At 40.7% G+C, this 72,089-nt stretch overlaps 2 protein-coding genes across 6 annotated transcripts; one reads left to right on the top strand and one right to left on the bottom strand.

The window, feature by feature from the left end:
• Window positions 1-18,241: 18,241 nt before the first annotated feature.
• LOC124715181 (proton-coupled folate transporter-like) lies at window positions 18,242-43,651 on the bottom strand. 5 transcript variants are annotated; one of them, XM_047243079.1, is made up of 12 exons: window positions 43,528-43,563; window positions 42,795-42,846; window positions 35,161-35,280; window positions 30,177-30,455; window positions 29,825-29,999; window positions 26,541-26,727; window positions 26,292-26,439; window positions 25,018-25,119; window positions 24,315-24,452; window positions 23,987-24,070; window positions 21,480-21,636; window positions 18,242-18,848 (listed from the first exon to the last, which is right to left on the bottom strand). In XM_047243079.1, the coding sequence occupies exons 1-12, from the start codon at window positions 43,546-43,548 to the stop codon at window positions 18,767-18,769; spliced, it is 1,545 nt and encodes a 514-aa protein (XP_047099035.1). In that variant the 5' UTR covers window positions 43,549-43,563; the 3' UTR covers window positions 18,242-18,766. The 5 variants fall into 5 exon arrangements, with proteins under 5 accessions (XP_047099035.1, XP_047099036.1, XP_047099037.1 ...); XM_047243080.1 differs by lacking the exon at window positions 42,795-42,846 and having other exon boundaries at window positions 43,524-43,651; XM_047243081.1 differs by lacking the exon at window positions 42,795-42,846 and having other exon boundaries at window positions 43,528-43,632.
• Window positions 43,652-51,823: 8,172 nt separating this feature from the next.
• LOC124775627 (THAP domain-containing protein 2-like) lies at window positions 51,824-59,207 on the top strand. Its single transcript, XM_047250459.1, has 3 exons — window positions 51,824-52,061; window positions 52,178-52,317; window positions 58,998-59,207. Exons 1-3 carry the CDS (start codon window positions 51,824-51,826, stop codon window positions 59,205-59,207), a joined length of 588 nt encoding a protein of 195 aa, XP_047106415.1.
• The last annotated feature ends 12,882 nt before the right edge of the window (window positions 59,208-72,089 follow it).

Raw genomic sequence — 72,089 nt, 5'->3', positions numbered from 1 at the left:
TTCCGGACTGTAGCGCCTAGAACCGCACGGGCACCGCGGCCGGCTATTCATGTGTACGTTAGTTTATTGACCACAACAAATAAACATAAGAGATAAAATTAATAATCGACAATATAGTCTCCCACATTTTCTAAACGAGGTTAACGATACTCGGATAATGTTTCGGCTTCAAGTATGTTGAAATCTCTTACTTTGGAATGAATCCAAATTTCAAGCACATTTTTCGCTTTGTTACTCGATAAGGACTGTAATTTGTAAAATTTCGGGCGTGCTAAATCAGAAGAACAGCAGAGTATATGTTCACTGGGTGGAAGAACCACCAACCAGATAGGTCACATCTTGGTGGACCAGCGGTATAGCCATAGAGTCATGGACGTCAGGTCATATAGAGAAGCCGACTGTGCGTCAGACCACTCCCCCACTGTTTGCGGGCTTACACTCATGTTCACCTACACGCATAAGAAGGGGACACCAGAACCTGCTTTGAATGTTGAGAAACTACAAGAAAGTGCCATTAAAGAACAATATGCTATAGAAATCAAAAACTATTTTGAGGTCCTAGAGACCCTGGAACGAGGAGGAAAGGGGGAAAGAAATGAAGTCCATGGTACTAAGTGTAGCGGAGGATATATTGGGAAGAAATAAGATATTGAAGAAGAGGAGATGGTTCAACAAGACATGCCAGAAAAGAGAAGGAAGATGAGAGAGAAGTGGCTTGCTGACAGGGAGAATGAGCAGAAAAGGGAACATTTTATCAACATTAGAAGGGAGACAAAGCGAATCCTAAGAGCAGAGAAGAGAATATATCTAACCAGTTTGCTAGAACAAGTAGAGGCAGAAAGCCAATACAAGAACTCAGGGCAATTCTTCCAATACATAAAAAATCGGAAACGTGGATTTCAGAGCCCAACTTTTTTCATTAGGGGTAAGAACGGCAATTTGATAAACGACAAGGAAAGAATTGTAGAAATATGGAAAGAATACTTCTCAGAACTGTTGAATCGTCCAGACCGAGATGAGATATTACCTGCAACCACTACGGAGGAAAGGAAAAATGAAGAAGAATGGGAAGTTAGTGAAGAAGATGTGAAGATCTCAATCAAAGGACTGAGATACAACAAAGCCCCAGGGGAGGACATATAACATCAGAATTAATCAAGGAGGGAAGTGAGAGCTTACACTTAGAGGTATATAAACTGATCCAGTTGATATGGGAGAAGGAGACACTGCCAGAAGAATGGTAATTGGCTATAATATGTCCACTATACAAGAAGGGAAGCAAATTGGAATGCGGTAACTACAGAGGAATCAGCTTGTTAAATGTAACGTATAAAGTGCAGTCCATCGTTATCCTCAGAAAATTGCAACCATTGACATTCTGTATAAGTTATCTATCTTCTGTCGGTTCTGTTTGATACGGGTCCCATGAACTTCACCAACTTTATGGGATAGACCGCACGAGTAAACTACAAGCAGTCTGCTTGTTAGACTGACTGCATTTCCGTAGATTTCTATCAAAGAACCAACACCTGCTGCCTACCTTATCTGCGAGTGAACCTATATAATCGTTCCATTTCATAAGCATACACTTTGATACACCCTTGTGTTAGTATGCGTTGACCGATCGCATGTGTGGCTCGTCCATATTGTAGTCATAAGATACTAAGTTCTTTAGTTTTCTGAAAGGCGTAATTTTATGTTAGGGAACGTTTAAAGTAGGTTACCAATCTACGCACAATTCTGAAATCTTATCAAGCTCTGACTGAATATCTGTGCACCTTTTCACAGACAGTACTTCATTATAGATAACTCCATCATCTATGGAAAGTCTAAGGTTACTATCAGTATTGCCGGCCGCGGTGGTCTAGCGGTTCTGGCGCTGCAGTCCGGAACCGCGGGACTGCTACGGTCGCAGGTTCGAATCCTGCCTCGGGCATGGGTGTGTGTGATGTCCTTAGGTTAGTTAGGTTTAAGTAGTTCTAAGTTCTAGGGGACTTATGACCTCAGATGTTGAGTCCCATAGTGCTCAGAGCCATTTGAACCTATCAGTATTGTTTGAGCCGGACAGAGTGGGCTAGCGGTTCTAGGCGCTACAGTATGGTACCGCGAGACCGCTACAGTCGCAGGTTCGAATCCTACCTCGGGCATGGATGTTTGTGATGTCCCTAGGTTAGTTAGGTTTAAGTAGTTCTAAGTTCGGGGGGACTGATGACCTCAGAAGTTAAGTCCCATGGTGCTCAAACCCATTGGAACCATTTTGAAGTATTGACAGCTCATTAATACACATTCTGAACAGCAAGGAAACGAACACACTTCCTTGTAGCAGGTCTGAAGATACTCCTGCTATACCTTTAGATATCTCTCGGTTCAAGATAACATGTTACGTCCTCCCTACAAAGGAGTCCTCAACCACGGAACAAATTTTGCTTGACACCTCACATGACCATACTTTCGATAATAAGCGTAGGTGTAATACTGAGCCAAATCTTTTACAGAAATCAAGGGATACCGTATTTCGCTGCCTCAATCCATGGCTTTTGGGATGTCATGCGAGAAAAGTGGGAATTGGATTTCACGTGATCGATATTTTTGGAATTCATGCTGGCCTGACATATAGGAGGTTATTATGTTCGAGATATCTCATTAAGCTTGATCTCAGAATATGTTCTAATACTGTACGACAAACAGATGTCACTGATATTGAACGATAATTTGTGCATCATTTCTGCTATCCTTCTTGTAGACGGGCGTGAGCTACCTTTCTGCCAACTAACAGGCACTGTTTTCTGTTCGGGAGATATGTGGAAGATTGTATTTGTAATTAAAGAAGGATCTAACTTAGCCGCAATTACGGTATTCAATCTGACAGAAATTTCATCGGATCCTTGGTTACTCAAACATAATGAAAAACTGCGTTATAGCGTATGAGTTCATACAAAACTTGTTGAGTAGGAAGTGAAGATGTTTCAAAGTTATTTTATCACTCTTTGTAAGGTTCGTTATCGATGACGCTTAGTGCAATAACGACAGTAACTCTTGGGAATGTATAAGCTCGCTTCCTTGTTAACCAATAGGCACACCGCTCTACAGCTTTATGATGAGGGTGTTTTGTTTCGAATCTATGACTGACTGTCAATTCCTGTGGGATACCATGCGTAAATGATGTACGCCACTGTTCTCAAGTTGTCGTCTTGCTAACTGATTTAAGCTGAATCTTATTAGTCGTGTAAATGAAATTCCATCGTATTTGTGAAAAATGCGATCATATAAATAATACGCTACAACTGTGGTACTAATAATAAAGGTATTGAATGAAAGAGGAGCGGGCTATAAATCGCAAAGTATGCTTTCCATGGTTCCACTGAATTGGTGAAGGCGAATTTTAGGATAATCGCTTTGAAAATCTGAAAATAACACAGTAATTTCCCTTCTTCTATCATTTTCCAATGTGAGCTAGTGCGCTTGTGCTCGCTTTTACTCTGTCTCTGATGACCACATCCTTTTTTTTCCTTCCTCTCCAGTGTCAACCTCTTCAACACAGAGTAGCACTTGCAACCTATGTCATCAATTATGTGTGCGAGTATTCCAATCTCTGTCTTCCTCTACAGTTTTTACCCTTTACAGCTCCCTCTAGTACCGTGGAAGCTGTTCCCTGATGTCTCAAAAGATGTTCTACCACCCTGGCCCTTCTTATTGTCAACATTTTCCATATATTACTTTCCTCGCTGTTTCTCGAGAGAACCTTGTTACTTACATTATGTTCCTCAAATTAAGGCTTATGTTTGATACTGATAGACTTCTCTTGGCCACGAATGCCCTTTTTTCCAATACTAGTCCACTGTTTATGTCCTCCATGTCCATTGTGAGTTATTTTGCTGTTGAGGTAGCAGAATTCCTTAACTTCATCTACTTAGTGATCACCAATCCTGATATTATTCTGTCGTACTTCTCATTGATATCGTCATTCTTCGATTTATATGCTTTATTCATTAGACTGTTACTTTCTTTCAACAGTTTATGTAATTCTCCTTCACTTTCACTGAGATAGTAATATCATCAGAGGATCTTATCACTGATACCCTTTCACGTTGAATTTCAATTCGGCTCTTGAACCTTTCTTTTATGGGGTTCACCTGGTCAGTGCATCTAACTTTGCCTTACATGTTAGGTGGCACCATGTGACTGCGGGTATGGTGGCGCCATTATTGGTAGAGAGACTGACGCGTGCCCATCGTTTGATATTGAATAGCGCCAATGTGGTTTCTCGCCGAAGAGAAGGTGGACACACAAGTTATTGTCCACTACCGAACATGCAGGCGAGTAAGCAGGAACAACGCGGAGTGATTCGATTTTTGGCGGTGGAAGGAGTTGGAGGTGGTGAAATGTATGGGTGGATGAAGGCTATGTATGGAGAGTACAGTCTGAGTCATTCAAGTGTTGTGGAATGGTGCAAACGATTCATTGAGGGGTCCAAGTCACTGGAAGACGCTGCTTGTTCTGGACAGGCTCATCGTGTCATCACTCCGGAAATGGTTGTGGAAATGAATGCTTTAATCTTAGACAACTGCAGAATGACTGTGAACGAGACCCGTCGGTTACTGGGTATTAGCGTGAGCACCGCCCACACCATATAAGCTCCCGCCTCGTTGGAGATGATATGGGTTCATTAATGATTATTATGTTACAGTCCTCTTGTTGTAGTTGACCGTGTATATCGAGTCTTCATTCATTGTTAAATGCAATGGTGTGGTACTAACTGATGGAGACGCATTAAGAACTGGTAAAATGTAATTTATTTCCTTTATCACAGTGCACAAACATAAACATACTATTATTCAAACTGTGTGCCACTACTATTAAACATAGAGATAAATCCTTCGCTACGCAACCGCCTTTGGCTCACGCAGCCTACACCTTCCACAGCCTCTCAACAACCGCTTCTCCTTGCGACTCTCTGCGCCACTGGGTATTGTCGCCCTCCAAAGAACAACCACTCACAAATACTAAACACCAGTACCCTCACATCCCCACCAAAACAAAACTAGAGCTAGGTTACCTTTTGAGGGTACTCAGAAGTCCTCGCGAAAGTTATAAAATAAAAAATAAAAATTTGAAAATTATGCTAATTAGTATTTCATATCAAAGTAGCTGCAATAAGTATCTGACCCCGAGAACAAATGACTTTCAAAATATAACTAATGTTAATTAACTGAGAATTATTTAATGACAGCAAGAACTTTACACATAATTTACTAACTGTCTGTTAATCAGCAAGAAAAATGTAAAAAAGATAATTTGACTGACACAGTTTCCCTTTTGTTGGAGACATCAAGCATATTAGTAAAGGTTACTCTTAATTACACACATGAATCACAGTAAAGAACATAATTGACACTAAGGAATGGAATCTGAATAAATGAGCTTAATTTTAAATAATCTAATACAAATGTAAAACCTATATACACAAAAGCATTGACACTATGCATCTGTCAAAACTACTGTTACAGGCATAAAACATTTTATCAATTAACTATTGAAATTTGTAAATTGGCACACAGCACACAGACTACTTATACAAAAATCAGTACATACCTTTAAAGAAATATTTTCTATTTACAACCAGGTTACATTGATTGAATCATTTATAAACAAGAGACATTTTGTTGGCTTGAGCACTTTTCACACCATGAGGAAATATTGGGTACTCTGCCCTACCTATAAGCTGAACAGAAGTTCACACGATTGCACTAGGTAGGAGTGGCATCGTCACCACTGAGGACTCACAAACACTATATGTAACACAGCACTTGTTTCTCTGCTGTTATCACTGTCCTATGTGTTGAGCTGGTAGTCACACGCAGTTACGACGGTTGACGCAATGAAAGAGTGACACCGACGCCGCCGGAGACAGGAAGATCTAGCAGCTGTTGTTACGCCCACGACGAATCGCCGCATTCCGCCGTACGGTTCGTTGGCGGCATGTTCCCATTATTTTGACAAGTGCCGGATGCCAGTCAGCTGTTCGTGACATCAGCCACCTCCTCCTCCCGCAAACCGTAGCTCGCTGGGCGTCAAGGTCATTCGCAGACAGGCATGAAAACAATAAAATAACATTACGGCAACGTGAGGGAACAAAAGACTAACGCGCTGGGCGCTTAGCTGTGCACTGTTGCCTGCTTCCTGAAAACCAAAACACACGCTACAAGCGTCGCTCTGTTGTCCACTGTTGCGCCTGTCACAGGACATAAGAGAAAGTCACACGATATCAAACACAGAGAATAAAATGCACTCACTGCAGCTACTGACTACAGTCTTCAACATCTCACAATAGCTACTGACGATTGTCAAAAGGTTTGTCCATCAGTAACGTAGCATATTTATAACTAAACACGGTTCACTAATTGACACTTCCTTGTGATAGTTCAGGACACTTATACAACTTAATGTTCTCAACGTGTTGTAGGCTATGATATTTGCCAGATTGTTTTCACTGTCTGATCTTTCAATTATCTGATTAGCCAACATCCCTATGATTTCCTTGTACACTGCTTCTCTCTTCGCTAAAGGTATTGCATATGATTTGCTGCGAAATGGTTCATGTTCCTTGACTTTAATTTTGCAAACACATCCTTTAATTAATCCAGGTAATTTTGAAAATAGATCAGCTTCGCGTCTCAGCACTTCCATTTATTCCTCTCTTTTTGCTTCCGTCAAGTTCACTGACGTCTGAATCTTGATTCGAATACCAGTCAGAGCATCTTCACCATTATTCTTCTCTCGCAGAGCAGGATCTTCCTCAGAATCATCATAAGTGGCCAGTTCCTCTTCTCCTCGGAAACGCATTAGCCTCATCTTCACACACGCAGCGCCCTTATTTTCTTCATTAATAAATCCTTTAAACATTATCTTCTTCTCGACGTTATTTATTCTCGTCCGCAGACAACCCTTTTGAAATTCAATACTGCACCTCATTTCAGTCGACAAATCGATTCCAAGAACTAATCCGACATTAAGACATCCAACAATTAATACGCTCTGCTCATACTCGTATTCATTGATTCTAAACTTCAATAGAGCTTGACCTTTAATGGTTTTGCTTCTATTACCTACAGCACTGACAATACGTACGCCGTTCACGGGGAATGTTGGAAATTGTTAATTGTGAAAACTGATTTTCTGAAATTGCACTCCCTTCGCTCGCTGAGTCCAGTAGTGCGTCCACAATAATTCCACATACATCCACCTCTACAAAAGGCATTAAGATTTCTTGAACAATATTTTCATCCTCTTGATACAAATCGTCTTTAATATCATCTACTCACTCAAACTTGATTGCGTTAATCGCTACGTCCGACCCATTTCTTGTAAGTTGAGTTCCGGAGCGGGTCGTCTCCGAAACTTGACTTTGTTTACCGGTTAACGTTCCTGTGGATTACGCTCTGGGCTCCTTTCTTGTTCCGGGGATCGTTGTTGTCTTCTGTTTTCTTAATACTGTGATCGATCTGAGTACTGATTGTAACTAAATCTGTTCGGTGCATAATACTCATTTCTTCTTTGTTTTCCGTCACCTCTTCTATCAAATCTGCTTGGTCTTCCATTAGTCATAACTTTTGTCGCAGTGGGCCATTACTACGCGAATGACGATCGTCATTATTTCTATCGCGCTGTTCGCGTTCATGGTTAAGTACATCAATTCTATCGATCATTAGGCAGGTCTGCTCGATGTTCAAATTTGGAGTGAGTGCTAACTTTTCACGTACCGCGAAAGGTAGCTTCTGTAACAAAATTAATATCAATTCCTCTTCCTTGACCGGACCATCAAGATTGGCATTGCCGTTCCAAAATTTGTGCATATGTTCACGCATTGTTCCATAATGTCTTGCGTAGTTCGGCGGTGTAAGAATCTTTGATTTTACATCCCTTTGTTTTTCTCGCGACCAAAATTTACTCAAGAATGCAGATTCAATTTTCTTTGTACTGTGAATAATTTTCTGAAACACTGATGCCCCAGATATGTGCTTCGCCTTTCGTGTGGCTAATGCACGTATCAATTTTCGCACGTTCCGTATAATGTCTTGGAAACGCGTGTTTAAATTGCTTAATAAAGGCAACTGCATGGATACCTTGTTTCGGATCGTAATCTTGAAAGTTGCGTACACTCAATCCATTATCTACAATAACTTGAGGTACGTTAACCATACTGCTATCAACTTCGCGTAACGCTACATTGATTTCATGACGTATAAGGTCACATTGTTCAAACCATTTTAGGATGACATTACCTTTTGGCGAATTTCGCCTAATTCGGTACTCAGTTCAGTACATTGCGTCTGTACACCTTAAACCTACTTAACAATTGTTTCTTTGTTGCCTTTACATGCAGTCTTGATCTTAAAAATTTCATCGTTTTGAGCCTTATCTGTTTCTTGAACTTTGTAAATAACGTGCTCGATTGTTTACCTTGTTCATTAACTTTTGTGCTAAGGTCTTGCATTTTATTTTCAAGTTCTTCATGTTTGGTATCACATTCCTTTTGGAGCTCCTTATGTTTCTGATTAAGTGAATTAGTGAGCTCAGTTCGCAAGTTAACCATTGCATTTGATAAATTCTTTATTTCTTCATTGGCGTTCCTACTTTCCTGTTCGATTTCTCTCAACATCTGCACTATCAAATCGTTAGTGCTAACGCTCGTTCCCGCTTGTGACTACGCACTGGTGTTGAACAAGGCGTCGTTGAATCGAAACTAACTACACCACTATCTTCCATTACGTTAAGTGTGGTATTCTCAAGTCCAAACTCGCATTCTACATCGACTAAAGCATTACCTTGTCCCTCCTCATTAAGAATTTACTGTTGTTTTGCGTTGTGTCCGCCATATTAACAATGTTCACAAAAATCACTGTCCATTAATAATTAATTCCAACACTTAATTTAAAAGATCATATTATAAGTTTCACAGTCTCTAACATAGTTCAGAGGTCGTTTCCTAATTTCTCCTGTACAACGTGGAAAACAATTAGAAACGAAGCGCCGCGGTCACAATTAGCTGCTTCACTCACCGTTTGTTGTGCCGTCTTCTCCGACGATCCGAAGATTGCGAAGGAATCGACGTCCGACACACGCGGCGCCAAATATAAGCTCCCGTCTCCTTGGAGATTATATGGGTTAATTAATGATTATTATGTTACAATCCTCTTCTTGTAATTGACCGTGTATATCGAGACTTCGTTCATTGTTAAATGCAATGGTGTGATACTAACTGATGGAAATGCATGAAGAACTGGTAAAATTCAATTTATTTCCTTTATCACACTGCACAAATATAAACACACTATTATGCAAACTGTGTGCCTCTACCATTAAACATAGAGATAAATCCTTCACTACGCAACCGCCTTTGGATCACGCAGCCTACACCTTCCACAGCCTCTCAACAACTGCTAATTTAGCGACTCTCTGCGCCACTGGGCATTGTCGCCCTCCAAAGAACAACCACTTACAGATACTAAACACCAGTACCCTCACAACCAGAATGCATCAACACTTGAACTTTCTAAAAATCCGTGCTCATTTGGTTCCCCACAAACTGAACGCCCGAACAGCGCAATACTCGACTGGTGCTGTCTTTGAGTCATCTGCATTGTTATGATGAGGAATACGGTTCTCTGTCGAGTATTGTCACAGGTGACGAAACATCGTGTCACCATTTTGAACCGGAAAGCAAGCATCAGAGCAAGCATTGGAAGCATGCGACTTCACCACCTCCAAAGAAATCAAAGGCCGTGCACACCAGTTCTGGTAAGTTCATGATGTCCTTCTTTTTTGACCACAAGGGCCCACTGTTTTTCGAGTTCCTGGATTGGCGAACCAGTGTTATCAAGCCACTTTACAGAAACTTAGAAGAGCCACCAAATCGAAACTTTGAGGCATGTTGTCCAATGGCGTTATCCTTCTGCATGATAATGCCTGCTACACACTACACACCGCCAATGAGGTGAAGACGACATTGCAGCAGTTTCGGTTGGAAACGCTGGAAGATCCACCGTATAGTCCCGACCTTTCACAATGTGACTTTCATGTGTTTGGACATCTAAAACAAGCTCTTCGCGGACATCGATTCGCAACGGACGACGAACTGCCTGGCTCCGACAGCAGCCTATTAGCTTCTTCAGGGATGAAATCGACCGGCTAGCATCGCAGTGGGATAAATGTGCTAACAGTTTTGGCGACTATTTTTGAGTATTTGTACTGTGTATAACTACATTTTTGAGTTAGTAAAATCGTTGCCGTTACTTTACACTAGTGGCCCGGTTTCATTTGAATGCCCCTTATATTTCCGTCATCGCTTCTTCCATGTATAGATTGAACAGTAGGGGAGAAAGACGGCATCCTGCCTTACACCCTTTTTAATCCGGCCACTTCGTTCTTAATCTTCCACGCTTATTCTTTCCTCTTGGCTCTTGTATACACTCCTGGAAATTGAAATAAGAACACCGTGAATTCATTGCCCCAGGAAGGGGAAACTTTATTGACACATTCCTGGGGTCAGATACATCACATGATCACACTGACAGAACCACAGGCACATAGAGACAGGCAACAGAGCATGCACAATGTCGGCACTAGTACAGTGTATATCCACCTTTCGCAGCAACGCAGGCTGCTATTCTCCCATGGAGACGATCGTAGAGATGCTGGATGTAGTCCTGTGGAACGGCTTGCCATGCCATTTCCACCTGGCGCCTCAGTTGGACCAGCGTTCGTGCTGGACGTGCAGACCGCGTGAGACGACGCTTCATCCAGTCCCAAACATGCTCAATGGGGGACAGATCCGGAGATCTTGCTGGCCAGGGTAGTTGACTTACACCTTCTAGAGCACGTTGGGTGGCACGGGATACATGCGGACGTGCATTGTCCTGTTGGAACAGCAAGTTCCCTTGCCGGTCTAGGAATGGTAGAACGATGGGTTCGATGACGGTTTGGATGTACTGTGCACTATTCAGTGTCCCCTCGACGATTACCAGTGGTGTACGGCCAGTGTAGGAGATCGCCCCCCACACCATGATGCCGGGTGTTGGCCCTGTGTGTCTCGGTCGTATGCAGTCCTGGTTGTGGCGCTCACCTGCACGGCGCCAAACACGCATACGACCATCATTGGCACCAAGGCAGAAGCGACTCTCATCGCTGAAGACGACACATCTCCATTCGTCCCTCCATCCACGCCTGTCGCGACACCACTGGAGGCGGGCTGCACGATGTTGGGGCGTGAGCGGAAGACGGCCTAACGGTGTGCGGGACCATAGCCCAGCTTCATGGAGACGGTTGCGAATGGTCCTCGCCGATACCCCAGGAGCAACAGTGTCCCTAATTTGCTGGGAAGTGGCGGTGCGGTCCCCTACGGCACTGCGTAGGATCCTATGGTCTTGGCGTGCATCCGTGCGTTGCTGCGGTCCGGTCCCAGGCCGACGGGCACGTGCACCTTCCGCCGACCACTGGCGACAACATCGATGTACTGTGGAGACCTCACGCCCCACGTGTTGAGCGATTCGGCGGTACGTCCACCTGGCCTCCCGCATGCCCACTATACGCCCTCGCTCAAAGTCCGTCAACTGCACATACGGTTCACGTCCATGCTGTCGCGGCATGCTACCAGTGTTAAAGACTGCGATGGAGCTCCGTATGCCACGGCAAACTGGCTGACACTGACGGCGGCGATGCACAAATGCTGCGCAGCTAGCGCCATTCGACGGCCAACACCGCGGTTCCTGGTGTGTCCGCTGTACCGTGCGTGTGATCATTGCTTGTACAGCCCTCTCGCAGTGTCCGGAGCAAGTATGGTGGGTCTGACACACCGGTGTCAATGTGTTCTTTTTTCCATTTCCAGGAGTGTATGTTGTATATTACCCGTCTTTCCCTATAGGTTATCACCACTTTTCTGAGAATGTCGAACATTTTACACCATTTGACACTGTCGAAAGCTTTTTCCAGGTTGACAAATCCAAAAAATAGTGTCTTCATTTATCCGAAGTTTTACTTCCTTTATCAACCGCAAAATCACAACTGAGTCTCTAATGCCTTTACCTTTCCTAAAGCCAAACTAATCGCCCTGTAAAGGATCATCAATTTTCTTTTCCAATTTTCTGTGTATTATTTTTGTCAGCAACTTGCATGCATGATTGTGCAATAATTCTCGAACTTATCTGCTCTTGCAATCTTCGGAATTGTGTGGATGATATTTCCCCGAAGGGCAGATAATACATCGCTAGACTTATACATTCTACACACCAAGACGAATCGTCGTTTTATTGCCATTTCCTAAATTGATTTTGGAAATTCTGATGGAATGTCATCTATCCCTTGTGCCTTATTCGACCTTAGGTCTTCCAAAGCAATTTTTATTTCTGATGGCAATACTTGATCCCCCATCTCTTCTACATCGAATCGTGTTTTTTTCTTTCGTCACGTCATGATACAAGTCTTCTCCGTCATAGAGACCTTCAGTGTACCTTTCCACCTATCGGTTCTCTCCTCTGCTTTAACAGCGGAATTCCCATTGAACTCTTGCTTTTAATTTCACCGAAGGTTGTTTTGGCTTTTCTATATACCGAGTCAGTCCTTCCAACAATCATTGCTTTTTCGATTTCTTCACATTTTCCATGCAGCCGTTTCGCCTTAGATTCTCTGCATTTCCTAAAAAATGGCTCTGAGCACTATGGGACTTAACATCTATGGTCATCAGTCCCCCAGAACTTAGAACTACTTAAACCTAGCTAACCTAAGGACATCACACAGCACCCAGTCATCACGAGGCAGAGAAAATCCCTGACCCTGCCGGGAATCGAACCCGGGATGCATTTTCTATCCACTGTATATTATTCCTAAGTGAATGTATTTCAGTAGTCCTGAATCTCCTTGAGCATTTTTATACTTCCTTTTTTTAATTGATCCACTGAAATATTTCTCCTTTTACCTACGGTTTCTTTTTAGTTATCTTCTTCGAATTTATTATTATCTTTCCAACTTAAGTGATTGCTCTTATTAGAGATGTCCATTCCTCTTCATCTGAACTGCCTACTGAGCAATTCACTATCACAGTATTTATAGTCTCACAGAACTTCAAACATGTCTCTTTATTCTTTAGTAGTTTGGATTCCACTTCTTTGTGCATTGTTTTTCTTGACCAGTCTCTTAAACTTTAGCCTACTCTTAATCACTATTAAACTGCTGTCTGAATCTACATTTTCTCCTGGGGAGGCCTTAAAGTCCAGTATCTGATTTCGTAATATCTGCTGGACCATGATGTAATCTAGTACTAATCTTCCCGTATCTCAAAGCTGCTCCAAGTGTACTTTCTCCGCTTGTGATTCTTGAACAGAATATTTCGCTATTATTTGCTGAAATTTATTGCAGAACTCCATTTGTTTTCCTCCTCTCTCACGCCTAGTACCAAACCCACATTCTCCCATGACCCACATTGCTATTCATTCGCCTACAACAGCACTCCATCATGCCTGACTACTAGGTTTTCATCTGCCTTCACATACTGAATTATCCGCTCAGTATCCTCGTATACTTTCTGTCTCTTCATCTTCAGTCTGCGACCTCAGCATGTATGCATGACCTATCGTTGTCAGTGTTAGTTTGCTGCAGATTCTGAGAAGAACATTCCTGTCACTGAACTGTTAACACTAAGTCACACTTTGCTGTACCTTCTGCTGCTGTTGAGATTACCCTATACTCATCTGACGAGGAATCGTTGTCTTCTTTCCATTTCACTTCACTGACACCCCTATATCTAGATTGAGTCTTAGCATTTCTGGCTTCTCTACTACGTTGAAACTTTTGACATTCCGCGCCCCAATTAGTACAATGTTATCCTTTCGTAGGTTATTCAATCTTCTTCTCATGGTCAGTTCCCCCTTACCACTCCTCTCCCACAGATCCGAGTGGGAGACTAATCTGGAATCTTTGGCCAAAGGAGGGCTCATCGTGACACACTTCAGTTACAGGACACATGTCCCATCGATACACATTACGTGTCTTAAATGCAGTGGTTTCCATTGTCTTCTGCATCTTCATGAAGTTGATCATTGCTGATTTTTCCACCTATAGGGACTGTTTCCCACCCTAATGGCAAGAGAGTGCCCTGAAAGTCTGTCCGTCCTTCCACCCTCTTTGGCAAGGCCGTTGGCTTAACGAGGTTGTCTTCTTATGCCGGAAGTATTCGGCCGCCCCTGCTGACGAGTTTTACTGAAAATGTAAACGGTGGTGAGGTCCGAATCTAGGACCGAAAACGTTTTGATAATTAATCAGCGACGCTACTCCTAAGAATTTTATTTCATTCATTGCTTCAAGTGATATGTCACCTACAGAGTTGTCGAACAGCAATGGATCTCTTCGTCTATTTTTTGCCGCTGTGATTTATTTACTTCCATGGTAACTGCAAGTCCCTGCACCAATTGTTGATCCTCTGCAGCCCTCCTTTCACTTCGTTACAGCCTTCTGGCGTTGCAACCTTCCTATAGACAACAATATCTTCACCTTCAACGTCATCCACTTAATAATTAATACAAATTGTCAATAGTAACGGCCTATAAAACTGACTTTGGGTACTCTGGACATTACATTTACGTCTATCGATTATGCTGTCTTAAGAACTAAATGTTGAATTCTACCTGCAAGGACGTCCTTGTATGCAGCCACGAATGTGTTACCACACTAAACGACGTTGTGGAACTGTAGCGAATACCTTCCGGAAATGAAGGAAAGCGGCATTATGTCTTAGCATGTTTCTCTATGTCATTCTGAATGCCATGCACGCACAGGGTGAGCTGATTATCCAAGATCTGCAGCATTCTTGTTGATTTTTAAGGAAGAGGGTTTCTTTCTCCAAGATCATCAAAATGCTAGACAATAAAACACATCCGATAAACCTACAACTGACTGATGCCATGTGTTGTTGTTGTTGTTGTTGTTGTTGTTGTTGTTGTGGTCTTCCGTCCTGAGACTGGTTTGATGCAGTTCTCCATGCTACTCTATCCTGTGCAAGCTTCTTCATTTCCCAGTACCTACTGCAGCCTACATCCTTCTGAATCTGTTTAGTGTATTCATCTCTTGGTCTCCCTCTACGATTTTTACCCTCCACGCTGCCCTCCAATACTAAATTGGTGATCCCTTGATGCCTCAGAACATATCCTACCAACCGATCCCTTCTTCTGGTCAAGTTGTGCCACAAATTTCTCTTCTCACCAATTCTAGTCAACACCTCCTGATTATTTATGTGGTCTACCCATCTAATCTTCAGCATTCTTCTGTAGCACCACATTTCGATAGCTTCCATTCTCTTCTTGTCTAAACTATTTATCGTCCACGTTTCACTTTCAGACATGGCAACACTCCATACAAATACTTTCAGAAACGACTTCCTGACACTTAAATCTATACTCGATGTTAACAAATTCTCTTCTTCAAAGAGATTTTTCTTGCTATTGCCAGTCTACATTTTATATCCTCTCTACTTCGACCATCATCAGTTATTTTGCTTCCCAAATAGCAAACCTCATCTATTTACTTTGTCTCATTTACTAATCTAATTCCCTCAGCATCACCTAATTCAATTCGACTGCATTCCATGATCCTCGTTTTGCGTTTGTTGATGCTCATCTTATATCCTCCTTTCAAGGCACTGTCCATTCCGTTCAGCTCTTCCAGGTCCTTTGCTGTATCTGACAGATTTATTATGTCATCGGCAAACCTCAAGGTTTTTATTTCTTATCCATGGATTTTAACTCCTAGTCCGAATTTTTCTTTTGTTCCCTTTACTACTTGTTCAATATACAGATTGAATAACATAAGGAATAGGCTACAACCCTGTCTCACTCCCTTCCGAACCACTGCTTCCCTTTCATGCCCCTCGACTCTTATAACTGCCATCTGGTTTCTGTACAAATTGTAAATAGCCTTTCGCTCCCTGTATATTACCTCTGCCACCTTCAGAATTTGAAAGAGACTATTCCAGTCAACATTGTCAAAAGCTTTCTCTAAGTCTACAACTGCTAGAAACGTAGGTTTCCGTTTCCTTAATCTGTTTTCTAAGATAAGTCATAGGGTCAGTATTGCCTCATGTTCCATAATTTCTATGGAATCCAAACTGATCTTCCCGCAGTCGGCTTCTACCAGTTTTTCCATTCGTCTGTAAAGAATTCGTGCTAGTATTTGCAGCCGTGGCTTATTAAACTCATAGTTCGGTAATTTTCACATCTGTCAACACCTGCTTTCTTTGGGATTGGAATTATTATATTCTTCTTGAAACCTGAGGGTATTTCGCCTGTCTCATACATCTTGCTCACCAGATGGAGAGTTTTGTCAGGACTGGCTCTCGCAAGGCTGTCAGTACTTCTAATGGAATGTTGTCTACTCCCGGGGCCTTGTTTCGACTTAGGTCTTTCAGTGCTCTGTCAAACTCATCACGCAGTATCATATCTCCCATTTCTACTTCATCATTTTCCATTTCCATAATATTGTCCTCAAGAACGTCGCCCTTGTATACACCGTCTATATACTCCTTCCACCTTTCTGCTTTCCCTTCTTTGCTTAGAACTGGGTTTCCATTTGAGCTCCTGATATTCACGCAAGTGGTTCTCTTTTCTCCAAAGGTCTCTTTAATTTTCCTGTAGCTCATCAGTGTTTTCGCGTTCTTTAAATCGGGCCTCTCCTCAAACCTTGCAATCGGCGTTACTCCGTCAGTGCCGCACTATAATTGGTGTCGTTCACATAAAACGAATTCACTAACAGCACACTGTCAGAATGCTTTTGAGCTTTACGGTTTGTCTTCCTCATCTTCGTTCTGAGAGCTGCGTATAAGGAGTTGACTGCTTAGATACGGTATTCTGTAAATTGTCTCTTGTCACGCTTGCAAACCAAATTTTTTCCTACGTTTCTTAACATTCCTTGTAATGCTCATAATCACTGATGCCATCACAGATGGCTGCCTACTTGACGGTAACTGACCACAAGAGTTCGGGTCTGTTAGCTGTTACGAAGGCCGCGGCTCGAGATCTTGCGGTTAGCGATCTCGCTTCCCGCGCACCGGGTCCCGGGTTCGATTCCCGGCGGGGTCAGGGATTTTCTGTGCCCGAGACGACTGGATGTTGTGTGTCTTTCGTCATCATTTCATCCTCGTTCACTCGCAAGTCGACGTAGTGGCGTTAAAGAACTTGTGGTGGGGCGGCTGAACCGCCCCGCGGGGGTCTCCCGGCCACCAATGCCATACGCTCAAAATAATAATAGTTGTTACGAAGTCTAAGACATTGCCTTATCTGCTCCAAGTAATTCTCAGACAAGACCTTCAAAATGATTATTATACTGGAATTCGTTTCTGCGGCACCAGTTTTTACTGCGTGATTCTCGCATTATATAGATGTCGATGTATAGCCCCCCCCCCCCCCGCCACCTCCATTACAACAGCATGATCAGGAAACTTATTCATGGTATTCTGCAGGTGAACTCTGAAATGCGTTGGTACTACTATAGTCACTGACACAGGTGGTCTACAAAACCAGCCTATTACCGTGTGTGACATACCTTACCTTTCCCCAGACTACCCCACAATGGGAATCTTGCAATAAGCTCTCAATTAAGAGTTCTTTAGGGCAAGTAGGCTACAGTCACTGGCGCGTAGGCTATCTCGCGTTGTGGGTTTAATATTTCGCTGTTGTTCATTTTCGGTTTCTTCTAGCTTTCTGTTCCTAATACTAAGTGGGTGTCACGAGTGTTGCGTTTTGTTAAGTGAGACTAATTCCTTGACGTTACCATGGATGCGCGTGGAGGTTACTAATACACATCGACTTTTTAGTGATGTGCAAGACCGAGAGTTCTCGTCCGAGAGCAATGTTGCTGATCTATCTTCGATTGTAAAATGTTTTCTGACATCATAGAAATGTCGAAATAGTGCCACATGATTTGTAAGTCAGTACTCTCAGGTTAAGGATTAATCATTTCTACATAGTATTACAAATTACGAATTTTTCTACTGTTTGTGACATAAATGAGAAGAACATGTGCTAATGTTGGAGGCTCGCAGAGTAGTGCAGATCTGGATTGTAATGTATGATTTTGAATTGGGGAACAAATTTATTGTATGATAAATTTGAAAAAACAGAGATGATCTGTTAGTGCAAGTACTGATTTCTAACTTCTTTCTTATATATGAAATGGTGTTTAATGAAAAGAAAATAGTAAAAACTTTGAAATATTTTATAAAAACTTTATCAAACGATGTATTTATACAGATGTCACATGTATTTTATGAATACTCTACACATACGTACAATCGTAAATCTCTATAAAAACTGGAGTTGTATATACCGATTTATGTAATAAATAACTAGTCGGTCGTAAAATGAGTTTGAAGAGTTAAGCGAAATACATGTGTACTGAATAATAATTGTATAAAAAAATAGATAAATGCACAATTATGAGAATACGTACAAGAAATTATAGTTATAAATACGCACATACATAAAGTGAAACGTTCGGTGGATAAATGAGTATTAGGGTGTGACGCAACAGAACGAAAGAGAGGTTATGGCTCTGCCACGTCGCACTCGGGCAGCCATCTGTAAGCCGGCCCAGCAGCGTCACTGCACAGCAAGCACGGTTGTCCCAGCTGTGGTCTCCTAGCAACCATAAAAGCCTGCTGTGAGTGCCCCGGACAGGAACAGGGTGCGAGATTCAAGGGGAGGTCGCAGGCAGCAGGCCGCGATCATCACGCGGGCGACAGGGTCGCCTCCTCTTCCCACCGCTGCTGCCCCTCCTTCTTCGCTCCGCGATTCAGGTAAACAGCAAACCTGCAGCAAACAGTAGGCAATAAAATCTTGTATCCACTGCATCCATACTACTATATGAATCTGTTTATGTACAATGCCCGACAAAACTATACAACACCCTCATAAACTCTAATTCACAGGCACCAGGGTATAATACGAGCATGCGTATTGACGGGGTTATAATATTACTGACACATCTGTTGCGGTCATCGACGATTGTATGGAGGGCTGTTCGTGCACCCTATGTTTCGACTCTGCAGGCAGTAACTGTGCTGAGATCTAGGGTAGAAACATGCCCGCCACCGCCGGTTCGAATCCTGCCTCGGGCATGGATGTGTGTGATGTCCTTAGGTTAGTTAGGTTTAAGCAGGACTAAGTTCTAGGGGACTGATGTCCTCAGAAGTTAGGTCCAATACTGCTCAGAGCCATGCCTCGCCAACGAGAACAGCTTCACCCATCTGCAATCTCATTGTGGGCCTACGGGAAGCTGGATGCACTATCTATCGATTGCCGTAATGTTGGGCACAATTGAACGCCGGTGTGTACTTGTTTTCAACTGTGGTCTTTGGAACATTCCCACACCTATTGACCAGGCTCTGAACGTTCTTAAAGATCGCCACATTGTGCGAGCAGCTGTGGCCCCCTGAAAACCATCCAAGCATGAAATAAGGGCACCTGATGTGACACGAGAAACCAGTGGGAAACGACAGCTTGCAGTAGAATTAAGATCATGTGTGCCTCTGGGTTGGCTACCATTGGCACAACGACACCGCCGAGCGCAGCTACTCCAGAGTCGTGAAGGAGTTGACTGGAGAGTGGAATGGCACTCTGTTGTCTTCACTGAAGGGCGTGGGCTCTGTGGGCGAGTGTTGGACATACACATGTATGAAGTGGACCTGGTCACCTGAGTATTCAGGAGTGCATTGGTAGACGACACACAGGTTCCATCCCAGGATTCGTGGCGTGTGTGGGTCTGTTATAACTGACAGTCACATTTTGTGTTTCTGTAGGCTAAAGTAACCAGTGCCCGTTACATTTACAGCCTGCTGTTTCTTGGACAGGAAAGCGACGTGCTTCTTCAGCAGGAAAATGCACATCCACATACGGATATTGTGACGGAACGTGCCCTTTCTAGTGTCCAACAACTGTCCTGACCAGCAAGATCACCAGATCTCTCACCAACTGAACGGGTATAGAACACGATGAAACAGGAGCACACGCGTTTTCCAAGGCCTGCAAGAATCTTTACCGCATTTGACCAAGAGGTACAAGATCATTGGGACTGTCTATCGCAGGATGCCACTCGGCACCTTCAGGATCTTTTGCATGTGAGAATACACGCCTGCTTTACCGGGAACTTGGGCATATATTCGTCCTGTATCAGTTACAGAATAAAGAGCATGTTATACATAACTGTACCGTTACACCGTGTTAGCAGTATCCCATCCCAGAGTAAAACCTAAAAATTATTTAATTTTTCAGAGGAGATGATGCTATTTAGTATAATTCATAATTCGACATTTGTAGTCCTATTTGTCGGCAACACCTGCCCGATTTCTCATAGACTAGCTTTCTCTATTAGTAACTGACATGAAAGATAAGTGAATCTAAAGTTTGGAAGTTGACAATTAGTTCAAAACTCTGTCCCTGACCTAGTCATGAGACAAATTTATGTTTTGATTGTTTTCGAAATTCTCGTCTCGCTGTAGGTATCTATCGTCCGAGGGGTGTCAGCTAAAAAGGCTTGCTGCAGGTGGCTGGGCTCCACGCAGGCCGGGCTCCCAGACAGGCCACTGTCATCATCTCCTCTATAAATAGAGTAAACCACAAGAAGATAACGCGAAAGACAACCATGGCTACCCCACACAGTACTGTCAGCTGGCAAACGTTGGCCGCAACCAAAAACAAATTACTACTGGCCGTTGCAGACAAGACGATAAACACTAGTCTCCCTTTCATCTGCTATGACTGACGCACCTTATCATCGTTCGTATTCGCATACACTGTCCTGTTAGAAGGTTCCTCTTCGCTTTCTGACGGAGCACTGAGGGTCGTCAACACGTAGAGGTACACACAGTTCCCGACATACTACCATCCCCTCTCATGACTTTCGCAATCAATGAAACTATATTAGATTTACACAACTGTGAACAAGGTTATACGCAAGCGAAGAACTTAGCATCGTCTGCAATGATGAGAGACTTAACTCTGTCAGTGGAATGACAACGCTAAGTGTGAGATATGCGGTTGTTACTAAAAATATATATCTGTGGCTGTTCAACCAGCTGCAAAATTTAATTTTCACACACTGCATTTCAATGATTGTTCTAATCGTGTTCAATAATGACGCTGCAAGCTAGAGTCTTACAAATGCTTCCAACATGGAGTCCACCAAGACTGTGCAATAGTATTGCATTTCAGCCCAGTATTACGTCTGTAAACATTTCTTTCAATCAAACCAGAAGCTCGACAGAAGACAACTAAGTCCCCACTTACTTGGCGGATACAGATGGACTATGGAGTTACGTCCTCTGAAAGTGTCACCGTTTCACGGTGCGTTCCATGAGGTGAATAGTACAGAAAGTGTGACATGTTGTTATTCCTGTCATCTCATAATCGTAGACTAGGATATATTGGTGTAAGAATACTCACAGCAGCACAGCGAGGTCGAGTGCCATGATCCCCGCGGACAAAAGGTGGAAGGCTCCAGGGAAGTAATCGATGGTCGCCTTGAAGACGGCGTTGTAGATGGGAGGCCCCGCCAGAGGAGTCAACGCCTCCAGGGTGACCGCCAGCGCGAACACCTGGCCTGTGGACACACGAAACGGACGGGGCGCTGCTAATCAGACTCTCCACGCTGCATCCACATATACACCTTGCGCCTCAAACAAGTAAGCATACGGAAATTGTTCCTCAATCTTGGCAGTACTGAAATCGGATACAGTCAGTGAATAGACTTAGATCCTAGTCTTCTGTATTAACCTATTCCACACCGAAAGTGATCTGGTGGTTATTCCCTATCTTAAACTAAAGTCTGCCATTTCTCAAGGTTCAGTACCTACAATGATAATACTGTTACTGTTCTGTAGTGGGCTCAAACATTTTGCAGAATTTTTGATTAAAAGTTGAGTGAACCTTCATCGCTACATCTTCCTATGATCCGTTCTGGCTGTGGCATCTATCTGAAAAGACGAGGAATTCGGCTATCACTTTCAGCATAAACTGAACAGTGGCGCTCGACGTTAATAGAGAGGGAAACACCAATATCGAAATGAAGGTTTCCTGGCTATACTAGTCATGTTGCCGTGTAACACTATAAAAGCTTCCAACGTTTTGGTCACATTCAAGGTGTCCATATTAGATAAGCGAGTACTAATAACACATGACGCCGTCGAACGCCTCAAAGGGTATTTAGCGAAGGTACCTCATTCTTCCATTACATTTATTTTAATATTTCATACATGCAATGTATGAACTGCACCCTACCAAGAATTATATTAGTCAGTGTTAGTACCCTGTCATTATGGTTATAAAAAATAAGTAGAAGGTTGAAGCCATATTTTGACAGTTTTTTAGTCGAATTGAAAAACTAACCAAGTGTAAATTTCTCTACAAACTATTCTTCATTCACTGGAACACAATTGTAGTTTTAACATAATTTCTGGTGTTTTCTGTCTCGCACCTTCGTGTTTCCAAGTAGGTTCCTCTTCGTAAAATGCTGATTTCCTTCTTGCATTTCCAGATTCTTTACGTTTTTCCCATTTATAGTTGCTCAAAATTTTCGATGTATCAAATGAGAATCTGAGTCATTACAGATAACATTTTTTATGGCAAACTAATTCTCGGTAGAGAACTGTTCGTTATGTTAATTTTCGTTATCAGACTTTGATTTGATGGATCTCTCCATGGTATCTTCTTCTGTGCCATTGTCTTCGTTTCAGAGATGCACTTACATTTAATATCATCAGTTATTTGTTGCACCTCTTATCATCAATGGCTCTCAGTGCAATTATTACTCTCTACGGCGTCCTCTAGTAAAATGTGCTAGCAATTATCCTATCATCCATACGCCCCTGATGGCTACAGTTTTTCACAAATCTTTACCGGTTCTGCTGATAGCCTCTTATCTTATTAGTACACTTAACATGCTGCATTCTTCTGTAACATTACGTCTGAAATGCTTCGATCTCTTCTTTTGCGTTTATCCTACATATCACGATTCACGTCAATAAAACACTGCACTCCAGAAGTACATCACAGAAATTTCTTCCTCCAAATAAGATACATGTCTGATACTAGAGGAGTTCTTGTCTTAAGATGTGTTACCTCTCCTCACGTTAAATTATGATCTGAGTCGGTGCCTACTCCTGGGCATGCCTTTCTCTACAACATCTGATTTTGAAATCTGTGTCACATCATGATGTAGTACAGCTGGTATCTCTCTGCGTCTTCTAGGCTTTTGCAAGTACACCTCCTCCTCCTCCTCCTCCTGAGATTTTCAAATGGCGTATTCGCTATTAGTCGATGGAATTTATGGCACAATTCAAGGAACCATTCTCCTGCCTCTTTCTTATTAAGGAGCTCCTATTCTCTCATAACTCAATTCTGTTTTCCTGTACTACATAGTTCCAATACTCTATGGTTATTAATAATTCTTCTCATTATTGCATACTAAGTTACACGTTCAATTCTCTCATGTGTTCTCTTCATCTCGCCATATTCTGCTAGGAATGTTGAGATGTATATCTCATCTGTAGTCGTTCGCATTCTTTCGGTTTCGATTTTGATGAGAATAGAGATATTGCTGAATTTTTCACTATAATTTCTTCGTTGTCCTACATTCCCATAATGAAAAAATCCTAATCCTGATCCTGATATACTGTCTTCTATTGCTGTTCATATTACCCTATATTCGACTGGCGATACATCATTATTTTGTTTTCATTACGACTCCCAAGGTACTACAAGGATTAGTTTTAACATTACATTTGTCTGTTCAGACTTTGTAGCTTCCGTAACAGCCTTCATATGCTCCAGATTCGGATTCATAGAAAGTTATCATCCCTCTGGTTTTTCGCTGTTGTTGCCATGGTGTTCAACGTTAAGCAGTACACTGTAATCCACTGCTGTAAACGAGAGTGTTTCTCAACTGCACTCACCTATCTCGTCCTTGGTGACCAGCCTCGTCAGCATCGCCCTGGCCAGAACCCAGATCAAGGCTCCGAAGCAACTGATGGCTCCGCCTGCAAACAAATCAGAACACATTTCATTGAGAGGAGACCTGTAGCGCCGGACTAGAAGAGTGGTGGCCATGGCGAAGAATAATACTCTTACAAAGACACATAAAAAACATATGAAGCTTGCAACATAGAGGAGGAAGCTTCATGGCGTAAACATTGGAATAATATAGACTAGGAGTCGGAAAAGTGGTTGTTGTTAATGACAAGTCATAGCCAATAAAACGTCGCGGTGTAGTTGACAACTTACCCAGAAACATAAACCAGGACTCTGGTGATATGGCAAAAATTATGGAGGCAGTGATCTTGCAGGAGAAGGTGATGAGGGCTATCCAGCCGTCGCCCAACTTGAGCCACCGCACGAACACCATCACGCCCACCAAGGTACCTGCAGACAGCGAGCGTGTTGTGTTGAAACAGTAACTCACTTGTTCATCGATCGAGTGAACCAGTGGAAATGTATGTCGATCACTGCCTGGTATTCGTAATTGAAATCTAAAATCTAAGAACGCCGAATATTTATAATCTTATTGAAAGACAATCTGTTCTACAGCTACTACCAACAAAACTGGAAATATGTTTCTAATTTACAAGACTTTTACTCAACGTCTCGTAACACTATAAAATAATACTCATTAAGTTGAAAACAAAACCGGACACTATTACTAAGCAGAACGTGTGAATTGGACAGGACACGAAGAAATTCTCATATAACTGCTGGATGCCCGGTTGCGGTTGCACCTTGTATGGCTTTGAGCACAGTGAGAGAGAGAGAGAGAGAGAGAGAGAGAGAGAGAGAGAGAGAGAGAGAGAGAGAGACAAACTATTTCCAGATCAATCTACGATTATGCAAACTGAAGTAGTTTTAATGTTAACTGTATTTACACTTCTCTTAAATAAATAGCAAATACTTCGGACGTAGGTGGAAGCAGAAGTAATGCGTAGTGCCTCACCTACAGCAGTGGTGCCATTGTTGAAGAATCCATACAGAAGGTTCTGGTCTATCGTCCAATGGAATTTGGCGTTCACGAACTGGTAGTTGGCTATGCCTTCTCCTGAAAACATATAACACAGTATTACGATTCGTATTTTATACGATGTTGCTTCCTAAATGAGTTTCTAGACTAGGTTATTTAAACGTCTATGTATAATTAATATTTTCTTGCAATAATATTAAATCGAAATGTTAAAATGTTGTAAATAATTCAAACAGCTGTTTACCCTGCTAATAACACGAAAGCAAGTAATTGAAAAAGTTAGTGATTGTGTTCAGTCACCTGCCTCTATATTCTACATTAATTCATAGTTAAACAAAATAAACCACTCCTTGGAAACTGATGGATGGAAAGCAAGAGAAGAGACGCACAAAAAATTATCCGTCAAGAGATAACGAGGTAACAGTAAGCATAGTTAGGGAAGTGCTACATCCTTCAGAAGAAGAGGGTCCAATGACTTGATTCGAGACGATCTTAAGGGATTTTATTACAAAGAACACTACTTTCTGCATTTTTTCCGACTGCGTGATGATCGCTGTCACGAAATACCATATTGGGTCAAATGGCTCTGAGCACTATGCGACTTAACTTCTGAGGTCATCAGTCAACTAGAACTTAGAACTAATTAAACCTATGGACATCACACACATCCATGCCCGAGGCAGGATTCGAACCTGCGACCATAGCGGTCGCTCGGCTCCAGACTGTAGCGCCTAGAACCGCACGGCCACTCCCTCCGGCAATACTATATTCTCTAAATGTTATTCCCTTGTGAAGAAGAACTTAAGCATTGCGACCTTGTAGACATCTATGTAGGGAGTACGTGTTAAATAGCTTAACGTGTATTTTCTGCAATAAGGTAGACTTGTTGCGTATCTGCTGAATCGAGCTTGAAATTATTTGGAAAAATTAACTGAAAAGCCATATGGAAATTCTCTTCGATGATGTTCGCTTTCAGTCGGCGAAGTGGCCGAGCGGTTCTAGGCGCTTCAGTCCGGAACTGCGTTGCTACTACGGTCACAGGTTCGAATCCTGCCTCGGGCATGGATGTGTGTGATGTCCTTAGGTTAGTGAGGTCTAAGTAGTTCCAAGTTCTAGGGGACTGATGACCTCAGACGTTATGTCCCATAGTGCTCGGAGCCATTTTTTTTTCCGCATTCAGAACCAATATTACTGTAACAAAAACGGGTTCATAAGTTTCTTTCGATTGTGAATGCGTGGACTGGCCGTACCTTGGGAGATGAGGACACCAGTGACGACCACGAAGATGACGATGAGGATGGCTGAGCGCCCGTGGTGAGGCCGCTTCATCAGGGACGTCTTGAGCGCGTCGCGCACCAGCTGGGGGCGGAAGATCCCCTTGCAGCAGCCGCAGCTCTCCTGAGCACACAAAACATGTTTACGTCAGTTTTCGCTAAACCTGTTGCAATTTCGTATGACTTACAGTGGGAGCTCGGTTCATCTCGAGGCCAGCAACTCACGTCTTGAGGCGGCGTGTAGGGCGCAGAGGTCTCCGGCAGCAGGAAGATGGAGTAGAGCAGACACAGCAGCATGAGGCCGGCGGCCAGTGCGAACATCCCGTGGTAGTTGAGGGCCGAGTACAGCGGCGAGGACAGCCCTGACGCCACCATCTGGGCCGAGTACATCGAGGCATCCAGGATGCCCAGTCTGCAAGCAGTACATCCTCGATGTCAGAAGAGATCCACTCAAACGGCTCTACCAGCTCTGCGATGGAAATGCCGGTTTCCGGCCCATTACATTTAGATCACAATTCCGCCTCTGCCACTGCTATGGTTTGTATTCGCATGAGGTCGTAGTTAGCACAGTTGCACGCCACTTCCAGTGTAAATGATATTTTTATTAACGCGACTAGTTTGCTACAGGCCATCTGGTTTGTCGAGTCGTGTTCGAGAAATGGTGTGTGATAAATTTACAACTGAAGCCGGATTCTCAATCTTATCAGTATGATCATCAGTTCCGTTTGTCTATCAAATCAGACCTGATGGTATTTTTATGGCATACCGGTGTCGTTACGTGCATTTGCTTACAATCAGCCTAACAAGGGAACCTCCCCATCGCACCCCCCTCAGATTTCATTATAAGTTGGCTCAGTGGATAGGCCTTGAAAAACTGAACACACATCATTCGAGAAAACAGAAAGAAGTCGTGTGGAACTATGAAAAAAATAAGCAAAATATACCAACTGAGTAGTCCATGCGCAAGATAGGCAACATCAAGGACAGTGTGAGCTCAGGAGTGCCGTGGTCCCGTGGTTAGCGTGAGCAGCTTCGGAACGAGAGGTCCTTGGTTCAAGTCTTCCGTGAGTATAAAGTTTACGTTCTTTATTTTCGCAAAGTCCGTTCGTTCGTTGACGTCTCTGTTCACTGTAATAAGTTTAGTGTCTGTGTTTAGCGACCGCACCGCAAAACTGTGCGATGAGTAGACGAAAGGACGTGCCTCTCCAATGGGAACCGAAAACATTTTATCGAAAGGTCATAGTTCAACCGATTTCTCCACAGGAAAACACGTCTGATATATCCTATACAACACTGGTGACGGCATGTGCGTCACATGACAGGAATATGTTGTCGACCCACCTAACTTGTACACTTGGCGAATGGGTAAAAAGATTCTTCTATCTTGCCCGATTTAGGTTTTCTTGTGGATGTGATAATCACTCCCAAAAAAGTGATGAAAACATAAGAGTTTGTCACATAAACTGCAACAAATGAATGCAACAGTTTCACAGTCGCACAGCTTTCCCTGTGCTCTGTCAAAACATATGTTTTTAAAGTTTTCAAATTTTTCCGTGTGTAGACCGTCAAATCCTGCATATGTCCAAGCAAATCTGAACACGTCCTGGAATTTCGGAGAGCAAAGTTGATTATGTGTGAGCGCCTGAACTTTGATAATTGACACAGACGAACAGATAATAATTGTCTGAAAATAAAAAATTGAAGTTTTCACTCAAGGGAGGACTTGAACCAAGGACCTTTAATTCTGCAGCTGCTCACGCTAACCATGGGACCACGGCGCTCCTGGGCTGACATTCTCCTTGATGGTGCTTATCTTGCGCATGGACTACTCAGTTTGTATATTTTGCTTATTTTTTTCGTATTTCCACACAACTTCTTCCTGTTTTCTCGATTGATCTGTGTTCAGTTTTTCGAGGCCTATCCACTGTGCCAACTTATAACTAAATCTGAGGGGGCTGCGATGAGGAGGTCCCCTTGTAAGATACTACATAGTATTCAATTACATTGACGAGCAACTGACGCTGACTTTGACATTATTATGACAATACGACCATAGTGTCTCCAGGCGATTCATAGAGAATGTTTCGGTTTAATAATGGGAGATTAGTTCCATAGTCTTAATACAATATTACGTACTGGACATTAGATAAATAATTTCTAAATCAGTCAGCTTCCATCGACTTTACCAAACCAATTGTAATCGTCAGCCATTCATGTCAGAAGCGACAAATATTGTATCTTTATATATGGTATAATATTTATTTTACAAGTGTAAGTTAGCAACATTTTGTCTCCATATGTGTAATATTATACCAGTTCGCTTGTATATTTTATTCGATATGAGATTGCCATTAACGATGGGTGCCTAGGTAATTGATCATTTCTTTGACTGACACCAATATTAACATTTGCTGTAGTGTTGCACGCCTGGGAGTTACTTTGAGCTGAGCTGGATGCTGGCGGCAGGGTGCCGTGACTGTTTCGCCTTCCTGTAACAGCAGTGGTTGGCAGAAGGCTGGTTAGAAAAGTCGCCGTCGTGTTCAACTGAGATTGGTGTTTGACTGCCCTAAAGGGAACAGCGGAGAGGCAGCGATTTTACAGCCCTGAGGGGGGCCTCCCCATGGCCAGGCTGATGAGTGGACGTGAGACGCACTAATGCCGCGAAATAAATCAGGGAAAACAGCCAGTTGGTGGAAGATGGCTGTGAAGAGCTATAGCATTTTCCAAGAGAGGGACACATGCTTTTAGTGCAAAGCAATGCGCAGAGGTCACAAACGGCGGATGCGAGTTGACCCATCGCAGATCTTCTCACGAGAGGCAGTGAGCCACGTTTCCTCCCAGAATGCAGAGAAGTGAATTCGACTCAATCGTAGGAGGAGTTTTAGACCGCTCTGAAACAGTGTTCTCTTCGTAGTATGAGCTGCAGGCCATTGACTGGCAGCTTTATGACCAGTGTAGTAAGAGGCATTGCTTTTGTAACGGACGCGGGGATTCCTTGCAGGAAGCACACAGGCAGATGCTGTAAGCCTCGGAGTGAAAAGGGGAACTCTCCTGCTGATGTCAATAGAGAACATGTCACGCCGGTAGCAACTTACAGACATCGCTGAAAACAGTGTCAGGAGAGAGTTTTACTGTTAGAATTTTCGAAGCGCCGATTTCGCAATTAGGAATGAATCAAATCGTTTTTCTGTAAACATTCTTTGCTTCTCTGTAAAGTGCTTACTTACCAACTAATACCCGAGTTTAGTTTCTATTACTGGCTTACGAGCGAAGAGAAATCTCGAAGATATCTATTCAACATTATCGACCTCCTAATTAAGCTAGAGTAGAATATCATAATGCCTAGATACCTCAACTAATGTATTCCTCTAAGTATAGGTTGTCAATGGTCTTTTTGAGTACGGTGACACTGACATAGATGAAAAAATTAATTCGATCTCAAGTTGCACACACTCCACTAATAGCCTCATCGGAATGAGTTTAATATGTATTAAACAATGAGCACCCACCTGAGCTCCTTCTGCCCCACAGGGCTGATGTCAGCAATGTAGACGTTGGCAACAGCCATGAGGTTCATCATGCCGCCACTGAAGGTGGCCACTATGGACGGCATCAGCAACCACTCTGCCGCTAGGTCTGGAATCGCAGACAGCCCAGAGAACAAGCCATAGCTGATGGCGTTTCCTGAAAGAAAGGCGACGATTTTTAGAATCGCTCGCTATCGTTAGCATGACGTTGTTCAGGGTTAGATTATTCATGACAGCTCTTAATATATTAGTGACTGCAGTGGGCGTAAACTGTGAAGTAATGCCAGGTTGGAAAACATGGTTGAATAGTGAGAGACAACTGCTCTGGACATACCGGCAAAGGACCAGATGAAGATTGGACGCCGTCCAAACTTGTCGCTCCAGCTGCCGATGAAGAGTGACACAGTGGCTGGCACGACTGCCTCGATGATGCCTTTCCAGGTGGTGAGCGTGCTGGAGTAGGCGCGGTGCTCGTTGGTGCACACGTCGGGGTCGCTGGAACCGCACACGCGTTCCAGGAAGAGCCCGCTGACCACCGACTGTGTCGTCATGTAGGAGAACATGAAGAGCACCACCAGCGGCTCCACCGTCGGACGGATGCGCCACCACTTCACTGAAACACGACGCACTTGCCTTAATTGCTGAGTATATAACCGTGACCCCGAGACAAGGAATTAAAGAGACTTGTGGCTTCGTCACCATTGTGAAAGGTAGAGACCCAACTATCATCGTCAAAAGTGATGCCGAGTGTTTTGGGGACTGCCATGGTGAGATGACAGATTACGTATGTAAAGGGTAAATCGTCACGGAGGGTACTTCCGAAATCTCCTGACGACTTTACGGGAGTCCGTGAAAACGAAACATTTCGGGAAGCCGTCAAAGAGTGTGTTAGGGCGCACAGCTAAGCCCGAACTAAGTCTGCACCGCACACAGACACACATGCTGATTGTCTGGAATTTTGAATTTGACCTCGATCTCAAAAGCAACGTCATCCTGTTACCTCGGAAGAAGAAAGCATTGCATAGCAGGTCTTTCCAAAATGGCGAAGAGGAGGTTTTAAATGTTTAACGGTTCCTGATGGCCAAAATACAGGCTTCACGCGCCAGAGTCTCCACCAAGTCAATCATATTTGCGTAAAATTTGTCGCACTGCAGCGTGAATGTGTTGAAAAGGTGTAACAGCTCGATTTCTTCAAGATGATTACTAAAACTTTGTGACTACCCACAGTATTAACATCTGCTTAGTAAAGGCTTTCATTTCAAAGTGCTGCTTGCTGTTGTTGTTGTGGTCTTTAGTGCAAATACTCGTTTGATGGAGCTCTCCATGCTACTCTATCCTGTGTAAGCCTCCTCATATCAGAATAACTTCTGCAATTTACATTCTTTTGAGCCTGCTGACTGTGTTCATGTCTTGGCCCCGTCGCAAATTCCCCCCCCCCCCCCCCCCCTTTCACTCACATACAAACACACTGCCCACCAATACTACACTGGTGATCGATTGATGCCTCAGAATACGCCGTATCAAATGATCCCGTTTCATACTCAAACTATGCCACAAATTTCTTTTCTCCCCAATTCTGTTCAGTCCTCCTCATTACATACACGATCTACTCATTGAATCTTCATCATTCGTCTGTATCACCACATCTGAAAAGCTTTTATTCTCTCCTGGTCAGAACTGTTTATTGCCCACGTTTCACTTCCATACATGGCTACTCCAGATAAATACCTCCATCAAAGACATCCTAACATTTTAATTTACGAGTACAATCACTGTTAACAAAGTTCTCTTGTTCTGAAACTCTTTCCTCACATCTCCCAGTGTACACTTTATATCCTTTCTACTTCAGCCGTCATCAGTTATTTTACTGCCCAAATGGCAACACTCCTACTACTTTTAGTGTTTTGTTCCTGTCAAATGTCTTCAGCATCGTCTGATTTAATTCGCCCACATTCGGTTACTGTTATTTTACTTTTATTGATGTTCGTGTTATACCTTTTCTTTTTTCAAGACACTGTCCATTCCACTCAATTCCTTTTCTAAGTCTTTCCTGTCTCTGATAGAATTACAACGTAATCGGCATACCTCGGTGTTTTTACTTTTTCTGACTGAACTTTGATTCCCTCTAAAAAATTCCCTTAGTATTCCTTTACCGCTAACTCAATGTTCAGACTGAATAACATCGGCCAAAGGCCACAACACTGTCTCACCCCCTCCTCAACCAGCGGCTCACTACCCTCTGGTTCTTGTACCAGCTGTAAATAGCCTTTAGCTTCCTGTATTTTGCCTTTGCTGAATCTTTGCTCGAAGAGAAGTCGATGGGTTAATATCACCTCGCATGTTCCCACATTTCGGCAGAATGTATAGTTATCTTCCCCGAGGTTGGCTTCTACCAATGTCTGCATTCTTCTGCAAAAATCAAACTGATAGTTCGCTAATATTTTCACCTGTTATCATCTGCTCTCTTTGGAACTGGAGTTCATTCTTACTTCGGTCAGACGGTATACCGCCTGCCACATACGTCTTGCACAATAGGTGGAATGTTTTTGACGTGGCTCCTCTCCCAAAGACACTAGTAGTTCTGACTGAATTCTGTCTGCCTCCAGGGAATTGATTCTATTTAGGTCTCTCAGAGCTCTGTCAAACACTTTTCCAATTATCAAATCTCGCATTTCAACTCTTTTTGCGTCCTCTTCCCTTTCTATAATATTTCCTTCGAGTTCATTTCTGTTGTACAGTCCCTCTGTGTAGACCTTTTACCTTCGAGCTTGTTCCTTATTTGCTTAGTACTGGTTTTCCATTTGAGCTCCTGATACTCATTCAGCTGCTTCTATTTTCTAAAAATGCTCTTTAATTTTCCTATAGGCTGTATCTATCTTTCCCCTAGATCGATATATTTGATAGCCTTGCATTTATCCCCCAGCCATTCCTGTTTAGTCATTTTGCATTGTCTGACAGTCTCATTTTTAGTCATCTATATTCCCTTTCGCCTGCTTCATTTGCTGCATTTTTATATTTTCATGAATTAAATTCGATGTCTCCTGTGATATCCAAAGATTTTAGCTAGACCTTTTCTTTTACCATTTGATCCTCCTCTGCCTTCAATATTTTATCTCTGTCCATTCGTCTTCAACAGGATGTACTTCCCTTCTTGAAGGCCGCCGTGCCTAATGTTCACTCTGAAACTCTCAACAATCTTTGGCTCTTTCAACTTATCCTCGCCCTGCTTCCTTAGTTTCCTACATTTTTACGACTTCTTCAGTTTTGATCTACAGTTAATGATGAAGAAATTGTGCAATTTGTTTCTTAAATTCAATTTCACTGCAGTAGTCATAGATGTTCTAGCTAAAGCAACATACGTGAATTACTGCTGGATCAAGGTTCGAACCCGGATTTCCCTCCTATCGCGAGTGCTCACCTTAAGACTGAGGCTACGCTTGCAAGCGTGCCAGACCTACCCAAACTTCTGTATATCACAACTTATCTATTTCTTCTCATCATTTTTAATTCATTTAAATAGCTTTGTGACATATGGAAACTTGGGTCGATCCTGAGGGCGTTCTAGGATAATTCTAGTGGGGAGGCAAAGTCCGGGTTCGAATCTTGTTTCGGCAAAAATTTTCATATGCTGCTTTTAGTAGTACATCTGTATCTCTCACACAACTAAGTTGCATTTTAGAAATTAATTTCAATATTTGAAACTGTATTTCTGTATCAAATACATAGTCCACATCTGCACCTGGAAATGTCTTACCGTTAATCTGTTCCTAAATCTCCGTCTTACGAATATATAAAGTACCTAAAATCTTTCTGAGTCTTCATGTCTTTTCCACCGATGATTCGTAGATCAACTGTTAACGATGATTAAATAATACACAGTGCAAAATTTTACCACATGGTTTCCTTTTTAATTCCTTTCCCCTGGTCCATATCTTCTTACTATTTTTCCTTCTCTTCCTTTTCCTACTGTCGGATTCCAGTCCCCTATCACAGCTGAATTTCCCTCTACATTAACTGCGTGACAAATCTATCTTTTCATCATATGCGGAGCTAGATGGCATATAATCTTGCATTACGGTGCTGGGTGTGGACTTCATATCTATATTGGCTGTGACAATGCGCTTATTGTGCTATTCATAATAACTTACTGGGATTCCTATTTTCTTACTCATTATTAGTTTTACACCTGCATTACCTTAATTTGATTTTCTATTTAGAACTCTGTACTCACTGGATTAAAAGTTCTGTGTCTCCTGCCACCGGACTACACTAATTTCCATTTTATCTAGCTTCATCCTACCAACTTCCGTTTTTAAATTTTATGACCAATCTTCCCTATTAAGGGATGTAAGATTCCACTCTCCGACACATAGAATAGCTGTTTTGTTTTTCCTTGTGACGACATCCTCCTGAGTACTACCTACTCGGAGATCTGAGTGGGGACTATTTTATATTCGAAATATTTTACCCAAGAGGATACAGTCTTCATTTAATCACACACTAGAGGTGCATGCCCCAGGGAAAAATAATGACTGTAGTTTGTTCCCGCTAACAGCCGTTCGCAGTACCAGCACTGCAAGGCTGTATTGGCTAATGTTACAATTCCAGATCAGTCAAGAATCCATCCTGTTGCCCCTGCAAGTAATGAAAAATGCTCCAAGTTTCATAACTTGTATCCTTCGTTGACTTACATACTATCCGAAGCAGATGCCTTGATTCAGTTTTTAATTGATGTGCTTTTCAGTGCAAACTATACTACATTGTTCTGGAAAGTGCAGTTTAGAGAGGGTTTGATGAACATTTTACCATGTGTGAGCTTACAGGTCTCCTGTTTACGTTTGTGATTTGCAGTACAGTGAAACCTGAGCACTGAGAGAATTACTTTAAATCTGGATGAATGATTTCACTGCTTTTCATATCACAAGAAGAGCCAATTAAACTGGGAGGCGGCAGTCTAAGTGACCCAATAATAGACTTAGATCATGAGCTACCAGCAACTAATGTCCCTGTAGTTTCGCAGACGTATACCTACAGTCCAGGATGGCAGGGAGCTGTGGTAGTCGAGAGGAGGTCTATTCTCGTATACTGTATTTTGACTTTGGGCTCGTCTCAAAATCAACACTCCATTCCTCATCAGCTGTGAAGGCCTCCGAAAGAGTCCTGCCGAAGGGTGTTTGTGAGTGACTGTTACATCTGGAGCTAGGAGGCCTGCACCTGTGTCCCTCCACCAGAAGTCTTGCTAGGCGCCACCAACTCGTCCCTCCCCTCCCACCGAGGTGTGAACGCAGCCCGCGTCGCACGCCTGGACACGCACTCACCTGCGGGCGCGGGAGAGACTTCTGCAGGCTCATCGTCCACGCTTCTCTTCTCATCAGACATCGCTTCTTCCGGAGCTACGACCTCAACCGTAGATTTCATCGTGGCTGTTATCAAGCGTTCTGAAAAGCAGTAAGAGAAATATGAATGCAACATGATTTTCAACGACGTGATTTCTGGCGTGGTGCCAATCACGATTACGGGATAAAGATCCGTGATATTACATGCGTGAATAAAGTGTGGGTAGGGTAGTTGTATTTCGTCCTATGTGAACACAGATAATCACTTCGTGAACTGCAATAAAAATTAAACATCAATTTCTTCTTAGTAACACAAGAAAATCTTCAGTGTTTTTCGAAAATGTACTCTACAGGGATGGAAAGTTAAAAAACGATAAAGTGCGTTCAACACAGGGAAAAAGTCTTCTTGAATCATACAGCGTTTCAATTGGTAATGTTAACGCTACGTTATCCTGATAATTTTCGTGACTAATTGTTCCACTATAATCTCGGCACCGTTCCTAATTGGTAAAATTTTTCTGGCGGAGAAATGCGAGTGACGCTCCTATTACTTTTATTATTATTATTATCCTACTATTATTATAATACTCGAAATATTTTATCTAAAAAGTAATTGAAATTCATTGTATCAGATTAAAGAAGATTTATTAGTTTCTTTGGAGATATCTAAATCTTCCTTTTATACGAGTATATCTCTCGACTTCAGTGCTAAAGTCAGTTTCAACAAAAATGTTCTGGACTTTTTAAGGAACCATTTGCACTCGAGCACAGACAATATTTAATTTAGTTAACTTAGATTATATGTATCGATTTTTTAAGAAAAGAGAATGCAAAATAGAGGAATTAACACAGCTCTCTTGTCACAGCCAGTAGGCATTACACTCTTATGTCATTCGTTGTCCTAGAAGGACGTAATATTTTGTGTGGCTCCACAGTTAGCCATTTCATATTTATTAGCAGAAAAGAGGCGCAGAATTAATAAGGCGCTCTCGTTTGTGAATTATCTGCAATTATTTAGATAGAATTTCACGTGTCTTTTATATCGTAATGTATATGTTGACATGAATATATGTTTTATTTAATCGTATGCTTTTCTCTGTTTTAGTAGTTTTAGTCACTCCATTCTCATGATTGATGCTGAGGTCAGATATCGGACTTTGTCTACAAAAAATATATAATGAGCCCTGGCTACGTTCCGTACATCTTCGGATGTGCGAAGCTCGATAAATTCATGGCGTAAATTTTAATCTCTCTATTACTTACCCAACCAAACAACAACAATAATTATTATTTAACAAATTATTATATATTGTTATTATTAAATTAGTATTTTAATTATATTTTTATGTGTTAAACTGGCGACTGTGTGCCAGGACTCATTATTGTATCTGTACAACTAATTGTTTTTTGTTATGTACATCCTGACCGGCAACAACCTATGTTACGAGAATATTGAAGAAAAGGAATAAAATCTGGAGACACTTTTGGACTGGAAATCAATACGACATGTACGGTAAGACGCAGCACTCGCGCATCCACAATTGATTCCAAGCACATGTTTCATTCCTAATTATTTTTCTCAGCATTAAATTCAATATTCAGTTTCCATTCAGTAATGTTTTCCAAATTCCGCGAAATCTCATTATTCAGACGATTACATTCCGATCCAACAATACGCAGTTACATTGCACAATATAGCCGACATTGTACAAGATTAAAGCAACATGGCTAGTCACCATTAACACGTATGCTACTTTCGATCTTTAAAGTCATCTCTCAATCATTCTCAGTCATTTAAACAAACACATAGGCAGTACATTTTCACACTACGCGTTTAAACAATTTTTTTTCTTGCACACAATTTATTGACGATATGGTAAAAACTCGACACCAGAACACAATGGAACAACAATCAAGTAATGCAAATATGGATACACAGACACATTCAGACACAGAAATTAATGCAGACACGCAAACACATCAAAATAGCCACACACACACACACACACACACACACACAAACGCCGAAAGGAGCAATTCAGACCTAAACCTGAGAGACCACGTCACGTCTAATTCCGCGGCGGGGGAAAGCTCATTTTGCAATCAAAATTTTGCCGCTATACTGAATTCAATTTTGGAAGGCATATCCAATATCAAGCAAGATAATGACGAAAAATTCACACAATTGACAGACAATGCAGCTTTCAGAAATGAAATAAAATGAGACTTCGCCACACTGACTCAAAAGGTAGATGAAATTAATAAACGTCTTTCCAAACAGGTCGACGATATTACAGAAAAATTTGAAAATTTAGAGTTACGACAAAGCGACAATGCCAATCGCATCCATGAATTGACAAAAACCTGTGAAACTATTAATTGCAAATTAGAATCAAACACGCATGCATGTGACTAAATCAATTTAAAGGTGAATACAATAGAAACAAACGTAGCTGACATTCACAAACAGATTCACACAACAAAAAAACAGATTCACACAACAATACAGAGAGAGGCTGAACCCCATTTGTCTCGCATTAATTCACAATTTAAAGGAATGGACAGCACACAAAGACCAAATTTTTGAAGAATGTATACAAAACAAATTGCCACATATTGTGCACGATTCTGTAGTGGAATACATGAACAACAATAGACAAGCAATCGATGACGATATGCAAACAAACACAACTCAATGCCAAGCACAACAGAATAGTACACCCACTACACATTTTAACACACACAGAAGAAAAACTCGATTCGGAAATGAACACATGTACACACACGAATTTCAACACTCAAATACACAATACACTGACACGCATAGCAACAGATACCCATCACCTGAAATACAATACAATTATCATTTTGACGAAGAACCATGTACACACAGGGAAGAATTCAATGACGACACGGAAAGAGACAGACGAACACGTAACAAAGAAGAAGAAAGTCTATTCACGCACCGTAAATTCCAACCTTTTATACCAGGCAAAAACACTGTACACCCTGTCATCATCTTAAAAGCTTTTAGGAACGCATTCCCACGTTCGTGGAGCGACCACAAACGCATTGCGTACGTTGTGGTTTACATTCAAGGGGACGCTGCTGTCTGGGCTTACCATGAAAGTGACAGATGTGCAACATACGAGCAGTTTGAACGCGCCTTCTTGAATAAGTTTTGGTCACCCACTGTGCAGGAACGTATCCGCAAACAAGTCACTGAACCCGAACGCTTCAATCCTAAAAACGGCAACCTGCGCAGATATTTCGAGGAGTACCTAAACGTGATACACTTCCTTAATGAACCAGTGAAACCAAAAGATGTGATCCGATCACTGAAAGCAAGACTTCCTTTTAATACTAAAGAGAAATTACTGTACTTACCGGACGACGATCCTGAATATTTTTTGGAAAAGTTAGATGCTGTTGGTTTACTGTATGAAGAACAGGAACCAACACACAACTCACGCAGTAGGAATCAACATGTCTACATTGCTACATTACGAAACATGCAGCAAAATTCACAATACACAGTAAACGTACAAAACAATCACCACAACTCACAGCTGCACACAAACAACAACCGTAACTATACACAGGGAGATAACCCGTACAAAAAACGAAGAAACGATAATTTTATTTCAAGAAGGAATAACGGAAACAACAACGTACACAAAGCCAAACAGAAACACTGGCAAAGAAACAACACAGATTACACAAGAAATGGAACACCTAAACCGCACTTTAACCAGAACGACAGCCAGTATTATGTGAGACAGTGGCAAACACAGCAACCGCCACTACAAAATCATATTCAGATGCCACAAGGGAATTTTGCACAAACAAGCAACACAAACCAATAAGTGACTTCAGCCAACCGAAAACAGACAGGCGATTGGCAAAGACAATATCCTAATGTAAATATTATTGAGGTAGCTAATGAAACTACAACTACACTTGCCAACGACCAGACAAACCAGGTAAACTAGAATCAGTCATTGCTGAGCCCCAGGTTGTGACTGAGGAACATTTGGGGGGGGCAACTTCAATTTAGAAATTATGTTTGAATATACACTTGCTAGTGAAACTATGAAACAAGAAAAATTAACATTTACACAACAAGAGTTGCCTACACTATTCTTAAGATATAATGAAAGTGGAAACTTAGCTGATGATCTGATAAATGAGAATACACAATGTCACAATATAAAGAAAAGATTTGTACTGTCTTCCACCTCTGGCATTGTAGGGGGTATATCTACTAACATAATTATTGATACAGGAGCTGCTGTCAGTGTGATTTCTCACAATTTTTATACTATGATGAAGAAAACTAAGATACCAGAGTTCCCAGTTCAAAACTGTTTAATATTAACTGCATTAGGTAATAAGTCAAGTAGGATTAATAAGCAGGTATTTGTGACTGTTAATATAGGAAATGGAATCGTACAATAGTCTTTCCTACTTGTCCAAAACCTTGCAGCAAATTGTATATTGGGCATTGATTTTCTTTGCGAGCACGACTGCACTATAGACTTCTCCAAAGGCATTTGTTATTTTAAGTATGAAGGCAGAGACATAGCTTTAAACTTGGACACTCGACTAGTAGACCATAACAAGCACTGTTCTGGCTACAAGATACAGATTATACGTGAAACTGACGTAGATTCCACACAACAACCCGTATCACACAGTGAGGTAGTGAATGATGTACTTACACAAATTAATTCTAAGTTATCAGAATGTGATGCTATTAATGAAGAGGAGAGATCCCACCTTAAACATATTTTACTGAAGAATAAGGATGTTTTCACTAGTAAGCCAGGTAGGATCAACACATATGTATACGATTGAAGTCAAGCATCACCAAATCTATTACCATAAGGCATACAATGTACCTCTAGCTCTGCGACCTGCCATTTGGGAAGAACTAAAGAAAATGATTACATGGAGCATTATAGAATCATCAACATCTCCATATTGTAGCCCTTTGCATGTAGTGAAAACACACAATGGAAGTATCAGGTTAGTATTAGATGCAAGAGCTATCAACCAAATTATCTTACCTGTGAGGACACAACCAGAAAATCTTGACGAACAACTTCAGAAATTCTTGGATGCAAAATATTTCTCTACAATAGACATTAAAAATTCGTTTTGGAAGGTGCCAATAAGCAAAGAATCTAGAAAATATACAGCCTTTATGTTTGGTGGTAGAACTTATCAATTTTGTGTATTACCATTTGGCCTAAATGTAAGCTCAGGCGTATTCATTACTGCACTAAACTCTGTACTCAGTGATGATTTACTAGAAACTGTTACACACTATGTAGATGACACTGATTGCCTCAAAAACCTGGATGGAACACACTGATACCCTGAACACTTTACTATGCAGATTAACACAAGCTGGTATCACTGCCCATCTTTGTAAATCTAGATTTGCTTGTTCTGAAATCAAATACCTAGGAGACATCATCAACACACAAGGCATTAAACCTGACCCTTCAAAATTAGATGCTATGGTATCAGACATTTCTCCAGTCCCACTTCAAAGAAACAGTTAAAATCATTTCTCGGTCTATGCTCATTTTTCAGATGATTCATACCTAAACAGTTACTCAGTAGCACATACTTATTAAAGAAGAACCAGATATGGATTTGGAACCAAGACTGTGAAAATGACATTACTAAAATCAAAGAAGCCTTAGGAAATTCTAAAATACTGGAACATCCAGACTTCAATTTGAACTTTTGTATTGCTTGTGATGCATCAAACATTGGTTTGGGATCTTGTTTATTTCAAATAGTTAAAACATAAACTTCAGAACATATTAAGATCATTGGTTTTGGCAGTAGGACTTTAACGGAATGTGAAAGATCTTACTCCACCACAGAATTGGAATCATTATCTATTGTATGGGCATTTAAAAAGTTTAATTATTATCTGTATGGAAGACGCACCATTATATACACTGACCATCAAGCACTTACCTTCCTTTTGTCATGTAAACTCATGCATCCTAGACTTACACGATGGGCACTTGCATTACAGAATTACTCTTTGAAATCAAGCACATCAAGGGGAAGGACAACATAATAGCTGACACACTTTCAAGACTACCACAAGGATTACACCATAACAATATAGACTTTGAGAACACACACGATTACAGAATACTACCATGCAAGACAAACAGTTTACACAATATTACAAAGACCTATGCAGCAACATGGCAACACTCCAAGATTCAGATCCACATTGGTATAAAATAAAACAAATCATAGTACAACAACATAACAACACTTTACAAGACAGGTACATGTTACACAACAACATACTTTTATACAAGAGACACACAAATGCTACTAACTGGTGCGTTTGCATACCACAAGATTCTGTACAAAAACTCATTGCACACACTCACACAGTTTGGGGACACTACGGAACAAAGAAATGTCTAAACAAGTTACATACATACTGCTATTTTCCAAACATGAGAAGAAAAATACATGATGTTATCAGCAAATGTCTCATATGTCAAAAAACCAAGACACAAAATCAATCCACCAAGACAGATTTGCACTCTATCTTACCCACTGCACCTAGAGAGATACTTTGTAGAGATGTTAGCGGACCTCATCCAACTAGCATCGGTGGTTGTCAATACATTCTAGCATTTTATGACATATTTTCTAAGCACATCAAACTTTTTGCCATAAAGTCTCCCACAGCAAACACCATCATCAGAAGATTCACAAATGATTACATGCCATACTGTGGAAAACATAAGGCCATTCTATCAGATAACGCCACGTATTATGCAGGATTCAGCTGGAGAAAATTTCTAAAGGACAATAACATTAAGAGTATCTTTATTTCAAAGTTTCATGCATCAGCCAACCCTTGTGACAGTATTTTTAGAGAATTAAATAGATTCATGAGAACTTATACCTCTACACAGCACACAAACTGGATAGCTAGCACTTTTTGAGGAAATACACAACAATTTAAATATATATAACACATCCTACACTCCCAGAGAAATCATGTTTCACACAAAGGAAACTAATGAATGGAGCAACCCACTACCAAAATTTTCTGACACCAAACCTTCACACGAGGAAAAAGTAAGGGAAGTACTCATTGCAATCACAGAACAAGCTGACATTAGAAATAAGAACTATGGTGCTAATCTTAAAAGAAGGCAAAACTTTACAATAGGCATGCAAGTTTTACTTAAGACCCACTACAAATCGTCATCACCTCTAAAACGTAATGTTAAGTGGCGTCCATTATATGAAGGTCCTTACACAATCATTGATATACCACACCCTGGAGCATATCTTCCACAAAACCCCAAGAATAAGAGAATTTTAGGTTTGTACCCTCACAAGGATTTGAAAACTTTTAGCCCTTAGCAGAGTATGCTGATACAAAAACAAGGTAAGTCACATCTGGTACTTCAAGCTGGAAGAAGAAGATATAAGCTATAATCTTAAGTATCTACATTTTACAGCACCAGCAATAACAGCAGCAGCAAGAAGATAAGACACAGGAAGAACTAACAATTTTCATGCAAAGCACAGCTACTGATTATATTTATTAATACCCTGCAGACAAGCTGACTGACTAAATGACCGGAGACAATTTCTGCCCTGAACCTGAAATATTAATTAGCATGATTGACACTTGATTTGCTATTCACACTCACACCACATTCCACATAAACACAACATGCACAAAAAACACTCTACAGGAAATGACAAATGAGATTAATTGAGGAAGGCTATATACTTTATTTTAATTGTAAATGATACTTTGTGCATGTGCTAATTTGGAATTAATTGTGGATGTGACGTGTCGTGTGTTATTGTAATCATGACTCTTCAGGACAGATCATCTCCACGATGTTTTTAGCCTACTATGACAGTTTATGTTGCAGGAAACATTTAATGAGGAAGAACACTTATTGTGTAGTACTGATGTAAAGGAAAATATACTTAAAAGAAAACTTTATTTAAAAAAACACTGAACCTGTAAGACAATTTTTTCTGTGTCTGACCCATATTTATTTGTAAATATCTAGTTTAATGCAATTGAAAAATGTAAAATATGTATATGTATTACCAAAGAATGTAATGTAAATGTATACACTATAGGTGACGTGAGTCGCAAAACCACGGCACACTTTTCGACGAAACGGCGACACAATATCCAGGAGACGACATACGCATTTCGGAAGACGATGTATGGAGGTTATTGAGTAGATGTAACACCGACTTGTCAGTATGGAACCACTGACACCATGTATCCCTACCAAGACGAAACCACATATTACCTACGTCTTCCAAAGCACGCTTCATTGCGGGATTATTGATCTACTTCTTTCTTCAAGAACTTTCGTCTCAACGTAAACAAAACGTGTGACACGTGATATTTATTTTAAAGTGCAAAGACTTTAGCACACTAGCACAGTATAAACCATGTCTAACAAGTGACATTCTACACAGAATACGTTTACATATCTCTGAATATGCACAAAAACATTAATTAATTTTATTTATCGAATGAACATCTGTAAAAACATTTTGAAGTGACAGAAAACAATGGACTGTATACCCAACAATTTTTTACAAAGTGACTAAACACAAGTGAATACGAACTGAGAAATGATTGTTACACTTTATATATACCTAGTCTTGAAACGTATTATGAAGAATGCACAAACAGCTACTTGCTAGCGCACTCGACTACTAAGCACAAGATCGTGGGTTCAAATCCGCATCGAACCAAATGCTTTAATTTCTTCTTTTCACTTTCATTGAACTTGTATGTAAATATTATTTATATATTTGTATAGATTTATGACATTTTATGTATGTTGAATCTGTCAAACACGATACGTAATAACTTATGATTCATGACATGACAAATAAAGAAAATACGTCAACAAATTGCTCAGCTGCATGTGGTACGCCTTTGCCTTCGCAATTTGTGGGGCAGTTTAAGGGGAGCCGGAGGTGGTCAAATCCAAAAAATAACGATTTTTTTTTTTTTTTTTTTTTTTTTGCTACCGAAAATTAATTGAAACAGTCCTCTTTAATGTAAACTTTGAATTATTGTTCTATTCGCCCTAGAAGTGGAGTTATTACCATGGAGGTAAGAATAAGGGGAGATGGCGCTACGTATTCCCGCCGTACTACGTTTTGAAGCCATGGGGGCGTGGCTCGCTGCCATGACACTCTGACCTAAACATTGCCAGTGTGCTATAGCGCTGTGTGTATTAAAGTCGCTAATTGCACTATATACGCATGTAACGTCATCAGATTGGTTGTTACAAAGTTTTTGTTCAAAATAAAATCTCGTAAAGGCGAAATCCCGCATTTCTTCTTATTAAAAATAGTTTTTAATGTAATATTACGAATAGCTAGTCTTCAATGTAAACAATACAATTTTGTTAATTCAGTAATAAACGTGTATCACAAACTAGGGTTCTTTCTTTACTTATTCTTACGATCATCTGATACAACCATCTGACTGGACGAAGCAATGCCAGATTTACGAAAAGTGAGGACGTCTTTTCCGATTTTCGTGACATACAAACCAAAACTTCAGTTGTTTGAGTTCAGAATGATGTATCGTAGGAGCTATTTACTAATGTGTAACAGACTGATTGCGGTTCTGACCACCACATATATCTGAAGTAACCAAATGATTATTTAAACAATGAAGCAGCAGATAAATAAGTCTGATAAAATAACTCAATGTGAGTTAATGTTTAGCCAACAACATGTCACATTGTGCACAACTTCATTCTGTTGTCAAGTGGAATAGAACTGTGGAGAATCCCAAGAAATATAAATTAGGCGTTTTTTATACACAAAAAAGTACTTTCAGTTTGGATAACATTGACCCTGAGGAAGAAAACAAAACTCTTTGCCATACAGTTCATACACACTTCAATACATACCCACATTTCTTCTCTTAAGTGGTATGCAGCAGCTCTAGTATGAGACTAGGGCACTTTTTTTAGTAACTAACAAATCAAATGCAGCCGCAGCACTTAAATGACATGTCTGTTAGCCAAGGCAGTATAACAGTGTTCCAATTTTCATCTGTTATGGGAGTCATTTTAATATTAGTAAGGAGTTCTACTTATTGCTTACTTACCTTAGGTTCCAATTTCTTATTTTGGTATGGAAGAGATTTCTTAACAGGGCAACAATGTCCCAGTGTTTTTAGGTAGCTTAGGCATAAACCATTCTACATTGAGCTATGTTTATGTCATTCCCTATTTCATAATTTTCATTCTTTTAAATGCAAGCCTTTCTTGTCAAGCTGACAGGTATTTACAGTGGTACAAAATGAAATGATGAAGGGATTGAGACAGATCATGGAGCAAAACTTTACATCATAGTTTGAGAAGTGTGGAATGTCTCAATCAATAAGCAGAAGCTTCATTGCTTGCCAATGACAAAGTTTTACTAACATTGAAAATAGGATTTGCTTTTAAAATCATTGTCCTAATACAAATATAGGCTATATATTCCTTATTCATTCATAAAAAGTGTGGGAACTAGGAATGAAATAAAGCGTAAATATTAGGTATTATATTCAGAATTTTATTCCAGCAAAAAAGCTTTTATTGATCTGTTGTTATCCACTTTGTTGAACTGCTTGTTACAGGTATACAGAAAAATTATTACAATGTAACTGTTTTCAGTTAACTGCTTTTTTCACAAGATTGTGGAATTTAAAAATAACACAGTTCTGTGTTTAAAAAAAATATATGAAATTGTAACAAAGTCCACATCATTGCTTGTTGAGAATGAAAGAAATGACTCAGTCTCCTGACTGATACAAATTTAATACTATTTACCATTCCACATACATATGATTTATCACAGTGGTCTTGCATAAACCAGGAAAGTAATCAAGCAAACATAAGAAAATATGCAATCATTTATAAAATATGTCTTACTACAGATAAAAATGTTGTGGGCTGTAGTTTCTGTACAACACATGAGTTACATTTCAATGGATTAGGGGAGAGACTGCTAGAAAATTTAGTGCCCAATGAAGTAGTGAAAAACCAATAACGCTCACCTGCGAACACTACTATCTCTCATTTTTTTAGGGTAAACCACTGTCGGACTAGACCACAAAAAAATATAATTTGTAATGACACACAAGCAAAAACCATAACATACCATACAATGATGGGAATGTATTTCAATGTGCCAAAAACGAGGCAATTCTATTTTTCATTAATATGTTGTCACTCGTGGAAACTTAATTAATGACACTGGCTAGAACATACTACAGCATACTCTGCCAAATATTTCAAAAAGAAATGTATGTCCCATTTGGAAGCACACAGATCACAAGCTATTGCAGAACTAGTACTGCATACTGGTATGGTGGAATATCAATCACTTGGAAACACTCTACATATAATGTAGTTCCAAATGTTGGTTTGAGGAAGATATATTTAAAAGATATTACACACACACATAAAATTATAATTGTCTGACTCCATCACACACCGGGAAAAAATTTTCATAGATACATTGAATATGCTAGTACTATTAGTTTTAAGATACAGACATCACAAACATTTTGTAGCTGGTTATAACAACATAGGCATAACGGAAAAGGAAGAATGTGCATCATTTATTAATTACAATAAGGTTACATTCCCAGTTTGCCTCAATATAATGAGTGCTTTATACAAGATGCCTCACACACTAGACCTCTGTGTACAAATATCAGTTACTTACCTTTAAAGAGTACCAGTTTTGTATAGGTTGTCCTAATTTTATTTTCATGCAATGCCCTCTTTCTGATCCATGGATCTCACTATGAATTAGTAGCCTCTTGTATGCTGCAACAAACTGGCAAGCAGTGGGGTTGTTATTCCAACCACGACGACTTCGGATAGCACTAAAAAACATTTCCAAGTGGTCCTGAGAACCTTTGTAAAGAGGCAGAAACTTCAATAGAGGAGCATGAGTTTGTGTCCCCACTACTTTGCTATACATGTGTAAAACACTGGATATACACACCAGGAATCCAATAAACCCTGTCTTTCTATTTGAGTCAACAACTCTCATTGCTTGAGGATTTGGACCAACAGTGAGTTCCTTGATGTACCTCTGTGCCTTTAAAAGAAATCCCTCTACAGCACTAAAATTTGCTGTATTTAATGCCTGCTTGAAACCACTTTGTAAAAGTGTTCTGGAATTGCATACATCAAAGACAGTTGAAAATGCATATAAATTTTACTGTTGCAGATGCCTGTTCAAAACCTGGGAGTTTCATATCACAACAGTACTGTATGGCATCTGCCACGGAATTGCTAAGTAGCTGAGTAGCCAGTTTCACCATTTTATTTTTTTAAAAATTAAGGTGACTGGCAGTGATCTTGTTGCCTATGTGGAGCCCTTCCTTGACCTGCAATTTATGTAACAGTTCCAAAAAGTGCCACGAAATGACACCACCTTGCTCATCCCAAAGAAATTTTTTATCTCCTAAAGCGTTGCGCACAAGTTTCAACATATGTGGAGGGTCTAGGAAAAATGTCATTTCATGATCATTCCTTTCACCAGAAAAAGTACTTTTCAAAGTTTCACAATTGAGATTGCAGCCTAAACATCTAGTCATTGACAAATTGCTAGCTGAACCATCACATGTGAGTGAAACAACTTTCACACCACTTGAATTGGCAAGATCAATGCACTGTTTAACTATGATCAATGCACTGTTTAACTATCTCGGCTTTTTGCTCACGAGTTATACCAGCAGTCAGGAAACACCCAACTGGGAGCTTCCAAGAAGCATTAATAGCCACCAGCATGAGCACAAATGCTTCTTTGGCAATGGGCAAATTATCTGTGTCTACAGATGACCCCATATCAACATAACCATAACAGCATGTACCATCAAATTCTGCATGTTGCCTGATGGCAATTTCATCAACTACCAAGCTACATAGAGTTGGAAACTTTGTTTCACGGTGACAAGCTTCTGCCGTAATTACCTTAAACGCCTCAGATGTGAAGCCAGGTGCTCCACTCACACACTGGTACCACTTTGTTAATGTTCTGGGGTGTGACAAACGTGTATTAAAACAGCGCCTAACATAATTATACGCCCTGTGGGAATAAAAATGCAGTGTTAAGGCAAAGGAGTGCAGTTCTGGGCTGTATGACCTAGGTACAGCCTGTGCCCCAGCTTTCGCAGTTTGTCGCTGCAGCAAGTCTCTCTGCATTCCAGGTATGCTTTCTAGTATATTTAGTGAACCTTCATCCACAAGATGCTTGTCTTTCAGTACCTTAATGATAGCACTCAAAGAAGCCACTTTCTTCTTAAGTCGTCGCTTAGACTGCTGGAAGAGTTTTAATTTGTTTTTTGTACTAATCAGTTTTTCTTATGAGGTGTTCACACTTCGTCTTCAGTTCATCACTTTCAGAGGAATGTCTGACTACGTTCTGGTGGTCCCGCAGTGTACTCAGGAACAAGAGCAGGAACTACTTCATCCTGCACTCTGCTGATGGCAGCCAAAACTGAAGACGGAAAGGAAGAGCTCTCCTTCCTCAATGGTGGCTTTCTCTTCTTGTCTCCCTAAATGAAATAAATGGATGGAAAACATGAAAACATTAAAAACTGTTTCTAAATGATGGTTGAAGGTGTTACAGTCTTTGTCATGAACAGCATGTTACAGCCCACTAATTACTCCTATTCTTAGTCCTTTCCAGAAATATAAATTCTATTTTTCCAGCAACTATTTATCTTGTTCATAAAATACTCATCACTCTAACAAAAACCGTTGTTGTGTTCAGCAGACAACATGAAATGCCTCCCATGTGCAAAGCTACAATTAATACATACTTATTGAAAAAATATAAACTTTGAACATGTAAAATATTTCTGCTGTGGTGTCTTGTTTAACAATCACACTGTATCGCTATGGGTGCTGTCAGTTAACAAGTTCTCAATACAACTGGTCCAACAGTTAATGATATAAAATTGTGTGTTATATCCAATTTTGCATAAGTGGTTGGTGCATATTCAATGTTCCACAGTAGTGGATAATGTTAACTAGAAGGTACTGCCAAAGCTTTTTAATCAATAATGATATCTTTCAATGGAGAATGTCAATGAATAGTACATCAAACAAAAGAAATGTTCATTTGCTGTGCTTAACCCAAATACAGGGTTATATTTAACACAACCCAAGTGTTAATTTCTGTGACTTCACTAAATAATTATACCAGACAAACTTTTTAGCTTCAGTAGTCTCATAATCTAAACAGCGAACCTGAATTTTCTTCTCAAATATTCTCTTGTGTGCAGAGGCTGATGCTCATCAAAAAGGAGTTTCATAAATTTGTTTCTACATGACAATGTGCAGAACCAGATTATCTCTTTATAACATACTGTGTAGCTGCAGAAAAGCTTCAGTGTTCCTGCACCTCCCCTCTTAAATTCTATGTACAGCACGGAATCATTCCTAGGACCTAATGAGGTGGAAAGTGAAATTAATGTATTCAAATGACCTGAAGGAATCCTCCCAAAATCAACATATATAAGTAAAACTAGAGCTGTATCAATTACTCCTAAAACATAACTGCCATTAACTAGCAAAGACAGTGCAATAAAAATGTTGTACAACACAGTAGACCAGACAAAGTGAGTTGTTCACAAACAACTGCCTTAAATATTCCCGTAACTGATAACATTTACTTCACATGTGTATTCCATTATTTTCGGAGTTAGAGCTAAATAATAGAAACTGAAAACTAAGTTAGCTATACCCTCACTCCAAAGCCCCATAAATACATCTTGTTTGTAATATGTACTGGGACATTTCAGTTACGTTACGCTACTGGGAAACACTGTTCATTACCACCAATATTTACTGAAATACGGTACACAGAATGGCAAATCTACACAGTGTCCTGTTTAGGCCTATACTTTACGCCAGTTAATGTAGTGTTAGCTTTTAATTTGGTACATGATGAAGACAAAGTGAGTTACTCAACACTTCGATTATACACGATATGTACGTATTATACTGAAATGTGAACTTCAAAACTAAGAATTTAATTCTTTGAATTAACATACATTTTGCAAATGTTTTGGGTGTGTAGGGAAAACTGATGGTACAGCATTTTCTCGGAGCCTTACTGTTGAAAGGGAAGTTCGGTCTATGTCCTCTTCTCGGAAATGCTGAGAACATACAGTGCTCCATTTAGACGCACGCCAATTCTTCCTCCTCACGACATTCTCCCACAGAGCTTTCAGATTTTCATTTTTAGGAAATCTAAAATCATACAGGAGAAAAACACGCTATAGTACAAGTACAGATGTAGCACACGTTCATTCACAATGAAGTTGTAAAATCACACTTAACGAGACAGAATTTAATTCTTTGAATTAACATACCTTTTGCAAATGTTTTGGGTGTGTAGGGAAAACTGATGGTACAGCATTTTCTCGGAGCCTTACTGTTGCAAGGGAAGTTCGGTCTATGCCCTCTTCTCGGAAATGCTGAGAACATATAGTGCTCCATTTAGACGCATGCCAATTCTCCCTCCTCACGGCATTCTCCCACAGAGCTTTCAGATTTTCATTTTTAGGAAATCTAAAATCATACAGGAGAAAAACACGCTATAGTACAAGTACAGATGTAGCACACGTTCGTTCACAATGAAGTTGTAAAATCACACGTAACGAGACAACTTAAACACGAAATGTTATTCCCTTCGATTTCGCATCACAATCAGAACGATTCGTACATCCGAACACCACACAAGTCACCATAATAGCACAAAATCCTTCCAAAAGCGAGCGACAAGCCTATGCACACAAGCTTACAGCAGCAATGTTATGGTCGGATTGAGACGGCTACCCTCGGCTTCACAAAGTTTCGCAGCTGTGACGTCACGGCGTCTCCCTCTATTCTTACCTCCATGGTTATTACCATTTTCCCCCACTCCTGCGGAGGAAATGGGCGGCCGCTGAATGCATCCAACACCCTCTCGTGACATCCTGGCGAACTGCTTGGGATTTTCTCGGCCTGTTACGCATACAGCGAGTGTGCAAGGGTTGGCTACATTGTTTTCTGTGGCAAATGAAGCGCTAAGAGGGCGCAACATCGTCTCTTTGCTGTTTACTGTTTCGAACAACGAGTTAAAATTTCATAGAGTGGCTGAGATACTAGTTACAGCGCTCCTAGCGGCAACCAACGCTAACTCGGCCGCCATGTTCTCCTTAGTCAAAACATTAGAAAAGCGTTACTGTTGTTTGTGTTGGAAGTGTGTCAGCTGTTGTGATATTACTGCAATATTTAACTTTTCTAGTTGACTTTTTTGTTACAAAATATAAAGTCAACATGCCTGCAGTGTGTTCAGCGTTCAACTGCACAAATCGCAGCGATAAAACAACAAATATTTCATATTATAAGTAAGTATATTAGTACCGAAATACGACACACGTTTTTTAATGTTTATTAAAGAGTCATTTGCATTGGAACTGTAATTATGCTTAAGACAAATGCAGGAAAGTAATTTATTTATCGTTGATTACAGATTTCCTTTAAAAGACAAGGAAATTACAAAAAGATGGGTTATAAATATGAAGCGAGACAACTGGTTTCCTACTACAGTCAGTTACCTCTGTTCAGCTCATTTTGAAGAGAAATATATGTACCACACAAATGTCCAGAGGCGCCTTTTGTCAAAAGCAGTACCTACTACCTTTAACTTTCCACCACATTTACAAAAGCAAGATAAAGTATTACGACCACAACCCAGAAAGCGATCTTTCGACAATTTGCAAGATAGTGCTGTTACAGTGACATCATTAGCACAAAGTAAGTCAATAATTTAATTTTACTCCGTGTTCTTATTACTTTGAATTACATACTTTCTATTATAATCTTATGGTGCAACTCTGTTATAAACTTATGATGTAACTGCATTCTTTCAGTGCCTGTGGGACCCACATCTATTTCTGCTGACCACAATTACTGTCTACCAAGCCCTAAGAAGTTGAAAACACAATATAACAGAGTACAAGCAGAGAATGTGCGACTAAAGAAGCGGATAAAGCAAATGAAGCAACTTAGTGTACGACACAAAAGAAGAATAGTGCAGTTACAGACTTTAGTTGCTAGTTTGAGAAGAAGGCTACAATCCTGAAATGTCAGAAAAACGTTTTGTTGAGGATCCAGACAGAAGTGTTGCAATTGGTGAGAGGCTCCTTATTTATAAACAATGAACATCTTTTTACAGAAACTGAATTTGGTGAAGAAACCCATTATGTTAAACTGATAAAACTGCTGCTCAAACATTATTTTGTATGTCGAATAAATCACTAATGCAAATCAAAATCATCTGAGCAGAGAGGTAAAGTTGTGAGACAACTATACACGAAGTTTATTTTATTTAAAGGTCAGTGAAAAGACTGGAAAAATACGAATGTCAGTTAAAACATTGTAAAAATTAAATGTAAATAAATTATTTTACTTTTCTTGTAGATTATTATTGAATTACTATGCTTGTGTTAACTACTTTTAACACATATTTCAAATAAATTCTCGTTCACAGTGTACTGGTTTTTGAGGCTTTGACTGTTTACTTTGAAATAGCGACAAAAATATCGCGTTTCTGCGCCCGTTATTGTTTCTGATAGTTAACCACAGCATGTTTAGAAGTTTCAACATAATATTTTGGTGGTACCTGCTCTAATTGCATTAATTTATGGGCAACAAGTAACGTTATAGTGGATGGACAGACTTATTTGAGTTGTCTTGTAGTGTTATCTACATCGAAAAGTTTAGCCATATTTCGACAAAAACATCCCTTTTTGCTGTAAGTGTACACTAAAATCACTGCTGTCTATTGCTTGTTTTAGAAAAAATAAAGCTAGTATGGGCTATTTCAAGTAAGTCAAACGCAGTTATAAGGGGCCGGGACACAGCAGACGAATGCCTTGACTAAAGAAAACATGGCAGCCAGAACTTGAATTTGCTTCAAACATGGCGGACCTATAGCCACTCTATGAAATTTTAACTCGTTGGTTTCGAATTAGTTCAGTGTTGCGCCTGTTATTGTGTAAAACGTTGTTCTGGTTACGATGCAACGTTTTAGTAACCATGTATATAAGAAGAGGAAGAGCGTAGGGAAAAGAAAATTAACACTAATACCAAGTTGCGATACTATAATTACTGAAACAGTGCGTTCTTCTGCTAAGCAACACAGGGCTGGCCATAGCCCTGTGACATCTTCTAGCAAGAAGCTGACAGGTGGAAGTGACAGATTTCGTTAATATGTTAGTGACAGTGATGATATTAACGAAGTACTGAATATTGGATTATTATCTTCTGTGCTGAAAGAAAGTGTTCTGTGCAAAATGTGTTCAAGTGTAGGAGTGGGACTAGATATAACAAAGCACTTTGGTTTAGCTAGTGAGATGAAGATAATCTGTGCATGTTGCAAGTATCAAGTGACTTTCTACAATTCACATGCCAGTCTCGTTGGTGAAAATGGACGATCTTGAGTGTCTGATGTGAATGTTCGACTTGTGTATGGTCTTCGATCCACTGGAAAAGGGTCTGCTGCTGGTAAACTGTTTTGTGGTATTATGAACTTGCTATGGCCTCCAAGCAAATGTGGGTACTACTGTGAACTGTTAGGATCCTCTGTTGAAGATGTGGCTTTGAAAACCATGAAGGAAGCAGTGGAGGAATCTGTAGAAATGAATGGTGGTTCTAGGGATTTTGTAGTGGCAAAAGAGGGGTCATTAATCCCTGAATGGGGTTGTAACTGCTACTTGTGATAATAGTGCAAAAGTGATAGATGTTGCAATATTATCAAAACATTGTAAGTGCAAAAATAAAATCAAAGGAGAGCATAGCGGAACCTGTGAGGCTAATTTTAGTGGAGCAATGGAAGTGGATGGAGTGAAACAAATTTTTGAACGTTCAGTTCCCAGATACAACATTAGGTACAAATACTACCTTGGAGATGGTGACTCCAAAGGTTTCAAGACTATAGAGGAACTGAAACCATATGGAAATGAATTTGTAGTTGAAAAGTTGGAGTGCATTGGGCATGTGCAAAAGCGTATGGGTGCACGGCTTCGAAGGCTCAAACAAACTTTGGGTTCAAGTAAGCTCAGTGATGGAAAGACAATAGGAGGGAGAAGTAGGCTTACTGATGAGGTGATTGAACGTCTACAGAGATACTATGGGTATGCTATAAGGCCAAATACTAGTAATGTTAGTGACATGCGAAAAGCAGTGTGGGCATTGTTCCTTCATACTGCCTCTTTCAATGAATACCCTCAACACAGCCTGTGCCCAAAAGATTCCTGGTGCAAATATAATGCAAAAAAGGACTATGATCACAAACATGGTTTGCCAGCAGCTGTGATAAATGCAATAAAACCAATTTTTTCTGACTTAGCACAGCCAGAATTGTTACACAAATGTCTACACGGAAAGACGCAGAATCCTAATGAGAGCGTAAACAATTTGATTTGGAAAGTGATTCCTAAAAGGGTGTTTGTAAGCATAAGAACACTGCACTTTGGCATTTATGATTGATGATGATAGCAACCTACAACCAAGAAGTTCTGAAGGCATTAGGATTTACAGCTGGGGTGAACACTGTACGAGCATTAAGAAATATTGACAGAGAAAGGATAAGAGGAGCAGAAAGAAGAGAAAAGCATATGAAGTATGATGGAACAACAGGCAAGAAAAGAAGACAGAAGAGGAAGCTTTTGGAGGATGGAGAAGAAGACCCTGATAATCCATCCTATAGTGCAGGAATGTACTGAGAAACTTTGATAGCCATTTCCCGTAAACTAGAATTTTTCGAATATAAGGAACATTTTCTCAAAATCCACTCAAGCTAGAGAGATGAAATTTTTATACAGCACTCCTAGTGGTCAAACTTAGATTGTAACACAGCCATTTGGCAATATGTTCAGTAGTTTCATTTCAGTTTATTTATAAAGCAATCATTTGTAAAAAAATTTGGGTCATTAATAAAAAAAATAATTGGAAGGAAACTAGAAAAGATACTCCAAAATCCCTCTGTCATAACTGCAATACTAAACCACTCTATATGTAAAAAAAAATTCTAATTTTTCTATTTGGTAGTTTATTCATAAATGTTCCTCAAACTTAGTGATTTTAACATGGGCAGCGTAGGCACCTCCGGCTCCCCTTAAGGAATCATTTGGACTCGAGCACAGACAATATTTAATTTAGTTAACTTAGATTATATGTATCAATTTTTAAGACAAGAGAAGGCAAAATAAAGGAATTAACACCGCTCTCTTGTCACAGCCAGTAGGCATTACACTCTTATGTCATTTGTTGTCCTAGAAGAACGTAATATTTTGTGTGGCTCCACAGTTAGACATTTCATATTTATTAGCAGAAAAGAGGCGCAGAATTAATAAGTCGCTCTCGTTTGTGAATTATCTGCAATTATTTAGATAGAATTTTAAGTAAGTGTCATTTATATCGTAATGTATATGTTGACATGTATATATGTTTTATTTAATCGTATGCTTTTCTCTGTTTTAGTAGTTTTAGTCACTCCATTCTCATGATTGATGCTGAGGTCAGATATCAGACTTTGTCTACAAAAAATATATAATGAGCCCTGGCTACGTTCCGTACATCTTCGGACGTGCGAAGCTCGATAAATTCATGGCGTAAATTTTAATCTCTAAATTACTTACTCAAACTAACAAACAATAATTATTATTATTACAAATTATTATTATATTATTATTATTATTTTATTATTTAATTTGTTAAAACTTTTTTTTACTGTTATTATTATTGCTTTCACCATAATCTGTATGTATAGCACCTGATGTAAAAATACTGCCTGCACTTGCTTTATTTGGTCATAGTCATGTTTATCATTATTATTTGTTTTTTTGTTTTACTGTTATTATTATTGCTTTTATCATAATCTGTATGTATAGCAACTGTTGTAAAAATACTTCCGCATTTACTTTATTAGGTCTTAGTCACTACTCTTTATTCATATTGTCACTAGAGTAAGCTAATTTTCTCATTTAAACTATGTTCATGATGTAACTCTGATGTGTGAAATGCTGCATGTGCGAAACACTGGTCCGATGTAAGAGAGGGCCTGATGGCCCTAATCTGATCAGATTAAATAAATAAATAAATAAATAAATATTATGCTGTTATGAATTAAAGAGGGAGTGTTTATTTTGATTGTGGGTTCGTCTGCAGAACAACTGTAGGACAGAGTGCATTATTTACTTGGATTTTGGTGTCAACAACTCCTATCGGGATCTGACGAATATGCACCTGTAGCAGTAGGGTCTTCGAGGGTTAATAAAATCCCCCTCGCACTCCCCCTCTGGGAAGAGCAGAGTGACCGTTAGGGGCGCTCCGCCATTTTTCGGCACGAGGTTCCTGGTCTGGCTAGAAGGTGGACGGAAGCTGTGATGGGCTACGTCATGCAGTTCGCAGCAGTTAAAAGGGATGAGATATATTATTGTTAAGATTACTAAACCATTCTTTTTTCAGCAGTATTATAGGCAGGGTTATGTGACGACTGCTCTTTTTAGTAATTTTGAAGATAAATTCAATGGTTAGAAGTTTTGTATTTTGTCGAGGGCATGGAGCATAACAGAATCCAGTAATAAGATCTTCAGGTGCCTTCAGAGCTTTTGGTATTCTTTGAATTCTGCCATCAGTTATCCTTGCCTTTGATGATTAACGTAAATTAGTTTGACAAATATTAAACTAATATTCTTTGTTGCATGGGCCTCGCCCAGTGTGTTGAGTACAACCATGTGGTCGCCACTGTACAACAAAAGGCAGTAGAGGTTATAGTACGATTTCTGGTTAGGCATTTTGTGTGTGAATTGTGTGAGATACTTAAGTAAACTGGCGTGTGAAATTCCTTGCTATTTTTTTATTTCTGGTCGGCTGGTCGTTGTCTCCTCACTGCCACGCGAGCCTTTCAGGAAGGATACTTGACCACCTGCATCCTAAATTAGGGACAGATGGCAAATGGGTGTAAAGTTTAATTTTGCAATAGAACCGAGAACTATCCACGTGGGAGAGTAAATATAAGAAACATTGATTTCCTACTATCCACGTGGAGTTGGATACACAAATCAATGAACAAAGAACGTCCTTGAGGTAATTCATCTAGGATTTGCATGTGTCTAGTGTGAAGTTTTGATTATGTTCCACGAACGATCGACTAAGATGTGTTCCAGTCTACCGCTTTGATGATCATTCTTATTGAAATTCATATTAGGACAAATATGTGCAGTTGGAGAATTTAGTAGAATCTAATAAATTTTATATAAGCCTAATTTAAGAATTTATTTGTCTGCTTTGCCCCATGCCTTCGCGTGTTCCGGTCAAAATCAAATAATGACAGTAACTAAGCTCAGTTGCTACTAACTAAAAGCGTTTCCAGTAGAATGAGAATGAATGACGAGTATGATGATCATGCGAGAGCAGTGTAAAGAACAGTACTAACATAGTGTTCCTTGTCATAGCTAACATGTCATTATAACTTACATCTTCAGCTGAGAATCTTTGGTTTCATAGTGTAGTAATTTCAGCCCCAAAAGCCATCCTTATAGGATACCTGATTAGTTATGCCAATTGATGGACTATAATCAATCATTAAATAATTTGAAAAAGTCAATGAAAGATAGATCTTGCCTGACTGCTAACTTCCATGGATGCTTGAGCCCTCTCATGCGTTATCCGTTGTGTGGATTTTACCAGATTGTATTTCACTTAACAGTAAATAATTATTTTGGGCCAACCCCTTTTTATAAAATCCCAAGCATTAAATCAAGGAAGGTAGCCAAGGTAAATGTCCCCATTGGAAAGCAAGTGCATACAGCCTGCAATGATCTCCCTAAGAGTTCGACGCAAGGAAATCTATTAGTCATACGTAGCTAAATGCAATGAAGCAGATCAGAAATTAACGGTAATCGTTCAATATTTTGTCTTCTTAATTATACATCGTACACACTGCAACTTCTTGAACTAATTTTTAATGTTTTCTGATAGTCCTTCTTGCCCTTAGTATTGACAAGATACCTCAGGTGTAGCATAACATTCCGCCAAATGGCCGACACCGAGGCTTTCCGAGTAACGCCTCAACACTTGCTAACCTTGTGCTTACTCTGAACGATAACGAGATATACTTTTCTTCGTTTATAATTACTGTTCGATTTTAAAGATTATGATGGCATACGATTCAAAAAGAAGAACATGGTTGGATAAGAAAATGCAAACACCTTACGTATATGTGCAGATCTCACATGAGCGTTAAAATGATCGTAGCCAGACGCATTTTCGGTAGTTTCCAACACTTAAAATCAACAACGATTAAATATTTGGTGAACTGACGTCATTTGCATCGTTGTTTTTCTTCGTGATACTATTTTACGTCCACTTTTAACCCTTTGTTTCATATTTTCTGCTATTCGGTGATATCAGTAGAGGAATCCGATGAAGGAGAGTAATTTTAATTCGTCCAACTGTTCCGAAGCGTACGAATCACAATACTATGACGATCACCCTAGGGTCAGGAAGCCAGTGGGCGTCGATGTTAGACAGGTTAGGTGGTGTCGTTAAGTGTCGGAGACCGAGCTCTGCGGTCTGTTGAGTGTTTCAGTCTTACGTCCGAATGCATCAGTGAAACAGCGGTGTTCTTCATGACATTTTAGTTATATGAATGCTGCAAGGAATATTATCTTCTCTGGCTCGCAGGAAACGGGCCGGCTGTTCACTCAGGCATTAGCGAGCAATGCTGGACACAGAACTCTAGCAGCTCACGTAGCTTGTGGCAGGTCATGCACGCTGTCTGATAGCGAGTCGGGAGTTGGGGCCAGTGAGGCAGTCCGCAGACTCGGCCTCAGCACTCTCAAAGGTGGACGCGTGGTTAGACTTGCATCCACAGGTGGCTATCGACGGCTGTAGTGAAAGCGGAAGCCAGGGGCTCTCTCAACACACAGCGTACAGCCAGCAAGACGGTACGCACACATCATGGGAGATGGCAGCCAGATGCAGGAGAGGCTACTGTGTGACAGACTACTGTCACACAGTCCTTAGTCCACATCAGTACGGGTTCAGGCTACACAAGTCTATCGACGATGTGGTAAATAGGGCTTTACAGGTAACTCAGTCGACAAGAGAAATATGTGGTGGCAATATTACTTGATGTATCTGGCCCATTTGATAACCTTCGGCGGCTTCTGCTATTCGCAAAGATAAGATACTTAATATATCTGGCCCTTTTGATAACCTTCGGGTCCGCGTCTCGTGGTCGTGCGGTAGCGTTCTCGCTTTCCGCGCCCGGGTTCCCAGGTTCGATTCCCGGCGGGGTCAGGGATTTTCTCTGCCTCGTGATGACTGGGTGTTGTGTGATGTCCTTAGGTTAGTTAGGTTTAAGTGGTTCTAAGTTCTAGGGGACTGATGACCATAGATGTTTAGTCCCATAGTGCTCAGAGCTATTTGAACCATTTTTGATAACCTTCAACGGCTTCTGCTATTCACGAAGATAAGACAATAGTAGTGATACCGGCAAATTAAAGAATAAATTTAGAACAAGAGACTACACAACTTCTCATAGACATTAATGAATAGTGTAACAACAGTAAAATAACAAATGCAGCTAATAAAACGGTGTATTTACTATTGGAAGGCGAAATTAAAAGAAATCTCTGCATCAAACTAAATAACACAATCTTGCAACGGAAAAAACTGACAAAATAACCAGGTTTACACACTGACGACAAACTGAAATTCACTGAACATACCTGACTTACGACCGACAAAGCAATGGAAATAATGCTTAAATTAGCAAGACTAGAATCTACAAAATATATACTAGCCACAAAGACAATAAGTACGTTTCATGTCTCACTATTCGAATCCTTAGTACGCTTTGCAGCGAGCGCTTAGGTGCATCAGTTGTAGCTTGCAACACACAAAATCTTTGGGAGACGTGGCCAAAATAATGTTCTGCTCAGGATATCGGATACCTTCGGTACAACGTCGGCAGAGGCACTGTTCACGGTGATGGGGGTGTATTCCTTTGCATTGCCACCCGCCAACGAGCAGCAGGCGCGATAAGGTAATTGAAATTATAGGACAGGACATCATAGAAAGGCGCGAATTAAACCACTGCCTGGCAGAAAGAATGGGCTTTGGCAAAAAAGGGGGGTCGCTTCTACCCCTTTTTGCCAAGCATCAAGCGACGAATGAGCCTAAAACATATAGATCCCATATGCGGCATGGTCCATTTCTTCACGGACCATGGTCCACACCCAGACCAGCACCACCGGTTTGGTCTCAGCCGAACAGCCATCTGCACTTGCGGGGAACTATAAACCCCCGAAACAGATACAGAGAGTAAAGTTAGTATACAAACGCAGATGTAAGATAAGACTAATTTAAGGAACACTGAAATGGATCAAATGCCATAAAATATTTTAATATGCATAGAAACGTCTTCTGTAATACGTGAAATTTAAATGCTGTAATTGTTTATAAAGCTTAGGTAAAGTAATACTTGTAATGCAAACGGTGTAGTTGGTTATTTAGATCAAGGTGTAGGCAGAAAAGGAAGGGAAAGATACACAAATAATGTACCGATCATGCCATATGTAAAGCACATATGACCTATAACAAATGTAATATACGACAAAACAAATACACTTCCGTACACAAAAATCTAACAAATGAATATTAAAGATATATTTTGAACGCTACCTCGAATGTGACGGGAACGACGACTTGCCGAGATAGCTAGATAGCTTGGTGGTGGAATCTCTTACACAGATTTATGTATTTTTCTATTATCTTTTGTTTCTCCTTCTTTAATGCAAGAATCCTGTCATTTTAGAATTTTTTCCGAATTTACAGTATGTCATAAAGTTATAATACGTTATAACCTTTCTTATTGTCTTCTATACATAAATCATTAATTTTAAGATTTTACGTTTCTTAATTACTTTTAAGTCTGTAAGTATTTAAAGCTGCCATATTGTTATACGTTATTAAAGATGAGAAATATTAAACAGGTTTCACATTCTGTACATGTATAATTTCATATCGTGAAGCCGGCCGGAGTGGCCGTGCGGTTCTAGGTGCTACACTCTGGAACCGAGCTACCGCTCCGGTCGCACGTTCGAATCCTGCCTCGGGCATGGATGTGTGTGATGTCCTTAGGTTCGTTAGGTTTAATTAGTTCTAAGCTCTAGGCGACTGATGACCTCAGAAGTTAAGTCGCATAGTGCTCAGAGTCAGCCATATCCTGAAAATGTGATCTGTCTTAGTATCAAGATGGCAGGTCATTTGTAAATGGCAGCAAATAAATAACTCAGGTGCACAGCCAGCAGTTAGAAGATGGCAGCTTGCAGTTAGTCGGGTGGGAGGCCCAGCAGGTCTGCATCTTGTGTCAGTCACTTCTGCGACCCGCCGGCAGCGGCAGCACGGAGCGATCAAGTCCAACCACAGCCGGCAGGCTGCTTTCTCGTAGATGAAGTCTTCAAACAGGCAGCAAGCAGCGCGGCGTGGTTCGCCAGCAGAGTTAGCCGGAAACTAGCGAGACTGTCAGTCCGTCAGGACTGGTGATGTGGACAGAATGACCAGACACTGAGGACGAGGTGTCTGTAACAGGGGTACTTAAGTCCAGACACCACGTCATTGTAGCAGGTTAGGCGGCCATTTGCTCTAGTTTAACCACTGGTGCCAGTGGACTAGTTTGCATCATGTTTCTCAATTACTGACGGTTTTCCCTGCCTCTGCATTTCGCATTACTACTACAGCGCGCCTCATGAACCATGGACCTTGCCGTTGGTGGGGAGGATTGCGTGCCTCAGCGATACAGATAGCCTTACCATAGGTGCAACCACAATGGAGGGGTATCTGTTGAGAGGCCAGACAAACGTGTGGTTCCTGAAGAGGGGCAGCAGCCATTTCAGTAGATACAGGGGCTACAGTCTGGATGATTGACTGACTTGCCCTTGTAAAATTAACCAAAATGACTTTGCTGTGCTGGTACTGCAAATGGCTGAAAGCAAGGGGGAAACTACAGCCGCAATTTTTCCCGAGGGCCTGTAGCTTTACTGTATGTTTAAATGATGATGGCGTCCTCTTGGGTAAAATAATCAGAAGGTAAAATAGTCTACCATTTGGATCTCCAGGTAGGGACTACTCAGGAGGATGTTGTTATCAGGAGAAAGAAATCTGGCGTTCTACAGATCAGAGTATGGAATGTCAGATCCCTTAATTGGGGAGGTAGCTTAGAAAATTTAAAAAGGGAAATCGATAGGTTAAAATTAGAGATAGTGGGAATTGGTGAAGTTCGTTTGCAGGAGGAAAAAGACTTCTGGTCAGGTGAATACAGGGTTATAAATACAAAATCAAATAGGGGTAATGAAGGAGTAGGTTTAATAATTAATAAAACAAATTGGAGCATGGGTCAGCTATTACAAACAGCATAGTGAACGCATTATTGTAGCCAAGATAGACATGAAGACCACACCTACCATAGTAGTACAAGTTTATATGCCAACTAGCTCTGCAGATGATGAAGAGAATGAAGAAATAAATGATGAGATAAAAGAAATTATTGAGATAGTGAAGGGAGACGAAGTTTTAATAGTCATGGGGGACTGGAATTCGATACTAGGAACAGGAAGAGACGGAAACGTAGTAGGTGAATATGGAATGGTGATAAGGAAAGAAAGAGAAAGCCACCTGGTGGAATATTGCACAGAGCATAACTCGATCATAACTAACACTTGGTTTAAGAATCATGAAAGAAGGTTCTATACATGGAAGAATCCTGGAGATACTAGAAGGTATCAGATAGATTATGTAATGGTAAGACAGAGATTTAGGCACAAGGTTTTAAATTGTAAGACATTTCCAGGGGCAGATGTGGACTCTGACCACAATCTATTGGTTATGAACCATAGATTGAAACTGAAGACATTGCGAAAAGGGGGGAGTTTAAGGAGATGGGACCTGGATAAACTGACTAAACCAGAGCTTGTACAGAGATTCAGGGAGAGCATAAGGGAACAATTGTCACGAAGGGGGGAAAGAAATTCAGCAGAAGAAGAATGGGTAGTTCTGAGGGATGAAGTAGTGAAGGCAGGAGAGGATCAAGAAGGTAAAAAGACAAGTGCTAGTAGAAATCCTTGGGTAACAGAAGGAATATTGAATTTAATTGACGAAAGGAAAAAATATAAAAAATACAGTAAATGAAGCAGGCAAAAAGGAATACAAACGTCTCAAAATTGAGATCGACAGGAAGTGCAAAATGGCTAAGCAGGGGTGGCTAGAGGACAAATGTAAGGCTGTAGAGGCTTATCTCACTAGGGGTAAGATAGATACTGCCTACAGGAAAATTAAAGAGACCTTTGGAGAAAAGAGAACCACTTGTATGAATATCAAGAGCTCAGATGGCAACCCAGTTCTAAGCAAAGAAGGGAAGGCAGAAAGGTGGAAGGAGTATATAGAGGGTTTATACAAGGGCGATGTACTTGAGGACAATATTATGGAAACGGGAGAGGATGTAGATGAAGATGAAATGGGAGACATAATACTGCGTGAAGAGTTTGACAGAGCACTGAAAGACCTGAGTCGAAACAAGGCCCCGGGAGTAGACAACATTCCATTAGAACTACTGACGGCCTTGGGGGAGCCAGTCCTGACAAAACTCTACCATCTGGTGAGCAAGATATATGAGAGAGGCGAAATTCCCTCAGACTTCAAGAAGAATATAATAATTCCAATCCCAAAGAAAGCAGGTGTTGACAGGTCTGAAAATAACTGAACTATCAGTTTAATAAGTCACAGCTGCAAAATACTAACGCGAATTCTTTATAAACGAATGGAAAAACTAGTAAAAGCCGACATCGGGGAAGATCAGTTTGGATTCCGTAGAAATATTGGAAGACGTGAGACAATACTGACTCTACGACTTATCTTAGAAGAAAGATTAAGGAAAGGCAAACCTACGTTTCTAGCATTTGTAGACTTAGAGAAAGCTTTTGACAATGTTGACTGGAACACTCTCTTTCAAACTCTAAAGGTGGCAGGGGTAAAATACAGGGAGAGAAAGGCCATTTACAATTTGTACAGAAACCAGATGGCAGTTATAAGAGTCGAGGGACATGAAAGGGAAGCGGTGGTTGGGAAGGGAGTGAGACAGGGTTGTAGTATCTCCCCGATGTTATTCAATCTGTATATTGAGCAAGCATTAAAGGAAACAAAAGAAAAATTTGGAGTAGGAATTAAAATCTTTGAGGTTCGTCGATGACATTGTAATTCTGTCAGAGACAGCAAAGGACCTGGAAGAGCAGGTGAACGGAATGGACAGTGTCTTGAAAGGAGGATATAAGATGAACATCAACAAAAGCAAAACGAGGATAATGGAATGTAGTCGAATTAAGTCGGGTGATGTTGAGGGAATTAGATTAGGAGATGAGACACTTAAAGTAGTAAAGGAGTTTTGCTATTTGGGGAGCAAAATAACTGATGATGGTCGAAGTAGAGAGAGTATAAAATGTAGACTGGCAATGGCATGGAAAGCGTTTCTGAAGAGGAGAAATTTGTTAACATCGAGTATCGATTTAAGTGTCAGGAAGTCGTTTCTGAAAGTATTTGTATGGAGTGTAGCCATGTATGGAAGTGAAACATGAACGATAAACAGTTTGGACAAGAAGAGAATAGAAGCTTTCGAAATGTGGTGCTACAGAAGAATGTTGAAGATTAGATGGGTAGATCACATAACTAATGAGGAGGTATTGAATAGAATTGGGGAGAAGAGGAGTTTGTGGCACAACTTGACAAGAAGAGGGGACCGGTTGGTAGGACATGTTCTGAGGCATCAAGGGATCACAAATTTAGCATTAGAGGGCAGCGTGGAGGGTAAAAATCGTAGTGGGAGACCAAGAGATAAATACACTAAGCAGATTCAGAAGGATGTAGGCTGCAGTAAGTACTGGGAGATGAAGAAGCTTGCACAGGATAGAATAGCACGGAGAGCTTCATCAAACCAGTCTCAGGACTGAAGGCTACAACAACAACAACAAACTACAGCGCCTTGGGGTTGTGAAGCTGGGATGCTGCATGTTATTGCTCTGTTTGCAGAGTTTGCAAAACGACACTACGTGGTCTTACACTACATCATTTGCGCTGCTCGCTGTGGCTCTGCTCGTTGTGTAACAAAGAGTTACGAGCGTCGTCCTGCTTTTTCGTTATTGGCACTCATTGCGTGCTCTCGATTATGTTTGTGACACACGATCTGGGTCGCATTTGGTTCTTTAACCGCGTGTGTCGAGTAACAGCTTCGAATATTTATTAGTGCACCGGGGACAGGGATGTTGTGCAACAATACACCGAGGTGACAAAAGGCATGGGACACCTCCTATTATCGTGTCGGACCTCTTTCTTGCCGGCATAGCGCAGCAGCTCGGCATGACATAGACTCAACAAGTCGTTGGAAGTCCCCAGCAGAAATATTGAGCCATGGTGCCTCTATAGGCGTTCGTAATTGCGAAAGTGTTGTCGGTGCAGCATTTTGTGCACCAACTGACCTCTAGATTATGTCCCATAAATGTTCGTTGGGATTTGTGTCATGGGCTCGAATTATCCATAATGTCCTTAAAACCAGTCGCTAACAATTGTGGCCTAGTGGCATGGTGAATTGTCATCCATTATAATTCAATGTGTGTTTGGGAACATGAAGTCCATGGATAGCTGCAAATAGTCTCCAAGTAGCCGAAAATAACCATTTCCAGTCAATGGTCGGTTCAGTTGGACTACAAGACGCAGTTAATTGCATGTAGAGACAGCCCACACCATTATGGAGCCACCACCAGTTTGCAAAGTGCCTCGTTGACAACTTGGGTCCAAGCCTTTGTGGCGTCTGCGCCACGCTCGAACTCTACTATCACTTCTTAGCATCTGAAATCGGGACTCATCTGACCACGCCACGGTTTTCCAGATTCAAATGGCTCTAAGCACTATAGGGCTTAACATCTGAGGTCATCAGTCCCCTAGGCTTAGAACTACTTAAACCTAAAGACATCACACACATCCGTACCTGAGGCAGGATTCGAACCTGCGTCAGTAGCAGCCGCGTGGTTCCGGACTGAAGCGTCTAGAACCGCTCGGCCTCAGGGGCCGGCTGTTTTCCAGTCGTCTAGGTTCAAACAGATGCGCTCTTGAGCCCAAGAGATGCAATGCTAGCGACGTCGTGCTGTTAGTAAGGCACTCGCGTCGGTCGTCTGTTGACACAGTCCATCAACGCCAAATTTCGACACACTGTCCTAACGGATATGTTCGTCGTGCGTCCCAGGTTGATTTATGCGGTTATTTCACGCAGTGTTGCTTGTCTGTTAGCACTGACTATATGCAAACGCCGATGCTTTGTTGGTTAAGTGAAGGACGTCGCCCACTATATTTTCTGTACTGAGAGGTAATGCCTGAAATTTGGTAATCTCGGCACAGTCTTGACACTGTGGATCTCGGAATATTGAATACCCTAACGATTTCCAGAATGGAATGTCTCCTGCGACAAACTCCTACTACCGTTCCGCATTCAGAGTCTGCTAATTCATCTCGTGCGACCATGATCACATGTGAAACCTTTTCACATCAGTCGCCTGAGTAAAAATGATATCTCCGCCAATCCACTGTCTTTTGTACCGTGTGTAAGCGATTCTGCCGACATTTGTATAAGTGCATATCACTATCCCGTGCCTTTTGTCACCTCTGTGTATGTTTGAGATAGTATAGTTCAGTTATTACCCCAATACACGTTCTTTGAGTAGAATTGATCTTTAGCTCTCCGCTATAAATGTCTGAATGAAATACATGTCGATGTTGTTGTTTTTGTTGATGGTGTTTTGGTGCAGAGTTTTGATATCTCCTAAGTATTGTTTTCTTAACATTACATAGCGAATGAGGTTAAATCTTTGATGTGTATACAGAATCTGCCATAAAATCAGTTGTAAATACATATATTTTTCTGTCTCACAGACGCACACAGACGCACACACACACATACGTACACACTGGCATGTATGCATGTAAACAAGTATACCAGAAACCCTCGTAAGACGTGTATATTTCTATTACCTATTGCCAAACCACAATTTATGAAAGATATTTATATTTTATTATTAGGATTAAGTAGGAATAATTAACATTTGTCATTTTGGAAATAATTGTGGTAGCAGGGAATGTCTGCAGCAAAGTATTGTTGGCGGGAGAGACCGCACATTGATATAATTTTTAAAAGGGCGGGAGAGACCACATATGGATACATTTTAAGAAATGAGCGGGAAAGACCGAGCATTGATACATTTTGTAATGGTAGCATGAATTGTTTGCACCAGAAAGCATTGTTGGCGGGGAGAGACCGCATATTAAGAGTTCGTAGGAAGTCAATAGTAAGCGAGATGTGAAGCGAGTCGGTAGCAGGTCTGAAGCGAGAGTTGAGAGGAGCGGTGTGCCTGCCAGCCACCAGCTATGATTTACAAGAGATTATAAACGGATGTACAGAGACATCAGCTAACTATTATCATAAGAGGAACTAATATTATTGATTGGCCGGCCGCTGTGGTCGAGCGGTTCTAGGCGCTTCAGTCTGGAACCGCGCGACTGCTATGGTCGCAGGTTCGAATTCTACCTCGGGCATGGATGTGTGTGATGTCCTTAGGTTAGTTAGGGTTAAGTAGTTCTAAGTTCTAGGGGACTGATGACCTCAGATGTTAAGTCCCATAGTGCTCAGAGCCATTTGAACCATATTATTGATTTTTTATTTATTTAATTTTTTTTTCTTTTTTTTTTTTTGAGAAACGCAAGACTACTGAAGGTATCTTTGCGCAATGCTAGTTGTAAGACTATTGTAAAAAGTAAGTCCCATTTGGCCGCTTGTAAAATCATTTCATTTCCAGCGGTAAATATTTGAAGACACGTTTTCAGAATATAATTAATTTTTGCCAGCAATATTGCATTACTGGTTATAATCCATTCCAAAAACCATCAACGTAAAACTTTGAAAAATTTTATTGTTGTCAAGAAAAAGTTTAACTATGAATTACGTAACTTCAGTCAAATTAATTAAAGAATAACGTCAGCTTTGCTATTAAAGAATAACGTTACCTTTCATAACAAATACAGACATTTATTATGACAGCCCACCAGCAACTAATATAGTATAACAGAGTAAGTATATTCATGTCGCAGTTCGATGTAGCAGTCAGATGGCAAAATCCTAGAACTTTAAATTAAAAATCACCGTTGATATATAGAGCTATAACCAGCAGCGTGACGGCACTCCAAACAAAAACACCACGAATACACTTGTAGCTGAGATTCAGCGTCATAAAAAACTTTTGAAGGACATCATCTGCACGCCAGTGACTGTTATAAGTTTTTACTGCACTATTAAAATTTCGGCCTTAGGCCATTATCATAATATCAGCACTTGATAATGGCCTAAGGCGGAAATTGCAGAAGTGCAATAAAAACTTATAATAGTCACTGGCGAAAAGATGATGTCCTTCAAAAAAACCACGAATATTATTGCGGACCACCTGCGTTCACTCACGCTTGACGTATTCCCCCGCGCCGAAGGCATCTCCGTACAAGATGACTCTCGGTGTCACAAGGCCACAACGAAGGTACAGCTGTGTGAGGAGGATGATAGTGAACTAAGGTTGGTACCCTGTCCATCAATTTCGCCTCATATGAACACGATGGAACACATCTGAGAAGCGGTCGGCCGCCAGCTCAGCGCCAACAGTTCAAGGGCCGTATTTTACGAAAACTGCGTGGTGTGTGCGTAGACGTCAGGAGCCATATGTCTCTGGAAACCTACCAAGAACTTGCACAGTTCATGCAACGCAGAATCGCTGATGTACTGAGTTCCTGATGTATACCAACAGACTATTAGGCACGTTGTCAGTGTTTTGCTTATCGATGGATCTCCATCACGTGTCGATTTAGTTTAGGCGCCGTTGTCACGCAGATCTCTGGACGTCGTACGTTAATGCCTAAAAGACTTGTTGACTGTTGAGAGAATCTACTTTGTGTGAATATGAGTTGTTGCGTCCTCTAAACCATACGTCTTCTGGTGTAGTTCACCGTCACGGCAGAGGCGTTTGGCCCTTAATGAGGACTTGCCTACCAGTCTAGATAATAGTAGTGTATTCTCACGACTCCTCTGTTCATTAATAGGGTAGATATTTTATCGTGTTCGAGGATGGATATTTACATAAGGGTGAAACCTTCCCGCCTCCTCTATATCTCTTTTGTTACGCAAACTTCCCTTCTACAATAACCTATGAAACCTTCCCTTAGGATTTCTATCTCTTGCTTAATAATAACAAATGAAATCTTCCCTTTGAAATTAATTCTCTTTCTCAATAATAATAAGTGCAATCTTCGCATACAAATTTAAATGCTGCTTATTAAAAGTGATTTGCTGATTATTTCGACGAAACATAGAATGTGTCGTCGTCGTGGCCCTCAGTCGTTACGTGCAATAATACAAAACTGTTCCTTACCTTTTTTACTTGTTACTGGATCGGCATCTGACTGCTACATCGAACTGCGACATGAATATACTTACTCTGTTATACTATATTAGTTGCTGGTGGGCTGTCATAATAAATGTCTGTATTTGTTATGAAAGGTAACGTTATTCTTTAATAGCAAAGCTGACGTTATTCTTTAATTAATTTGACTGAAGTTACGTAATTCATAGTTAAACTTTTTCTTGACAACAATAAAATTTTTCAAAGTTTTACGTTGATGGTTTTTGGAATGGATTATAACCAGTAATGCAATATTGCTGGCAAAAATTAATTATATTCTGAAAACGTGTCTTCAAATATTTACCGCTGGAAATGAAATGATTTTACAAGCGGCCAAATGGGACTTACTTTTTACAATAGTCTTACAACTAGCATTGCGCAAAGATACCTTCAGTAGTCTTGCGTTTCTCAAAAAAAAAAAAGAAAAAAAAATTAAATAAATAAAAAAATCAATAATATGGTTCAAATGGCTCTGAGCACTATGGGACTTAACATCTGAGGTCATCAGTCCCCTAGAACTTAGAACTACTTAACCCTAACTAACCTAAGGACATCACACACATCCATGCCCGAGGTAGAATTCGAACCTGCGACCATAGCAGTCGCGCGGTTCCAGACTGAAGCGCCTAGAACCGCTCGACCACAGCGGCCGGCCAATCAATAATATTAGTTCCTCTTATGATAATAGTTAGCTGATGTCTCTGTACATCCGTTTATAATCTCTTGTAAATCATAGCTGGTGGCTGGCAGGCACACCGCTCCTCTCAACTCTCGCTTCAGACCTGCTACCGACTCGCTTCACATCTCGCTTACTATTGACTTCCTACGAACTCTTAATATGCGGTCTCTCCCCGCCAACAATGCTTTCTGGTGCAAACAATTCATGCTACCATTACAAAATGTATCAATGCTCGGTCTTTCCCGCTCATTTCTTAAAATGTATCCATATGTGGTCTCTCCCGCCCTTTTAAAAATTATATCAATGTGCGGTCTCTCCCGCCAACAATACTTTGCTGCAGACATTCCCTGCTACCACAATTATTTCCAAAATGACAAATGTTAATTATTCCTACTTAATCCTAATAATAAAATATAAATATCTTTCATAAATTGTGGTTTGGCAATAGGTAATAGAAATATACACGTCTTACGAGGGTTTCTGGTATACTTGTTTACATGCATACATGCCAGTGTGTACGTATGTGTGTGTGTGCGTCTGTGTGCGTCTGTGAGACAGAAAAATATATGTATTTACAACTGATTTTATGGCAGATTCTGTATACACATCAAAGATTTAACCTCATTCGCTATGTAATGTTAAGAAAACAATACTTAGGAGATATCAAAACTCTGCACCAAAACACCATCAACAAAAACAACAACATCGACATGTATTTCATTCAGACATTTATAGCGGAGAGCTAAAGATCAATTCTACTCAAAGAACGTGTATTGGGGTAATAACTGAACTATACTATCTCAAACATACACAGAGGTGACAAAAGGCACGGGATAGTGATATGCACTTATACAAATGTCGGCAGAATCGCTTACACACGGTACAAAAGACAGTGGATTGGCGGAGATATCATTTTTACTCAGGCGACTGATGTGAAAAGGTTTCACATGTGATCATGGTCGCACGAGATGAATTAGCAGACTCTGAATGCGGAACGGTAGTAGGAGTTTGTCGCAGGAGACATTCCATTCTGGAAATCGTTAGGGTATTCAATATTCCGAGATCCACAGTGTCAAGACTGTGCCGAGATTACCAAATTTCAGGCATTACCTCTCAGTACAGAAAATATAGTGGGCGACGTCCTTCACTTAACCAACAAAGCATCGGCGTTTGCATATAGTCAGTGCTAACAGACAAGCAACACTGCGTGAAATAACCGCATAAATCAACCTGGGACGCACGACGAACATATCCGTTAGGACAGTGTGTCGAAATTTGGCGTTGATGGACTGTGTCAACAGACGACCGACGCGAGTGCCTTACTAACAGCACGACGTCGCTAGCATTGCATCTCTTGGGCTCAAGAGCGCATCTGTTTGAACCTAGACGACTGGAAAACAGCCGGCCCCTGAGGCCGAGCGGTTCTAGACGCTTCAGTCCGGAACCACGCGGCTGCTACTGACGCAGGTTCGAATCCTGCCTCAGGTACGGATGTGTGTGATGTCTTTAGGTTTAAGTAGTTCTAAGCCTAGGGGACTGATGACCTCAGATGTTAAG

This window comes from Schistocerca piceifrons, chromosome 1 (assembly GCF_021461385.2).
Source record: "Schistocerca piceifrons isolate TAMUIC-IGC-003096 chromosome 1, iqSchPice1.1, whole genome shotgun sequence".
Classification (NCBI taxonomy): Eukaryota; Metazoa; Arthropoda; class Insecta; order Orthoptera; family Acrididae; genus Schistocerca; species Schistocerca piceifrons.
Note: the sequence above shows the minus strand (reverse complement) of the source record. Positions and strands in the feature narration are given on the sequence as shown.

What these genes read in the sequence shown, in the direction of transcription:
- LOC124775627 (XM_047250459.1), top strand. Translation starts at nt 51,824, where the DNA reads ATGAAGCGAGACAACTGGTTTCCTACTACAGTCAGTTACCTCTGTTCA. An exon ending in AGTGACATCATTAGCACAAA is followed by an intron (nt 52,062 to 52,177) that starts GTAAGTCAATAA and finishes GCATTCTTTCAG; the next exon opens with TGCCTGTGGGACCCACATCT. An exon ending in AGCAAATGAAGCAACTTAGT is followed by an intron (nt 52,318 to 58,997) that starts GTACGACACAAA and finishes TCTGGCTCGCAG; the next exon opens with GAAACGGGCCGGCTGTTCAC.
- LOC124715181 (XM_047243079.1), bottom strand. Translation starts at nt 43,548, where the DNA reads ATGAAGCGTGCTTTGGAAGAC. An exon ending in GTGGGGCAGAAGGAGCTCAG is followed by an intron (nt 26,728 to 29,824) that starts GTGGGTGCTCAT and finishes TACTGCTTGCAG; the next exon opens with ACTGGGCATCCTGGATGCCT. An exon ending in CTCGACCTCGCTGTGCTGCT is followed by an intron (nt 18,849 to 21,479) that starts GTGAGTATTCTT and finishes TGTTTGCTGCAG; the next exon opens with GTTTGCTGTTTACCTGAATC.